Source organism: Vulpes lagopus, chromosome 5, assembly GCF_018345385.1.
Source record: "Vulpes lagopus strain Blue_001 chromosome 5, ASM1834538v1, whole genome shotgun sequence".
Taxonomy (NCBI): domain Eukaryota; kingdom Metazoa; phylum Chordata; class Mammalia; order Carnivora; family Canidae; genus Vulpes; species Vulpes lagopus.
The window spans coordinates 103,953,091-104,025,179 of record NC_054828.1 but is presented as its reverse complement, the minus strand read 5'-3'; the positions used below and the strand labels follow the sequence as shown (position 1 = coordinate 104,025,179).

The window sequence follows — 72,089 nt, the reverse complement described above, 5'->3', positions numbered from 1 at the left end:
AGTACTCCTGGGTTGGATCATTTCTTAAGTGATCCAAATTGACATTCGCACCACGAATTCTACATCTGGGAACCGTATACCTGCAGCTTGGCATTTTATCTGCGAGAGCTTCAGCTAACATTCTCTTCCAGGTGGTAGCAGAGGCTCAGTGGCCCAGGTGCAGATGCAGGGAGTGGGGCTTAGAGGAGGTTGGAGGTGTGGGGGTACACAGAAACCTTGCTCCCTTTCAGCCTGTGGCAGCCTCTCCTTCCTACTTCTGTTGCCTGGTCATCGGCTGGCCGCTTATCACTTGCTTCCCTTAGGCCTTTGCCCTGTCACATTGTCTGTTCCCTTTCCATAGAATCTTGGCTTCTTGGTGGTACCAGCCTTTCTGGCTTGTTTCCTCCCCCACCCTCCCCCCACCCCCGTTCCAACTCCACCTCCTGCCTTTCCCTTGCTATGCTGAAAGTATCTGGAGCAACCTTGTAATATGAATTAAGCAGAGGTTCTCTGGACAATCTGTATCTGAGGACATTGACTTGAGCTTCAGGAAGTTCCCCTGAGCTAATCTGCAGACAGGAGAAGGGGTCTGTTTGGAGGAGTGAGCAAGGCCAGGAGAACAGATGGTACCAGGCTGATAGGAGGAGGGGGAGCTGCCCTGGAGAAATGCAATGGGCCTGCCAGGAACCCACAGGAAACAGCAAAGTGCCCGATTGCCTTAAGGTGGGACAGAATGACAGAGTGGGGGGAACTGGCCCCGATTTACTTCAAAAGCAGTATAAGATTCAGAACCAAATGACACTGCTGTGCATATCAGCTCAATAGTCCCTCCCAATCCTGGGACCCGTTTCCAGCAACCACCTCTGAAGTTTCTAAATTGCTCAGAAAATAGTACTCACCTGAAACACATTCCATCTTTGCTTATCAGCAGACCTGTGCTGCCAGCAAAAGTAACACTATGTTCTCCTCTAAAAATGTGCAGGGTGATGGGCCATGGCACAGATGTTTGAGGTTTATGGCTGCTCCTGGTCAAGCCCGATTTCCTTTAAAATAACATCTTTTAGGCGCCTTCTGATACGCACTGGTTGCATTTGCTAGAGGCCTTTCTCCTTTAACATAGACTCAGGCCCCCTTCCTGTTGGTGAGGTGTTTCTAGGAAATCTTGGATTTTTGTAAAGTCCCGGCTTTTGGTGAGGGCTGAAACTAGGCCGACTGCTGTCATGGTGCAAGGAGGGGTGAAGCCCCCCTGAACTTGGTGTTGCTGTGTTTCCTCTGATGAACTCCTCACTCCTGGTAAAAAGGCAATGCCTGTGCTTTCTCCCATGGCTTGGATTCCTGGAGCCAAATCAGGTCTGCTGGGCTGAGCATTATCTCTTCTACTACCCTGAGTAAAAGAAAAACAAGGACAGGTGGTTGCATAAAGGCCCCGGTGAGTAAATCTAAAGCACCTGCGAAAACTTAGCATCAATATTTTCTTTAAAGGAAAAGAGTGTACACAAGCGCAGGTCATTTGAGTCCGTTGCCATGGCAGGGATGCCCCAGATAGCAATGGCTGGCTTCTGCAGCCACACTGTGTCCTTAGGGTCCCCAAGCTGGGCAGTGCCCTTTGCCAACTCCTTATTACCAAGACATCTCAGTATTTCAAACAAAATTGCTATGTTTCTGTTTGCACCTCAAGGAAAACAACGATGATATCACTAACATGTTTTTAAATGCTTGCTGTGCTGCTCGCACCAAACTAAATATTTTACATAGATGATTTTGTTCAATCCTTGCAACAGCCGTAAGGAATAACCCCTATTATTTTCATGCAGAGATAAGGAAACAGGCTTAGAGAGAATTAATTTGCCCACAGTCAGAGTTTGTAATTGATTCAACCTCTGGCTGTTGATTCAACCTCATGACACCAAAATCCATGTCATGCCATCTTCGTCAGTTGAGTAAAATTCAACTCCTAAATTTGTTTTCTTTTTACTTCCTGGTGTTTCAGTTATTTGTCAATGATTTATTCTCTCTCACAATGCTAGGGATAGTTCTGCTCTGGATGGCAGTGAGTGCTCAGTGGGGGCACCTCCATTCCACTCTATATGGTGTCTGCAGGTGGTGTCTCTGCCTCCAGGGCATGTCCGTGTGGTGTCTCTCCATCAGGACAGCCTAGGCTTCTCATAATTTGGCTGGTGGGATCCCAGGGAGCTTTCCAAGAAAACACACCTCATCCCCTAAGTGTTTATCAGACCTCTGCTCTACCATACTTGTTAAGGCCTCATTGGCCCAATCAAGTCACATGATCAAGCTAAGCTTTTTATGTAGGAGGAGACTCTACAAGGGGATGAATACCACTGGGTGTCCTTTCTTGAGGATGCCACAATGTGACATCCTACCACACCAGGAATAATAGTAATAGTAGCTCTGTGTTATTTACGAGCACTTATCATGTGCCAGTCAATGTGAAATCTTTCATCATCATGGTAGCACAACCCTATCAGCCTAGTACATTTGTTGTCAGGTGACAGGAAAGGAAACTGAGGCTCAGAGACTCTAAGTGACCTGACTGATGACAAGAGTCAATTTAAACACTGGCCATTCTATTTATAAGGTCCTAACACAAGAGAGAGGAGGGTGGTATATAGAAAATGAAAAAAGAAAAAAAGGGAAGGGAGTATATTGAATATAACAATAGGCCTTGGAATTTGGAAAGAAAAAAGAAAAGTGCTGGGTGCTCTCGTGTGTATGGGGCCTTCTTGTCCCCAGGCAGCCATTCTACCATTGGCAATCATTCTTTCTAATTCTGGCATTTGGGATGGAGAAGTCAGCTTGAGTGGGTATAATTAGGCTAACCAAAATGTGAAAGAATATAATGCAACTTTTCTTTTCATCAGCCTCTTGTTTTAATCCTTGGCAAAAAAGTCCGTCTTTCCTCTGGCTGTGTTTTCCAAAAGTTCTCCCCCGAACAATTTGGGAAGCAGAGGGCTGGAGAAAGAATGGGGAGTGGAGGGAGCTATACCCTGTAATAATGCAGATTTCAAAACATAGCTTAGATTTTTGGAAAATCCCTTCATGAGCATGAAAAGTGCAACGACTCATGTTCGGTTGCTTCTGCCAGCTGAAAACCACCATGACACTTGAGTGTGGTTGCAAATGTTCTCTCCTTCCCCACCAGCGCCCAGGGCTGTGTTCCAGGCGATGAACACAGTGTTTGGCCTGTCTCAGGGCTGAGGGTGTATGAAGCGTGGGCATTGTTGGGTGAGCCTGGTTGGAAGGGCCGTACTTAAAAGCAAGGGAATCATGTGGAAAGATTAATGGAAACTTATATTAAAATATGATACCTCCAAAAATAATTTCTTGCAAGCAGCAAGAATTAATACATTGTGAAACAAACAGAACTTTCACTATTAACCTCAGGGAAGAAAAAAAGAGAGAGAGTGGCTAGCTCAGTGGAAAATATCGCCTGTGATTTTTTTTTTTTTTGGCCTTTTCCATGCTAGATGGCACTAATTGATTGAAGGGCTTGGTTGTTTGGAGGGAGGTGGGGTGCCCTAAAGGGAAAGAATAAAATTAGACCGTGTGATTTTTGATCTATTGTTGGGGGGGGGGTGTGTCTTTATTTCATTTTCAACCCTAAGTCTCATTACTTAGCTATTGTTTTGATCTTAGAGGTAATTTTTAATTTTAGGTCGATTGCTTGTTTTTTCTGCCTGTTGGCACTTGGAGGAAAAGCTGACTAATGGTCTGCCAAATCCCTGGGATGGGTGTTGACAGATCTGAGTGACATTTGCATGGCATTTCCTTATGTCCTCTCCCCCCACCCTGTGCCCTAGTGGCAGTAGTTTACTGGTACAAAAATCCTAGAAAATAGCATCTCTTAACCAATTTCTTTCAAAGGGAAGCCCATAGAGAAAGGACTCATTTTATCTGAGCAAATAACAAATTCCTACAGAAGCTTGTAATCGCTATCAACTCTCCCCCTCCAGTCCCCAAAAATAGACCTTGTGGTGTGACATGAGGACAGCAAATGATTCATACGTGAGTTTGTAATTCATTTTAGAAATAAAGCTGAGCCCATAAAGTACAGTCCAGGAAAAATAGGAAGACTGAATAGCTTTAAGGACGCATCAGATACTTGGGCCAAAATTAAAATATTTGGTATAACTTAAAATAGATCTATATTTATTTTTTGAAACATAATGTGCAATTAAAGTTTCCTCTGTCTATTGAATAATTGCTTAAAAATAGTTTTGTGGTATTGATGGAGCGACTTCTAATTTATGTCAGGGCTGGATGCTCTGACCCCATCAGTGGTTCTATGAAGAAAGTTTTTCACATAATACTGTTGACAGATGTCAAAACAGAGGCTGGGAGGTTTTGTCACTTTCCTTAAGTTACATGGGTCGTAAGTGATAGAGCTAGGACTTGAACTTGGGTATTATGGCTGTAAAGCTTATTCTCTTCCCATTAAATTGCTCTGAGTTTTGCTCTACAAGGCTTTGTAGCAACAGTAAGCATGGGCCCGCTCACCTGCTATCTGGATGGTGGAAAGAGTTTTGGGGCCCAGAATTAAGAGCTAGATTAGACGGATGCCTGGATGGCTCAGTAGTTTAACGTCTGCCTTCAGCTCAAGGTATGATTCCTGGGTCCTGGGATTGATTCCCACATCCCACATCCGGCTCCTCACAGGGAGCCTGCTTCTCTCTCTGCCTATGTCTCTGCCTCTCTCTGTGTGTCTCTCATGAATAAAAAAATAAACAAACAAACAAAATCTTTTAAAAAATAAATAAAATCTTAAAAAAAAAAGAGCTAGATTGGAGTCTCACAGATAGGACTTAGCTGAGGGACTTGAAGCACATCACTAAACCTCTCCCAAACCTCAGTTTGATCATCTGTAAATTGAGGGGAGATCTTTATCTACAGGGCTGTTGTGAGAACAAGGATCATGAATGTAAAAATTCTTGGTAGATGGTAAAGTGTTGTATAAAAGTACACCATTGTTATTTATTTATTAAGCACAGACTATATCCGGTAAGGCCAGAGCTATGAGAAATTCAGAAGACTTTTTTTATGGTCCATCCTGACATCTGCTCTTTACTTACTTCTTTCCCATCTGTTCTAGAAGCTCCATGCCCTAGTCACATTGAACTTTTTAGTCTTTCATACATAACTTCCTCTCTCTGTGCTTTTATATATTTTAATCTTCCTGCCTACAATGCCCTTCCTCTAGGAGCTCTTACACATCCTGCAGAGGCCCTTTCTAACTCTTCTGGGTAGAGTTCATTTTTACTCTTCTGGGTTCCCATAAACTGTGTTCACATCTCTATTAGAATACTTCCTGCAGCATATTGTAAGTCATCTGGTGGTATATCTGCTTCTGTCCCTTCCTAAGCCATAAGCTCCTCAAGGGCAGGTGCTGCCATGTGGATTAGGTGTGCCTGGCACATAGGACACACCCAAAGGCTTGCTTGCTGAATGAATGGTTAGAGATGTAAGAATTACTGCCCTAACCCGCACAAACATCGCAGTCTCACGAGGGACAAATACACAAGAAACGTGAGTGAAGCATGTTGGACAATGGATTATATGATACAGTATGTACAACCCTTAGCAGTGCTTAAATTCTGATGAACAGGAGATTATTTAAACCTAAGGTAACTAGGGAAAGTTTCAACAGTGTGTGGAATTAGTTAATGATATGAAATGAGTGGAGAAACATTAAATCCACCAGAATTTCTGTAGGGAGGAATTGGTTTGGAAGCCAAGCTGTCATAGACACTAAGTACTGCTGGGTATCTAAGGGATCTGCTTGGAGGCAGGACTGTCCTGCAAGAGAAAGGGGATTTACCTGAAGTCCCAGGGAGATTAGGGATGAGGAAGGGATGACAAAGGGGAGGGGAGGATGGAGGTGAAATGAGGACCACAGCTGAAGACCACATGCCAACAGATCTCCATGAGATTGCCTAAATCCTAAAGAGCTCAAACAGAATAGATGCTTCTTTTATCATGGAAACAATGGATAGATTTGAACCAGATACCTTCCATCTGAATATTGGGACAGGGAGGCAAAGAGAAAAGCAAAGCATAGGCATTTCTAGAAGCATGACAAGGACTTCTGAGGGTCCAAGGAGATGGATTTGGGATTTGGGCCAGGTTCAACCAAATCTCTAAGAAATAAAGCCAGGGAGGTGCAGAGGGAGGGGAAAGTTAACATCCAGATCATCATATAAAATGAATTGTTTCTCCAAAGCAAAGAATGGGCCATAAAGTGTTGCAAGGAATCATGCATGTTAAAGCAAAATGATACTTCAATCTTCTTTATAGACATTGCTGTAGCCACTGGTCCTTAGACCCATAGTGCATAAGTGTCAGCCCTCCAACCATGCTGATGATAGAGGAAGAATTTTCACCTGTCTCTGGCTAAGTGAGGAAAAATGGCAATGGGAGTCAGTCACTTGTAACATAAATTCATTTAATTTCAAGATGTCTTTACATGGCAAAATTAAAATGTGTCAACTTTATGCCCATCTCCTACATTTCTTTTTTATTTTTTAAAGATTTTATCTATTTCTGTGAGAGAGAATGAGCATGAGTCAGGGAGAAGGACAGACAGAGAAGCAGACTCCTCACTTAGCAGGGAGCCTGATGCCAGGACCCTGGGATCATGACCTGAGCCAAAGGCAGATGCTTAACTAGTTGAGCCACCCAGGTGCCCCATCTCCTACATTTCTGGGAAAATTAACTGGTGTAGAAAATCCAAAAGTGTAGGTATCACTTCTCTTAATGTGACTGACTCTTAGTATAATTTTAATTAACTAGTGTGTCCTGAATAAAATGGTAGGAAGGAGACTGATTTTCATCTCCAAAATCCACTACTCCTGATCTTGATTGGTGCTGTTTAAGATGATGCTTTTTTTTGAGTCACAACATCCAGAAACTCTTCAAAGTAAAACGTGTGAGCAGAGGAATTGCCATGAGGTGAAGGCTGTCTGCATATTAACAGGGTTTAATTCTCCAAAAGTAAATCCTGCACCTAGTAAAAACAATACCTGGCATTGTATTATTACAAGGCAGTGTTTATGTAATGATTACATATTTTTACTTACATAATTATGAAACGCACAACTGTTATTATGCTGCACAGTAATTGACCACAAATGGCACACATTTCATGTATATGGTTATAATTCCTGTAACTTTCATAACAGGTCCACCTTCACGGGCATACAGGTTGTGCAGTCCCACAGGACCCCATTCTTAGGAGGGCCTGCACTTGATTTAATGATCTGAGGGCACTGTCTCAAAATTGCTAATAATTTCTGAACAAGAGGCCCCACATTTTCCCTTTACACTGACTGCAAATTATGGAACCCTCTGGCACTGGCCTCTGCCTTATTCTTGAGGCTAAGCTCAGATGGCTTTAAGTCTTATTGAGGCTATCCGTACTAGAGGGATGGGCACAACAATCTGGGTTATCTGATCTTTTGCAGAAAGATTGTCATTGCAGAAAGATATTATGCCCTAAATATCTCCCCATGGTCTAAAATCCCATATGATAGAGACTATTGAGGCTAACACAGACCAGTTCCCCTAGAATTGGGTTCTAGAAGGGTTCAGGGGTAGGATGGGTTCAGGGGTAGGATGGGGTTCAGGGGTAGGATGGGGAACCCCTCTTCTATGCCTGCTCTGGTGTAACCCTTGTGCTGGAGGTGGGCTCTGCTGGGAGAAAAACAGAGAGGGTAATTCACAGTAGTCTAGTGGCCAACAAAGGGCATTTGGCAGATCAAAAATAGTTGGTGGGGGTCAATTGTTGCTGTGAGATATGTACTGTAACCCATCTGGCTCCCTCCAACTCTTCTATAACACCTTTAGTAGAGGGGTCATTGCTCCTTATAGTTTTGTGTTAGTGGCTTTCTTTGGAGAACTCAGAAAAAGGTAAGTTCTGAATCCAAGTTGATTCAACATAAGAATAAAGATTGTTCATGTGGGCTCAGGTACCAGAAGACAGAGACAGTGGGCAACTAGCTTCTGGGTGGGTGGCCTTAGTGAGAATTTTAGTTCTGCCATAACCTTCCCCATGAGGTCAGGAGAACAAGTGTATATGGTCCTGAATTTGGGGGGAGGGGAACAGAGGGCATTCGTTGCACTTACAAGCAGAGTGAAGCCCAGGTGAATCTGTCAGCTTTGGGGATTGTCTTTGCCCAGGCTCTTTATAAGATTTTTGTGTTTAAAGGTAAAATGTTTTGTTTAATTCATATGGTAGATGTCAGACATCATCGGAAATAGTACTTTTGTCATTCATAATGTTATCACTTTATTTTTTCAAATTTCTTTCTTTTTTTCTCTCTCTCTCTGTCTTTATTCCTCTACACTACCCAAAAGTACGCTCACAGCTTGACCATTGCTATGAAGTTAACTTAAGACAGAAGGTACATTGCCAGCCACAGGCCAGAACACTGGGCAGGCATGAAGGAAAGAAATATTTTGGCAGCAATAGAGCTTGGGAAGCCAATATTTTTTACCATTACTTACAGTAAATATTTACAAATTCAGGCTCATGTGGGTGTTCAGGGTTTTAGTGAAAAGCGATCTCATGCACTGATATTTACTTTGAATGTGTTCTCCTCTTTTCAGTAACCATGACTAATTCTCCTTTTCACAGACAGTAGAGAGTAAGTTGGCTCTCATTCCAGCAAAACACACACATGCATCCCAAACAATTTATTATGCATATTCTGGTAGCCGGCACATAGAATGCAGGCGTAAGAAAACAAAGGCAACCCCTAAGATCCTAGTACCAATCAGTAAAGGAACTGAGGAAGCACTGTTGCTACAGGGCCTGAATCACTGTTCCACTGATTTTTACTTGGCTTTTGCTAGGAAAGAAAAGAATCTGTAAATTCTGAGTGTGATGCAGCCAAAGAACTAAGTCCAGTAAAGATCCTTACTGCATATTATTGTTGAAGCTGTGAGAGAGGTGAGGGTAATATGACAAGATCCTTGCCTTCAAGAAAATTATATTTGTAAAGAAAACACAGCAACAATGCAAAGTTAGGTGACTGTAAAAGACATGAATGACACCTGAAGATAACCACACAAGACAGGGGTGATTACTTTATAAATGGTATTCATGGAGTTGTTTCTGAGGGGAAGAGATTATTTGGGATTGGCAAGAAAGGAAAGCCTCTCCGAAGGAGGTAGATTTGAGGTGAGTATTGAAAAGGGACATTCCAGCATGAGGCCTGAGTAGAACAACAGAGGTGGCCAAAGATCCGGGCCTGGGAAAGAAGGACAAGTAAACCAATCTGGCTGAGAGAGTTTCAGCTGGTGAATAATCTGAGAGAGCACTGGAAAATAGCCTGTGTGTTGGGCTATTGAGGGCCTTGACCTTTGGGGTAGGAGACTCACGATGCACCATGAAAGCCTTGCTCTGAAATGGTAACCATCTCTGGAATCCACATTTCCCTCAGGTCTTCAGGGCCTTCTTTCCCTTTCTGCTTTTCCCTTGAAGCCAAGAGTCCATTCCCATGGGCTAGGCCTATCCCTCCTGACTCCACTGGTCCGAGTCTGATGCAAGTCTAGGCATGGCAGGTGAGTGTGCTAGGCCATGTGAGAGCTCCTTAAAACTCATTACTATTCCAACCAGGGAGGTCACTTTAGAAAATGGAGCGAATATTGTTGAAGCCCCAGAGGAAACATCCTCTGTGTGCACAGTAGACACGGAGAGGGCTTCTCCTCCTCATGACCCCTAGAACCCACTCACCTGGCCCCCGATCCAAGAGCCTGAGAAGTAGGTGTACAATTGGGAATTTACTCAAAGGACAGGTAATGCATAAAGATCCAGCACAGTCCCTGAAAAAGGCTTATGAATGCAGACCTGATAATGCATTGTTATAAGACAAGGAAAAGCATAGACTTTGTGGCGATGTCTTCAGACCTAAGTGATTCTGGCGAGTAATTATGAAGCAGGAGAATGACTGTATAAACTGCAGACTAAACATTTAAGCCCTGTGTGTGGGGCCAACTGACAAGCGGAGGTAATTAATAGGCAGTTACAATGTGGAAGATTCCAGAAAATAGTTTTGTCATTTGAAATTCATGGTCTCTGACAGAGGAATATTAGTAAGAAGAATGTTGTTGGATCAAGTAATCTTGAGAGGAGGGGCATTCTCCAATCACTTTTGGAAAGAATCCCTGGTGGTGTTTGGTTTCGTCTGTCCCTTTGTGAAAAACTGTTCTTCTCCTGGAGCATTCTGGTTGGCGAGCGTGCGGCTCAAGGAGATGTCACAAGCAACGGGTACAGCTGTACAAGCAAGCCGCTGGGAGGATTAGACACTTGTTAGTTTTTATGAAGTTAGGTGTCTGGTCTCTGTTTCTTTGCCTTCCAGAGGCACTTCCTGGCAGAGAGTTACAATGATGCCTCACAGCAAAGCGCAGGCCGGCAGCATCTGCTCTGGAGCTCGGCAGACTACAGCTGGCCCTGAGCGGGCCTGGCTTATTCTCTGGATCAGGAGCTGCTGTGGTGATGATGGGTGGGCCTCAGCCAAATGGGACCCTCCAACCTCTATTCCCCTCTTCTGCTTCAGATGCGCTGATTGTTAGAAGGTGCGACTGGGATTCCTGCCTGCATTTGTGTCACAGGGGAAGGGAAGGGAGCTTTTTGGAGAGCCAGGAACTCAGTCTCCAGAACTGAGTTTTACAAAACCATGAAGCTGACTACTTCTTTTTCTCCTGTATTCTTTTGGGACCCTTTCCTGCTGACCAGCCTAACCTCACTGCTCACGGATATTTTGTCCTAGTCTCTAGATATCCAATTTAATCTTCTTTTGCAATACCATCAAAGTTTTCTTTTACTGTTATGTACCCCACCTTCCAGAAGGACCCCCAGCCCCATCACTTCAGGGCTAATCCTAGAAGAAGCAAACAGATTGATTAATTCACACTAATGACTGATGCCTTGGAGGGTTGGAAAATTAAGGTGATTATTCACCATAGATCTTTTAAAGCCAAGTGGTTAAGAATATTTTGTAACTATCCTTTCACATGTATTATCCTGTTTATCCATGTAAAGCAGATATTTACTATCTCACTTTTACAGAAGGGGAAACTGAGGCTCAAAATAGTCAAGTAACCTAATTAAATATAGAGTCTAGGCAAAACTTGAACTGAGATTTCTGGCGCTAAGAGAACTGTTCATTCCCTCACACTCCCCTGGCTGAACAACAGATGAAAATATATTTTGATAGTTAATTCTTTTGAACTCTTAGGGTGACTAACAGGTTAATCTCTAAAAACCAGCTATCTAAGGGGGCACAATGAGTTGAATCATGTCTCCATCAGATTCATATGTTAAAGCCCCTAACCTCCAATCTGTTAGTACTTAGATATGGGAGCTTTGGGAGGTGGCCAGTTTTAGATGAGGTCATGAAGGTGGGGTGCTTAGGACAGGATTAGTGCCCTTTTAGGAAGAGCCATCAGGAAGCTTACTCTTTTTTTTTCTCTCTCAGTCTCATGATAGGCTCATGAGAACCCAGTGCTGCTGACACCCTGATCTCAGACTTCTAGCCCCCAGAACTATGATAAAATAAATTCCTGTTGTTCAAGTCACACATTCAATGGTATCTTGTTAAGGCAGCCCAAACTGACACTGGGATTGTCATGCCAACACGTAGCCATGTGCCCATATCTGCTGTTTGTTTAGCAAATGTCTACGTGATGAACCCAAGAAACCAGAGAAGAATGAGGAAGAAAACAAAAAAGCAAGAAACTAAAAAAGCCTGAGAACTTGGTTTCTTTTTTACTAAGTTTTCCTAAAATTGTGTTTTGCTACAAAGCCCTGAGTACAAACCACTTACTATAAAATAATCCATGGGATCCCTGGGTGGCGTAGCGGTTTGGCGCCTGCCTTTGGCCCAGGGCGCGATCCTGGAGACCCGGGATCGAATCCCACGTCGGGCTCCCGGTGCATGGAGCCTGCTTCTCCCTCTGCCTGTGTCTCTGCCTCTCTCTCTATCTCTCTGTGACTATCATAAATAAATAAAAATTTAAAAAAAAAAAAATTAAAAAAAATAATAATCCATAATTTCTCTCAGCCCAGTGATATCAGCTTGTAGGTTTCCTCTAGAAAAGCTTTCCCTGATTGGGCTTAATATTCCCAATTGTATTAATTATAAAAAATAATTGCAAAGACCAAGCCCAGTCATTTATTTTTTTTTATTTTTTTTTTAAATTTTTTTTTTTTTAATTTTTATTTACTGATGATAGTCACACACAGAGAGAGAGAGAGGCAGAGACACAGGCAGAGGGAGAAGCAGGCTCCATGCACCGGGAGCCCAATGTGGGATTCGATCCCGGGTCTCCAGGATCGCGCCCTGGGCCAAAGGCAGGCGCCAAACCGCTGCGCCACCCAGGGATCCCAAGCCCAGTCATTTAAAGTAATTATCCCTCTCTCTCTGTCCCACTGCTCATGCTCTCTCTCTCTCTCAAATTAAATAAATAAATAAATAAATAAATAAATAAATAAATAAATAAAGTAAGTCATTCTCTTCTTGACCTAGTTGATTCCATTTGGTCCTCTAGATGAAAGAAGTGCCCTCAAATAAGCTTTATTCTTTGGAAGTTACTTTCAATGATGCCAAAGCCACACATCTGGTGAATGGCAGATGGGAAAGTTTCCCTTGGTATGAGTCAAATGGGGATGATTCACATCACCCAAGGGTGATGTCATCACAGTTCAAGATCAGCTGAAACTTGCTTGGGCAAAGGGATATTCATTGTCTCTCTTAACCAAACCAGGAGAGGACAGGTTTGTGGCTTGACTTTGGGGGTGACTGGGTGAAGACTCCATCATAGGAAGCCTCTGTCCTTCGAACCCTGGCTCCTGCTATTTGCTACTCAGTGATTCCATTCTTTCTGACAAATGTCCTCCTGGCAGCTGGAAATAAGACCAGCAGAAGCAGTTCACTGCTTGGATCCAGAGCTCACCTCCAAACTCAGCTGGCATTGATGGTAGCTATTTTAAAACACATGACTAGAATAGAGGAAGGGATCATTTCCCAAAGTTAAGAAATGCTGTTTATAAAAAAAGTACAGGAAGGGGGCTGTGTAGATTCCAAATAGATGATCCTATAAATGGTGATAAAGCTGATTATGCATTACATGTGTCCCTCCTTCGGTCTCTTTCTCTCTCCCTTCCTTCCTTCCTTCCTTCCTTCCTTCCTTCCTTCCTTCCTTCCTTTCTTCCTTCCTTCCTTCTCTATTTCTCCCTCCACCTTCCTTCCTTCCTCCCTTCCTTTCTTCCTCTCTTCCTCTCTTCCTCCCTTACTAGCTCTTCCTTCCTTTTCTCATTGACCATTAACGATTGAACTGAATCTCCTGTCCAGCCCCAGTCCTCTCCCTGGAGGTCTGGTTGGGATTGAAAATTCCAATCCTCTAATTACCCAGTTGTTTCTCCTGACTACCAGACTCCATCCTTAGGTGTGGTCCCAATGTCATTTCATTAACATAACAAAAGACATATTTATTGCTCTTACTACTTAAGAAATTCCAAGGGGTTTAGGAGCTGGGAGCCAGGAACCACAGACAAAGATCAAATATATAAGAAATACATATTTCATTTTATTATTTGAGAATAATCGACATACAGTGTTACATTAGTTTCAGGTGTACGACATAGTGATTCAGCAAGTTTATACATTATACTGTGCTCATCATCTGTCACCATATAACATTACTACAGTATCATTGACTATATTCCCTATGCTGTATCTCTTATTCCTGTGACTTATTCATTCAATAACTGGAAGCCTATATCTCCCTCCCCTTCACCCATTTTGCTCAAAACCTACCCCCTCCCATCTGGCAATTATCAGTTTGTTCTCTGTATTTGTATGTCTGATTGTGCTTTCTGTTTGTTTATTCATTTGTTGTTGTTGTTTTAGATTCCACTTGTGAGTGAAATCATATGGTATTTGTCTTTCTCTAACTTATTTTACCTAGCATGATAGCCTCTAGGTCTATTCATCTTGTCTCAATGCATGATCTCATTCCTTTTGATGGCTGCATAATATTCCATTGTATGTATGTGCCATATCTTCCTTATCCATTTGTCTATCAATGGAAACTTAGTTTGCTTCCATATCCTGTCTACTGTAAATAATGCTGTTATGAACATAGGAGTACCTATATATTTTTGAATTCGGATTTTTGTCTTTGAGTAAATATCCAATAATGGAATTACTGGATCATATGGTATTTCTATTTTTAATTTCCTAAGAAACTTCCATACTATTTTCTACAGCGGCTATACCAATTTATATTCCCAATGGTGCACAGAAGTTCCTTTCTCTCCACATCCTCACCAACACTTGTAATGTCTTGTCTTTTTGAGTTTAGCCATTCTAATAGGCATAATGTGATGTTTCATTGTGGTTTGATATGCATTTCTCTGATGATTATTGGCTGAGCATCTTTTCATATGTCTGTTGGCCAACTGTAAGTAGGTCTTTGAAAAAATGTCTACTTGAATCCTCTGCCAATTTTTAAATAGGATTCTTTCTTTATTTTTTTTTGGTGTTCAATTATAGAAGTTCTTTATATATTTTGGGTATTAATTAATCCCTTATCAGATATATCATTTGCATACATCTCCCATTCAGTAAGTTGTCTTTTCATTTTGTTGATGCATTCCATGTGTTTGTAAATTGTAGGTTTCAAGGAAAAATTTGATTTGTAGTATCTAAAATTCCCAGTTTTATGTTACTGAAGAAAAATGGATGAAAAAAATTTATTTTAAATACATAATAAGTCCACACTTAAGAGATATCAGCTCATTTTTATAATTATTGCAGCATAGTTAGGATACAATGTTATATTGGTTTCAAGTGTGTGCAACATAGTGATTACTATAACTATATACATTAGTCAGTGCTCACATGATAAGTATACTCACCATCTGTCACCATACAATGTTATTACAATATTATTGACTATATTCCCTGTGCTGTACTTTTCATCTCTGTGACTTATTTATTTTGTAACTGGAAATTTGCACCTCTTTAATCTCTTTCACCTATATTACCCAACGCACCCCTCCCAATCCCTCCTTGGGCAACCACCAGTTTTTTCTCTGTATTTAAGAGTCTGGTTTTTTGTTTGTTTGTTTGTTTGTTTATTTGTTTTTTTGGATTCCATATATAAGTGAAATCATATGGTACCAGCTCATTTTGACTCACACATTTCAAAGACAATGTCAGTTTTCAGATGGCAAATAACTCTAGAAAGTTTTTAAAAATAATAGTAATGAAGAGGAATTAAAAAAAATTAATTATATACTCACCTATTATTTTCCCCCAAGTATATACAATAAAACTGTAAAATAATGAGACAAAAAAAAGTGGCAGGCATACTAAAACCTTACACTAACAAGTTTAGAATGTAGTCATTCTGTTGGTACAATAATAACAGTTAATATTTATTGAATGTTTTTTAAGTGTGGGCAACTTTTATAAAACTTTTATTGGCATTATCTGAATTAATACTCAGAGCAAGTAGTTGGCAAAGTAAGCCCTATGTGGGCCAAAGCCAGACTACCGTCTGTGTTTGTATAGTCTTATTGAGACCCAGTAATGTCCATTCACTAATGCATTGTCTACGACTACTTTCACACTAGAAAACAAATAATTTCAACAGAGACTGTATGAACTGCCTAAGGAATTATAATCTGTTCCTTTATAGAACAAGTCAGCTGATCCTTGGAAAACAATCCTGTGAAGGAAATACTATTATCCCCATTTTTTTTTTTTTTTTATGATAGTCACACACACACACAGAGAGAGAGAGAGGCAGAGACACAGGCAGAGGGAGAAGTAGGCTCCATGCACTGGGAGCCCAACGTGGGATTCGATCCGGGGTCTCCAGGATCGCGCCCTGGGCCAAAGGCAGGCGCCAAACTGCTGCGCCACCCAAGGATCCCCTATTATCCCCATTTGACTCCAAGGTCACATACTGGTATTGTCAGGGTGGTGAGTCAAACCCAAATCTGTCTGAATATTACGTTATAATCTTTTTAGATATTTCTACAGCAGAGAACACAGGCCCTAGAGCCAGACTATTTGGATTCAAATGAGACTCCACCACTTAGAAGCTGCAAATTGGTCATTTTGTTTAACTGCCCTGTGTTTTAGATTTCTCCACAACTCTTCAGGTTGTTAATAGATGTTGCCGGTCATCATTGACATCAGCACAGCCCTTGGACCCCAGCATGTGTGTTCCAGGCCCTGTACTTCAGGGCCTCCCATGCTTTGGAGTGCCTTTCTCAACATTTTCAAAGTTTTCCTCAGGTATCTGGGAAAAACTGGGATGGCTATATTATCTGGTCAGGATCCTAGGATCAATATCCTTATGGATTCTTGTCCCCATTTCTCCCTCTTGGGGGCTTCTTTGATCTTTACTCCCTATACACCATGTGGAATCAACCAGATGCCCCAAAGAGCTCCAGGACTCTTATCTATGAGATCATTCTGGGCCCTTGCCCTGACCCTAATTCCAGGAGGGTGGCCTGACAAGCAATTGCTACCAGCATAGCCCAGTCTGTCTTTGTTGAGACTTCATGAGATTGAACCACCATACAAGGGCAGACACACTGATTTTGATAACTTTCAAGTAGGAGACACCAGTCCAGGGCTCCAGAGTACCCATGGCATACTGCCAACTCTTGGGCTGCCACATGTTGCGTGTATGTGTCAGCTCTCACTCCTCCATGTTCCAATATATAGCAGCTTCTGGTCTGTAATAATAGTAAACATGGCAGCATACATCCTTAATTTTGCTCACCTCTCATCATAGGCACCAGAATGGTCAAATCCCCTCCCTGAGTGGTCCTCCAGAGGTGGCTATGTCATTCTCTTCTCACAGCTTTTAAGCCATTGCTCTGTAATGGCAGCAGACTCTTCTGATGGATGCCCTCTATAGGTGCCAATCAATGTGTTGACAATGAAATCTTGTTTTAGCCGTTTTGGTGAGAGACAGATATTCCTTGCACAAATGGGACCACTCTTCTTTGTCTACTCACAACTCCTTCTCCCCCCCTCCCCTCCCACTGGTGGTGGAAAGCAGAGGTGGTGTCCGCATTAAAAGAAATCACATTCTAGGAATTCAGTGATTACCCAAAGGAGTTCAGGAGAAGATGAGGTTAGAAAAATGTGCCGTTCTATGTCTATTGTATACAGTTTTAAATAGTGAATTTCACATGATGAGAAAGAAAATTAACATTTGATATTTCCCTTCATACTCCAGGTGAGACTGCCAGAGTATAGTCATTATTCTCAAAGCCAGTTGAGAGTCACTGGGAACTGAGATTCATGTGTGGCAAGATAGATGGGGCATCATGAGTGATGATAGATCAGCATTAAATAAAGGGTCCTAGGGAAATGCAAAGGCGAGAAGATCTATGTTGTTTCAATACAAACATATTCTGAAGAACCGTGGTGTGAGTGATAACGATGCTGTTACCCTTTCCTCCCAGTGGGAAAAGTGAAATTAGCACATCTAATGATAAAGAACAGAAATAGATGGTTCTGGCATCTGCACAGGAAACACTGGTACTTAGGCACTATAAATAATCCTCACACACGCTGACTGGACAAGAAACAAATATGAATAATAATCTGTTATTCTAAATCTCCATTGATAAACCTTATGTGTCACATAGGTCCACCATTTTGTATACATTTTAAAAATCAAATTGTTTGTATACACAGGAGCCCCACAAAAATATATTTATCCAGGGACCCATAGTCTAGGGACAGTCCTGCCTACGATCACCTTATTTTCTTTCCAATTAAGTCACTCTTGATTCCATTTGTAGTTTCTCTTACATCTTTTCAGGTTTGTGCTTTCCTGTATAATTTCTGCTCATTTAAGCTGCTCTTTCTTGTCTCCCTTGGAAAAATCAACTTAGGCTTTGTAGTATTGTGTACTCCTTGCTTTCTTTTCAAGCAGACAATTTGCCACCCTGTCCCTCTGTCTCTTTGATCATCTGCCTTTGCCTGTCAGCCGTTCTCTGTCTCTCTCTGTCACACACACTCGCACGCACGCTCTACCCGTACACACCACATCATGCAGGCATGCACACAACTAATGAACATAACGCTTTGATGTGTAGGCAGTGCCATGAACTTACAGTGGTTAGTACTCTGCATTGTGATGTGCAGGCAGCATATTTTTATGGGATTTGTTCTTGCTTTAGGAACTGTGAAACTCATGAAATAAAGGGCTTCTATTTGATACAGGAGAATCCAGGGTTACTTACCCTCATCCTCAGCTCTAGCATTGGGACAATGAGGTCATCCATAGCATGCTAAGAATGCCAAGATGTCAGGATGGCACAAATGGGAATTCTTTTAGATGCCCTGTTGTGTGCTTCAGTCTGTGGTTAGAAGTTGGCTCTGTAAATCTTTACTGGCCTGTGGATCAAGTGTCCTGTGACTTGTGACAGCTGCAGTGTTGGGGGAGATAAGGGATGCTATGTGTAATTCATGGCTGTGTCTACATTTTCACTATAGAAAGCTAGTGAACTAAAATCACATTTTGTGGCATTTAAAGATATTTGGATAGCCCAAGATCCAATTTTTGCTTCTTACCAGGAGACAATACAATCAATTTTACACATTGTTTCTCTTTGTTATTATGGATAATTTATATGTCTTTATTCCTAGCACTCTCTGGCTGTCCTAGAAACAGCCAATGCCACCAATTAGGACATAAAATCAGTTGCTGCTGACTCCCTGTCCTATTATGTGTTCATGCATCAGCAGGGAAGGGCACTTGAAATGCATTTGCTTCAGCACATTTAGATAATGTATGGTAAAGGTGACAGCTTTTTTTTTTTTCTTTTTTGCCAACTTGCACATTAGTGTCTCTTAAGTGGCAGATTAAAATTTTCATAAAGCACTAACGCTGATTAAAAATGTTTGTTTAGGCTTGTTCTGGACTGTAAGTGCCCACAGGCTCCAAATCACATTCTTGTCCTTCTTTAAACCAACAACATTTTAAAGCCTTGCTATAATGGTTCTGTCTTATTGTAGCAAACAATAATACATTTTTATAGGGCTATATCCCTTTATACGATAGATAACAAAAATGTGTAAATATGGAAAAACAATCCATTTTTCCACTTGCGGAAACGTTTGTAAGTATATATATTCTTTTAAAAGTCTTAGTTCTGCTAATCTATAGCTCATTTTAATACAATAGAGACATGCATCATACCTTGTTTTCTTTTTCTCAGAAACTCTTTTTCAGAATTTATGGCATGGCTCTCATCTAGTTAAGGTTCCTGATAAGTCTTAACTATCTGTGGAATAATAATAAAAAAAAATTCTTTGTCAAGCATTGATTTTAGTTGTTTACTTCTTATCCATTTATCCATTTATTCATTCTTTCATCTTTTCCTTCATTGAACAATAGCTCCTGCACCTGGCCAGGGGTCAAGTATGAGGATGGTATCATCTCTTCATAAAGATGGACTCAGCTAGAATATTGTGGAAGTCCTGCAGAGAGACGCCTGTCCAAAGTGCGATGGGCCAAGAAGGAGAGAGTGGCTGACCGGCAGGGTTTCTCACGAAGGCATCACAGAAAAGGTGCCAATGGGTTTGGAATAGAGGAGGAGCTCCTGCCAAGGCACAGAGGCTGAGAGGTTTGGTATTTGGGGAGGTCTGTGGTAGTTGATATGACAGAAGCCAGGAGTATAAGTGAGGTTGGTTCATCACATCTTCAAAGAGAAGATAGGTGGGTGCCTAAGACCTCAAATCCTGTGCTAGACCCTGTTATCAGTCCCCAGGAAAGGGATATGCTGTTACCTACCATCCAGGGCTTTAGCCCTCACACCAATCTGGCCCCCCATACCTGTGGGATGAGCCTTGTGGGACATGTAAGGACCCCCTGCCTCCTCTAATCTCAAGGCCAGTAGCCGGTGAGAGATGTCCCTGGCTTCTTTCTACTGGACTCGACCTGGTTCCTGATTGACTATCTAGGACAGGGAAGAAAGATGATGCTTCTCTACAATCATGAGACCCCAGACACGTTTATCCCACCAGCATCTAGGAAGGAAAGAAAAGTGATCTAAATTTTAAGAAAGTTGAACTTCAAATTATTTATTTATTTATTTATTTATTTATAAGAGAAAGAGTACATGAGCAGGGGGGAGGGGCAAAGGGAGGAGACGGAAGAAATTGCAAGCAGATTCTGCACTGAGTGCAGAGCCCACGAAGGAGCTCGATCTCATTACTCTAAGATCTGGACCTGAGCTAAAACCAAAAGTTGGAGGCTTAACTTACTGAACCACCCAGGTGCTGTAAGGAAGTTGAGCTTTAAAGAAAGAACTTCTGAATGAAGAACTACCCCTCACCCTCAGAAGCCAGGATGTTTGTCTTCTAAACTTAACCCTTAGCAGCATAGATCCAATTTTTACCTCCTTGAATATGGCTTAGGGTGTTGTGGAGGGGGGTAAGCATTAGACTTTGATTTGTGAAATTTGGGTTTTTATGTACAGGTTCGGCTACTCACACAGTGAGTTCACGGAGAGCCTTACATGCCTGCTTAGGAGTTTGGACTTTATATGGTAAGAGGGAGTCTCTGAAGGTTGTTAACTTGCAACTTTACGGGTTTAGATTTTCATTTGAAGAAGTCTAAAAGATTTTTTTAATATTAAAAAACACTTTGAAAATTCGCCACCAGCAAAATAACATGAAACCATTGACAAGGGTCAATATGAAAACAGGGAAATCGTTAGGAGCTGTTGCTATAACAGAAGCAAGGGAAGATGAGGAACCGAACAAAGTTAGTGGCTATAAGAATGGAGAAAAGGGGTTGGATGTGAGAATTATTAAAAGGGTGGAAGGAGAGGATTGTAGGAAGGAGTCAACTCCCATATTTTTGTCTTGAGCAGCTAGACGCCTGGTGGTATCATTCACTAGGGTGGGAGAAGGGGAGGAAAGCATATTGTTGGTGATGGTGAGCTCCGTGTGTTTGCAGGACAAACAAGTGGAGGTGTGCAGTGCTCAGGTGGGTATTCAGGTATGAAGCCCAACTGGACAGGAGATATAAACCTGGGAGTCATCAATAAGTAGCTGGTAGTTGAAGCTATTCCATAAACAGAGGGACAAAGAGAAGGACAGGATGACCCCAGGGGAACAGTTAGCGACAGTGTGACTGATCGATCTAGCACAGCCACTAACTCAGGAAAGGAATGGTGAGCCCTGGCCCTGCTGGGGCGACCTGCTCCTCCTAGGGAATCCCAAGGAGGCTGGACAAATTGAAAGCATAGCTCCTGGCTGGACTCACTAATGCTACTGCCAAACAAACTCAGATAAACTCACTGCAAGAGAAGCCAATAACTCAAGAGGTGAGGGTTTGGAAAGGAGAAAGGGAGAAATTTATTTCAGGTGTCAGCAGCCCTGGGAGGTGGCAGGAGTAAGTTTTAACCACAAATCTCTGCCTGCAAGATGGACACTTCTCTAGAGTTTTATAGGAGAGGTTCAGGGGGGTAATTGCAAAAGAATAGGCAGAGAGTGCTCTAGAGGGCAGTAGGTGTTCAACTCATGATCTTGAGCAGAGAAGCAGACATGTGGTGTGTGGGCTTCTAGGCATTGTGTTGCTTTCAGAACTTTACTGGTCTGGTGGTCAGAATGTTCTGGTCATTGCAAAACATTAATTGTCTCAAGAAAACTCAATGAGAAATAAGCACAGTGACTTTTAGGGCACAAGTGAAGCGGTCTTGTCTATTTCTGGTTTTGGCTGTTGAGCTCTATAGTGCTCACTGAAGACTCACTGAAGAAGGCTCACTGAAGACAGGGCAGGTCACCGAAGAGGGACCAGAAAGGACCCAGAGTGGAATGGAGGGAGTAGGGAAGAGAACAATCAGGGGTCCAGTTGAGTCAAAGGCTGCAGAAAAGGAAGGGAGGTGGGAACAGGAAACACCTGTGACTTTAGGAACAGAGTTCATTGGTGACTGGGTTGAAGCCGCTTGGGTGGAGTGTGGTGGTAGAAGCCACAGGAGAGGGCTTCAGTGACCATGAAGTGAGGAATGGAGACAAGAGTGCAAACTACCCTCTTGAGGCTGTGAGAATGCATCACAGGTTTGAGGTGGGGCTGACTGGTTTTCAGAGTGAGAATTTAGCATACTCTCCAACCCACTTTCTCCAGTGGTCAATAACATCGATGAGCTGTTTCGGCCATGGGCAGTCACAGGCAGACTCCGTTCTGCTTCTCCTGTCATCAGATGGAAGGCTTTTTGCTCTTTTGATCTTTTCTTCAACTCACTGTGCTCAACTCCTGGGCTCCCTTTCCTGATATGGCTCCCTGAACCCTGTTACAGGTGAAGGGTTTGTGTGTCCCTACTGCCCCTACCACCACATAGCAGTCAGGCCTCCCTTGATGTGGCATTCAGTTATCTATCTAGAGCTACCTTTCTCTTTCATCTGCTTGTGCCATACATGGGTCTCAGGTCTTAGAGTCCTATGAAGAACTCAGGGTGGTCGCATAGTCAGAGGGGCCAGTGGGATGACAAATTCTCTGGGGTGGGACTACCCATAGTGCCACTCTTGGGTGTTCACAGGTTACCAGGGTGTGAGGCATTGAACCCATGGCACCTGTGGTAGGTGGGGCCTGCTCAGCTGTATAGTCCTTTCATTTCCCCAGGATGTCCTTCAAATGCCTCCATCTCCTTTGTGTGCCATGATGTGGGGAGCACTGCGTCAAAGGGCTCCACTTCCAGCACACTGGCTGTCTCTTTGCCAGTGGAGGGTAGTTACCATTCCCTCACGTCACCCCTCGGTTTCAGTGAGCTCTCTGGCCTCTTCCTAGATTTGCTCTCTGCAGACTGGGAAGGTCTATTTAAGTTTGCCTGCATCTGGGTGGGGAGGAAGGAGGAACAAGGAACACGTCTTTGGCAAAGAGCTACTGAAGAGTATGTCCCTATCAACAACTGAGTGCCCCTCTGAGGTCTTCTCTGCTTTCCTTTTGTTGTTGTCTGGATGACAGGGATAATCTGGCCCCTGCCCACATCAAATACTGCCTAGGCTGGAAACAAGCCTCAAAACATGTTTTAAATCCTTCATTTCTCTCCATCTCTCCCAAATCTGCCCACCAAGCATACACTTGACTTACATTACATAGCAACAGTCAATTGTGAGTGACAGTGACCCTCCTGAAGGTAGCAGACTTGGCCCCCATGGGCCCAGGAATCACACCTGTGTCTGATTAGACACTGTGTTACCCATCTAAACATGTGGCACATGAAAGCAGCTTTCTCTCATGCACTTGTAGGGGGATGCTTCCTGGAAATGGTAATGCAGGACCAGACTTTGTTCCTACTGATCTGCCTGGAATGTTCTCTCCTCACCCTTGCTCACTGCCAGCCAGAGCACCACTAAATCAGTATAAAATCCTAGTCTTATGGTGGAGACTGAGGTCCAGGGAGGTGGGGTTATCTTGGCCTTATCCCCTTAAAGAAGCAGTCTTAAAGGGTGTGTTCTTTGTTAACTCTCTATTGGTCTGCTTGGACCACCATAATAAAATGCCATATACTGGGTGGCTTAAACAACAGGAAATAATGTTCTCACTGTTCTGGAGACTTAAAAGTCCAGATCAGGGTGCTGGTGGGGTTGTTTTCTCTGGAGGCCTCTCTCCTTGCCTTGCAGATGGTATCTTCTTGTTGTGTCTTCACATGGCCTTTGCCCTGTGTATGTGGGGGGAGAGAGGTGGTGGGGGAACAGATCTTTCTTTCATCCTCTTCTTGTAAATCTTCCAGCCCCAGCAGGCTAGTATCCATCCTTATGGCCTCATTTAACCTTAATTATCTAGCCAAGACCCTATTTTTCAAATAGTCACATGGGGGTTAAGACTTCAACATATGAATTTAAGGGGAAACACAACTCAGTCCATAGCATTCTCTGTCTTTAACATACTCCATTTTTCTGTCTTCTGTCCAGTGCTTGGGTATTACATTCATTTCCTACGCTGCTTTAACAAATTACTACCAACTTGGTGGCCTAAACAATGGAAATGTTTTCTCTCACAGTTCTAGAGGCTAGGAATGAAAGTATCCCTGGGCTGAAATCAAACAGTCAGCAGAATCACACTCCTTCTGGATGCTCTAAGGTCTAAGGGAGACTCTGTTCCATGCCTCTTCCAGCTTTTGCTGCCAACTAGCATTCCTTGACTTGTGGCCATACCACCCCAATCTCTGTCTCTGTAGTCACATTGTTTCTTCTTCTTCTGTATGTCAAATTTTCATCTCTTTCTTATAAGGACAATTCTGATTGCATATAGGGACCACCTGGATAATCCAGGCTAACTCCCCATCTCAAGACCCTTAACTTAATCATATCTGTAAAGATCCCTTTTCCAAATAAGGTAACATTTTCAGGGATTAGGGTTCCAGGGATTAGGACTGGATATCTTTGTGGGAATTATTCAGCCTACCTCAGATATAGTAACATTTGGTGTTTTCATAGGGGAGTGCATCTAGAGATGAGCCCTTGTTGGAAGGGCAAGAGACCCAATCATGTCTTTCTCGAGCATGTCCAGGAGAGGTCACACCCTACAAAGCATCCTCCAGACAGCTGGCTCTGTCGTCTCCCACGGCATTCTCATAGGATCGAAGGGAGGGCTGGGAACTGGGATCCGGGGGCTGGGGAGTCTCCCTGGAGAGGAAACACTCAGATGATCAGGTGTAGGAAGGAGGGTGTCTTCTCTGCAACCTCATTTCACAACTGCTTAGAAGGGTGGGCTATTTCACTTGTTGCACTTTGTTTACCTCTGGTTCAAGTAATCTCTGAGAGTGAGGTCTCCATCAGGAAGACCCTGCTTCCTCTCCTCTTACACAATAGAGTCTGCCCCCCCCCTCAGTTCTCCTTTCAGGACACAATTTCCCATCTCAATTACCTAAAACACCTGATCAGTTTTCAATGTGCTTATGAAGTCCAGAGAGCCAACTGTGTTGAAAATTAGCAATTTTAATAACAGTGAAGCCACCACTTTATTATTATTTTAAAGAAGGGGATTACTGCAGAGTGAATCTTCACAAACAGTGCTTTATTTGGTCACAGGACCAAATGGTCCGCTATGAAGGTGGGAGAACTTTATTGGTTGCTAATCTAATATCTCAGCTTGTGTTTGTCTGCTTTTCCTTCTGGCCATTTATGGTAAAAAAAAAAAAAGCTGAGACCAGAACACTATAAATGTTTTCCTTCTTGTTTCTAGTCCCATCCCAATTTCATTTTCATGCAATGAGAGTAGGGGTTAGAAGATAATTAGCAATTTTCTTATCCTGCTTTTAACAACGCCTCTGCTTACTTTACAAAGAGATGTTTGAACGTTACTGCTTACTCTGAAAAATTCAATATGTAATTTTAATGTTTCAGGCTTTTCAAAATTTCATGTGTTTCTGGAGCATTGCTAATGGTTTACCTCAGAATGCAGAAAAACTATTATGAAGGAGAGTTTACGAGAAAATCATAATCTCCTTAAGGAAGCCATGCTAAGATGCCAGTGTTTAGGGCAAGAGGGGAAAGGCAGAGGGAAGATCAGACAGTGATTCAGAAATATCAACTCTTGGCATCAAGACATTAATGTCTTCTAGCCTGTAGGGTGAATGGAACCATGTAACTCACTGAGAGCTTTACTTTAATCTCTTCCTGTACTATCTAATTTGTGTTGATTCAAAATTAGATTTAATTGCAGTGATTGCATTTACTCCTCTGGCACCCGGGAGACCAGCCAACTATAACCTTTATTATCTCTTCTAGTGAAGGCCACATTTGGTGAAAGGTAAGTATCTTGGAAAAGCTTATCTCCCCAACCCCCTTTTATTAGATTTCAGGCAAAATTCTGCATTAAGCGAACTCATTCTTCATGCTTTACCAGGTTTCTCTTAACTCTTTGTCTCCCTTGCCCCATTTGCTAGAGGCTTGTGTTCCTGGAGTAGATGTCTGATAAGCAAGTTCACATCCCATTGTTAAAGGGTTTAAGATGCTGATTCTCCAGGGAGTATTCTAAGGGGACCCCATGCCTAGCATAATGTCTTATCCAAAAGAACCCATCTCCAATGGTGGATTTTCTGGTGTGGGGTAGCTACATAAAGGAGAAATTGTTTTGATCAGGATTATCTTTCTGGAGCCACTCAAGTTCTTCCTACTTGACTTACAAACAACTCTGGTCATGGGTACAGAGACAACACATCCTTTGGGGATTTGAATTCACATTTCTTGTGACTCAAATTAAAGACAGAATTTTCCATGGAAACACTACCTCAAGGGTGTCTTTGTTCAAGACCCAAATGTAATGCAAAGATCTTCCCACTTCCCACTGGTGGTTATTTGTGGTGTAAATGTTGGGGACTTGATGCTGTGCTTAGATGACCCTTTTCTTGATGTGCCTTGTAGGATAAGGGCTAATCCAATGAGTGGATGCCATCTTTCCTGAGGGGGGAGTGGCCCAGAAGTCACCACTGGGAAGAGACACGTACTCAGGCAGGAAAGCGGAGTCTGGAAGTCCAGGACTCCTGCCCTTCCTGAGCCTCAGTTTGTGAATGTGGACTTCAAGGAATTTGTGAGAACGTCAAGGGCTATTTGCTTCTGCTCCATTGAGCTTGTTTTCCTCTCACCTGAGACTCTTCAATAGCATTTAGACTTTTCTTTCTATTTTCCAAGGACCTTTATCCCTTAATCTTGGGGATGTTCAATCAGAAATTGCAACCCAGCTGGGAAAAGATGGTTGGGGGGGGGGCTTGAAGAAGCAACCCGGAGGTTCTGCTGGTGGGAGAGCTGCCTAAATTGGTTCAGTCCAGGAAGTGTAATAAAAACTTGCTTCATCTGGTGCTGTTTCAGGAGATTCTTTGCACCTCTCACTTTTTCTATCATCATGAGTGACTTTTCCTGAATACTCATTGGCTTCACAATTGAAGTGTCCCCAGGCTGGCCTTTGGGTTATAATGTAGACACTGTTAACTGGACATGAACTTTCATCTTTCATAAGATGGTGGCTTATTGTAGATAAATTTTTAACCTTAGGAGCCAACTGTTCGGTAATCTCAGAGTCTTCTTACTGCACTGGGAGACCATTCTCAGGCATGGATGCAATTCTTTCAGGCCTGGACCAGCATTTTCTACTTCAATCCCTGTTCCTGGACTGTTTTGAGTAGAAAATTTCCTAGGATGTTAATGTATTCTTCCTCCTGAGTATTCTTCACCTCCTGAAAAACAAATCTCACTATTCGGGGCCTTCTCTTCCATGAAGCCATCCAGGTCTTTCCCTCCCCAGAACTCAGAGGTCTTTTTTTCCCAATGATCTTTTGGCAGTGAGTCACATATATGCCTTATTGACTTACTCCAGTAATTGTTTTATGGCAAGCATAATACTTTACTTATTTTGATGTATGGCAGGCATCTCTGTCTGTGCAAGGAGACTCTGGAATATTAACTGTATTCAGCAAAGTGGCTTCAATTTGGGCAGATGTTTTCATGTATCTATCACCAGTATTTATCTACTTTCTATAAAAGAAATTTGGCTGAACTTCAAAGTAATTGATCTCTCTTGGAAGCCAATGGAAGTGAATTCACTATCAGATTTTTTTTAAAAATACAAATGGGGAAAAAAAAATACAAATGGGGGACAATTAAATGCAGTACATTATAGTTGTCCCACTTTATCCACAGGGGATACATTTCAAGATCCCCAGCGGATGCCTAAAACCACAGATAGTACCAAACTCTATGTATACTGTTTTCCTGTACATCCATACTTTAGTTTATAAATTAAGCACAGTACAATTAACAACAACAATAATAAAAGAGAGCAATTATAACAATATACTGTAATAAAAGTTATGTGAATGTGGTCTCTCTCAAAATACCTTGTGCTATAGTTACTCTTCTTGGGAGGTTTGGTGGTAAAATGCCTACATAATGAGATGAAGTAAGGTGAGTAGGCATTGTGACACATAGCATTAGGCTACTATTGACCTTCTGGCAATTGGTCAGGAGGATCATCTGCTTCCAGTCCGGATGGCTGTGAGTAACTGAAACCACAGATAACGAGGACTATTGTACTGAAACAGACTTCCCTGTGTTATACATCTCTTCAGAGAACAAGCATGGTTCCCATTCTTCCACGTGACTTTCTTTGCAGCATTTTACCACAAAATGATGACTCCCTTACAACTCAAGTAAGAAATGTTTAGGCCTACTTCTTAATAATCACTTGCTCCAAGAATAAGAATTCCACATTCTCAGATGAAAGACTGGATGGATGAAATTGTGTGCTATCCCAACAAAGCATGCAGCTTTCCAGGTATCATCAGATGAAACAAATATGTCAATCAAGCAACCAATGAGGGAGATCATCTTCTTCCCTAGAAAATAATTCTATTGCTTAGCCATATGTAAGTTAATGTCTGAATATCATTTTGGGTATTGTGACATTTTCAAGTCCCATACAGCCAAATAAACCAGAAGGCTACCTATCTGAGTCAATGCTGGCGTATCATTTAGCATATGGAAACTTCTCTTATTTTGCTGGATCTGGCCCTAAAGTATGGGTGGAGACACAGGGCGATGGCCAATAACCTAATTATGTATATGGCTTATTGACTTGTCCAAAAGAAAATAAGTCAATCATTCATATTAGTCCGGTAAACAAATTCTGAAGTCTGAGGATCTTATTAGAACTGATAAATTAGGTACTAGGTTGGCAATGGTTTCCCAAAGAGAAACTCTTATTGGGGAGAAACCATCATGTCAACTTGTTTTATTGTTTGTATGTTTCACGGCAAAATGATTCAGTCTCACCAGGTTTCACATTAAGGAGTGGAGCCATCCCAGAATGTATACTTAGTTGTCTGCTTAAGAACACTTATCAAGTTAATGGATTCATGACTTCCTCCATTCCATGACTTCAAGTATTTCGTGGGTCAGGAGACTTGAAAAATTTAACTTTGAATAATATAAAAAAGACTGTGATTCTGGAGATCTGAGTTTCTGTTTTACCGGTTTAGTCTACTGTGTTTGTTGACAGTGAGCTAACTCACTGAAATGTGCTAAGTAATGACTTTATATCCATGAAGAGCTAAGTTACCCTGATGTTTTGATTTTTTTAACCAAATAATTTGAGGCAGAAATAATATATTGTGTCCTTTGTTAGGTCTCATTGCCCAAGGAAAAGATTACCTTCAAGAATCTTGCCTACAACATGAAGGGTCTCTACTTTGACTAACTGCAAGATCTCTTTTCTGGCTGTTGGATCACAGGTGGCTCCCCATTCTGAGTTTGCAAATAAAGTGCATCTTGATAAGTTAGGTTAAAAGTGGTAGAATGTTTGTAGATGAGAACATCAATTCAGCTCTCAGCAGGTGCAAGTTCAAAGTGCCTTTTTGCTGAAAGCCACCACCAGCTCTGCACCTGCTCCTTGGAGAAGGAACCAAGTATTAGGAGGGTTGCCATGGGAGAAATGACTTAACAAAATCATAAGCCGGATATGGCTGTTTCCTCTCTAGTAGGCGCATGTGTGTGCCCTCTCTGTTACACCCAACCCAGGAGACTGCATGTGAAAGTTGTCAGAGAAAGAATAAAGGCTAAATTTTGCACTTGCGAGAGTGCATCTGCGAGGATGCACTGTTACTTAGAGTCTATCAGACAAACCCAAGCAGAGGAAATGTGCACAAATTCTGCTTCACCTAATAATCTTTTCCTTGAGGTCATGCTGCAGGTGAAGAGTAAACAGAATAAATCTGACTGATAATGAAATAAGGAAAGTGTTGAAAGGGTCTGGCTGACAGAAAATGAGCACTGGAAAATCACAGGATAGAATTGCAGCTGGGAAGTCAAGGCAGGTACTCTGGCGCTCCAGGGAAACTGGTTTCCTCTTCTACTTGGTCCTGTGTTTCCCTCCAAGTTCAGAGGTTGTTCCAGATGATTGGATGATACAATTGTCCCAAATCAGGTGGGACAATCACTGACATGTTTGGGTGAGGAAGTAATTTCAGGGATACAGAATTCTAGGAGAAACGAAAGTTATTATGTGCAAGTGTTTGACTTTGAAGGGGGCAAGGGTTGTTGACAGCAGGACAGGAAGTGCTGTGTACATTTCCTGTTCTTGTTTCCTTAGCTGACATCCTTGGGCATCTCTCCTCCTTGGCGAGGTGGCGGGGGAGGGGGGAAGTGTTCTCTACTGCCCTCTTTTTAGTTTTCTTAATCTTGTTTAGGACACCTGCAGCAAGGAAACATCTGTCCAACAGGGATGGGTCTAGGGTTGCAAGAGTGCTATACAGTGTGTTAAAGTAAGGTTAAGAGATTCACAGAAATGAGTTTTGAGAGGCTGGCATCAGTGTTGACTTCAAACAAAAATCTGACCTCACATGTTTATTCTTCCTAACACTGAAGGGCTTCAGGAATCTCACACCTTTGGGAAATAATCAAAATTACAGAGTGGATGGCAATCACCTCTTATTATAAAGGCTCACGTACACTTTAGAAAAGCAATTTTTCTAGTCGTGGACTTAAGGAAAATATTACTATTCTCTTATCTTTTTATTACTATAAACAAGCAATTTCATTTCAACATTTACTCTTTATTGTGTTGCATGAAGTACCTATGTAATGCAAGTATGTACTGTACTAAAATACCTATATTTCCAAATAACATTATATGGTGTAGCCCACAGTCTCTGCAGAAGCATCATGAGTAGCCTGTGCCTTTACACTTTACAATCCATTGCTGGGTGCTGTGAAAAGTATGCTGACAGATGAAGAAAAAGAAATAAAGCTAAGTATGAATACACTTTTCCAAACATATACATACACAGCTTACAATGGAGCCCCAATGGTAACAAGTCATATGACAACATTGGATGTAATATCTATAAAATGTAGACTCTGCAATAAAAAGCCAAAGGCACATAAAAATATATTTTAACTTTAAAAATAACTTAGTTACAGTAATACTTTGCTTGTGTCTTACCAACATGTAGCTGACAGTCAAAATTTCGCGATATAGATATAATATATAGGGATATATAAGAGCTACAAGAAAATCCCCCAAACCCATAAGGTTGTTCAAATGTGAAAACAGAGAGCAGTTTTAACACGGAAGAATTTGCTACTGTGAGCCCAAATAATGTAATATAGAAAAGAGTCTAGAAAAAAAGGCCGAGGCGTTAAATAAATGGACTTCTTCTTGCTCAGAAAATGCTGGAGTACTGCCAAGTTCTTTAATGTGATTTGTGCAGCCCTTCATAGCTAGTGCCAAATCCTGGCCAAGCCAGAGTTCTCACATGTCTGGAAACAAACAACAACAAAAAAAGTGAGCTGAACATATGCAAAACCTGCCGAAAGTGGGTTCTGACCCACTCCCTTCCTTTCTGCCAGGATAGTTTGTTTTTGCAAACAGGGCGTTAACAGGTACAAAAAATACTTCATAGGAACATTATTTTAGAAAACCCATCACACACAACTGCAAACATAGCCGGGGAAGCTCTTGTCTTCGACTGCGGTTAGTTTTGTTTTTATTTTTTGTTTTTATTTTTTGATACCTTTTTACCCCACAGGCCAAGAGTTGGCGCTGTTACTTATTTTTATCCATGACATTCAGCACCTCATCCAAAAACGAGGGCCCCAGGTCGAGCTGCAGGGAGAGGAGGGAACCTGTGAGATCAGAGAGGGACTCCTCTGACTTGGTCTTCTTGACGAGCTCGCACGCGGCCGAATGCTCAAACATGTCCTCGGCCGACCAGTCGGGGTACTGTTCCGAGAGGCTGGAGGAGTGGCTGTCCCTGCCCTGGCTGGACTGTGACGCCGACCCGCTGGAACCCCACGAGACGTCGCCCTGGTGGCCCGTCCCATTCTCCAACAGGCTGCTTTTCTCCGGAGCCTTTTCCTCCACGACGGGCTCACAGCTAAGCCGGGGCAGCTTTGCTGGCCCAAAGGACTCCTGTTTGGAATTAAATGTCACTGGCGACAGCAGGGGCAACATGAGTGCTTGGGACCCCCCAATGGTAGGTAGGGAGATGGCGTTCTTGAGCACTGGGGAGGGCGTTTCCGTGAACATGGAGTCGGACGTGCTGTTGGCCCGGAAGAACTCGCTGTGCCCCGGAAACTGACCTGCGCGTGCTTTCTCCTGGTTTCCGGGCAACAGCTCGTAGTTCCCTTGCAGGAAGGAGATGTCACCAAAGACGTCGTGCTGGCCCTCTTTGCCGATGTGGATGGTGTGGCGGAAGTCTCCAAGCGGGGGGCTAATCATGTCAGGGGACAAAATGTCCCTCAGTTTAAATTTCTTGCCTTTTTTGTTATTGGCAGCTTTTAGGTAAATTGGGGTCTTGGCTGGCATTTTGGAATTTGAGGACGTCTACTGTGCCAAAGGGAGAAGGGCCACTTTCTTCACGAATGCTGCGTTTCCAGAATTCCTTTTTTGATAAAATCTGTCACATCATTTTTCTCAAGCAGCTTCCAGAAGTGGCTCTGAAATGACACTGGGGTTTAAGAGGCCTTCCTGATGTTATAGCCGAGTGGGGCGTCCTGGAGAGCCAGGTACATCATCCAACCCCTTCCACGTTGGGGAGAAATCTGGAAAGGAAACCAAAGTGGGTTATAGTTAGCTGGCCAGTCAGGGTTTACCGGGGCCGCCTTTTTCACGAGAGCGTGCAAATAATGGCATGACCAGTTCTATCTAGAGCCAAGCTTTATTATTATTTTTTCCCTCTATTGAGTAGGATAAAAACTTTCATTGTAGGGTCTTTTATGAAGGGTCCACTAATCTTAGTCTTACTTTAGGGGGAGAAAAGAAAAAAAAGGAAAGAAAGAGATTTAAAAACCTCCTATGACGTCAGCACTGTCTAAACATGGCCACGGACACAACTTTCTGCACGTGTCTGAGACTTTTGATTTTTCCTCTATTAGAAGAACTGCTGTCAGCACGTGACCAGATTGATTTCAGCTCCTTACATGCAAGTGGATTTGCTTTAACAGTGTGTTTTCGCTTTCGTTTGACGTTCACACCAGCAAAACTGATAATATTTTGTTGATGAGTTCCGTGTCTAAGTAAAATTAATGCAACAGAGTGAACAGTCCTATGGAAAGGGGCTGGAAATATTTACTAAGTGACAGGGGCTAGTATGTGCCAGAGGTCAACAAAATCTTAGTGAACTGCATTCTTACAAATGAGAAAAGAGGGATTCGGAAGTCAGAAAATCACCCTTTCTCAATCACCTATGGCCAGTAACTAGAAGGGCTGCAGCTGGAATCAAGTTGTGGCACAGAGAACTGGGCTGTAAAGGGTTTCAGGACTTGAGGCATTCTGAGATGGAAAGAAAGGAACAAAACGGTTTCTTTGCAAAGAAAACAAAACAAAACAAAACAGTGTGATCATCTGTAACAGGTTGGGCTTCACTTAGGAATGCCTTTGGAACTTTTACTGATAAAGCTTGTATCCTCTCCCCTGGGGGAGGCAGAAGCTCAAGGTAACCTCCATGATGTAGCTCCTGAAGTTAACGCCTTTGGAAGCACAACCTGGGACCCACTTCTAAGGTACAGAATATGGCAAAGGATGGGATACCCCCTCCCCTAGCCCTGACTCCTGCCATGGTCAAGTTACATTACAAAAGAAGCCATCTTAGCAGACTGGAGAAAGTCTCCTTTTACTGGCCTTGAAAAGGTAAGCTGCCATACTGAGGGAGGGCCAACAGAGATGATTCTGCCAACAACCTGAGGGACCCGGAAGTGAATTTTCCCCCCAGCTGAGCCTCTGATGAGACTGCAGCCCTGACAGCTGGCTCACAGCCCAATGAGATCCTGGTGCTAAGCCCTGCCTGGACTCCCACCCCACAGAAACTGGAGGACAGTAACTAGGTGGTTTTATAAGCCACGAAGTTTGTGGTAATGTGTTACCAGCATGGAAAACTCGCACGTGCTACTTATACAATCAGAAGTGCTAAGCTAGGCAGCGTGGGGGTCCAGGGTCTCATCTTACAGATGAGAAACTCTTCTCTTAATAATAGGCTTCTAGGGGATCCCTGGGTAGCTCAGCGGTTTGGCACCTGCCCTTGGCCCAGGGTGCAATCCTGGAGTCCCGGGATCGAGTCCCACGTCGGGCTCCCAGCATGGAGCCTGCTTCTCCCTCCTCCTGTCTCTCTCTCTCTCTCTCTCTCTCTCTATCACAAATAAATAAATAAATCTTTAAAAAAAAAAAAAAGCTTCTAACACTTCAGTCACATCAGCTGACATGGGGAAGTTAAAACCTTTCCCGCTGCGGGAATTCCTGAGATGGCCTGACTGAGACCTCTCCCATCGGGCGCTCTCCCACTGGCAGCCGAGCAAATAAATAAATAAATGCTCTGAGGGCTGAGTCGGGTGGCGGCTTGAAGAGAGTCAACCATGTTGGCTCTGTAGCAGCTGGAGGCTGTATGTATTTGTTCCATACTTCTCTCCTTCTGGCGAGAGTTTTAAATTCATCTCCCCATGGCAGGTGGGAAGAACTGTGCCCCGGCACCCACCAACCCGGTACCAACTAGCTCTGTTTGAGAAGTGGCTTGCACCCAGGCCCGACAAGGAAGAGAACAATGAGCCGGAGGAGAGCTAGAGCTTCGTGTGTGGGGAGGAGGCCCAGGCCGCCTGAGGGAGTTTGCACCCAGAGGGAGCTAACTTTGAAGCTGCCACCCAGGACCACACACTTGCCATCTCTCTTTCTCTTTCGTCCCAGCTAAGGCCCTGGCTCAAACAGGCTCCTTGAGGTGCTGCTGCTGTGGCCGCATAAAGGTGCCCTGAAGTTTTGCTTCCTATGGGAAGTTAGGATCCCATGGCGACATTGTGTTACTAACAGAGATGCTTGATAATGAAGAAGGGGAAATCCTGGTGTAAAGAGCCAGGCCAGTAGGTCCGGATGTTCTCTCAATTTTAACTCAAATTTGGGTCTGGTGGCAGTCACAAGTGTTACAAATCCAAAACCCAGGAGCCCAACATCAGAACTTCCTGTTAAGTGTATAACAGCCAGTTACACCCTTAACCAGCTACTCAGGGTGGCAGGTGCCACCTTCCTGCGCCTCTGGGCACAGCACAGTGGAGGACAGCCTGCAGGAGACATCAAGACTCGGAGCCCACAGAAGGAGGGACAGCTGCCCTCTGGACTGGTGTCCATAGCACACTCAGCCAGGAGGACAGCTGCCATGGAAAGATACAGTGTGCCCACAGCAGCTCAGGGGCAGGGGAGGGCTGCTCGTGCTCAGCTGGTGGAGCCAGGGTTAGAGGAGGCCAGAAACTGAGGCAGGGCACTTCAAACTATGCAGAAAAAGAAAAATGCCATGAAGATGCAGCCAGAGGCCGGTTCTCTGCCCTGCTGACTGGATCACTCACACACATCGCCCTTCACTTGAACACTGGGTGAGCTGGAGAGAAGGGAGAGGAAGCACTTGCACCCGGAAGGCTCAGGGGAGGAACACCCAGCCCCTCCTCCCTGCCTGCCTGGCCATGGCCACTGCAGGCCCTTCGCCAGAGGCTGGCTTGGCCTGGTCGCCTGGTCAAAGCTGGGTTTTAGGTCAGTGGCATGGACACAAAGGTGGAAAGGAAGTGACAAAAAGTAATGAAAAGGGCTGGTGAGTGAAAGCTCCATAAGCTGCAGGCAGTGAGTCTGGAGTGCAAGAAGAGAGAAGATACCGTAAAAGGCATTTTTCTTTCTCTAAATATTTACATAGTGTTTACTGCCTGACCGGGATGTAGGCTTCTAGGACTTTGCAAATAATAATTCGTATTGAATTTCTACTATGTGCCAGTGCTATGAGCTCCCAAATACTCTAGAAATTTGTTTTTTTTTTTAAAGGAATTTTGTACAAAAATGTCAGTTTTACAACTTTAGATGAATTGCTATTTGCGATGTAATGCTGGGGAGTGGAGCTCTGACCCCAGGCCTCTATCCTATCTATCCTCTTCCAGCTCAGGGGCAACTGTGCTTGATCTCACAAATAATCTAATAGGGAGGATTTCTTACATTGGCTGCTTCCTCCCCTCCTTTTTAGATATTTTGGGCTCCTGGGCTCATGAGCTGATGTACATCAGTGCCCCTTTCCCTTTCTGGCCTATTCTTTCCACATCTTCTCTCCCATCGTCAGTGCAGAGACCTAATGGGAAGTTTCTCCACTGGTAACAATGTGGCGGGTCCTGGGGAGGGGACATGCATGCTCCTGGGAATCACCACCACTGAATATTACTGAGAGCATCTCTGCCTTCTGGGCCCTGTTCCCACCTTGGATGCACAACAGCTCATGCATGAGAACCCAGGAGGCTGCTACTATTAAAATCTCCATTTTACAAATGAGTCACTGAGGTACACAAAATGAGCCCTGAGTCACTTTGCCAAGGCTACATGGCTATAAGACACTAAGCTAAGTGTCCGGTCTCCAGAGTCTAAGGTCTCAACACTTAATGAGCACACTGGCCAGAAGTTCGGTCAGCTCCCAAATTAAGAAGGGGGTACATTCCAAAGCCTGTTTGAGATACAAATGTGTGATAACACATGGGGCTGACAAGGGTGGGGTCAGGCTTTGCACATACCAATGGTGGGAGCCCCAACAGACCCCACCCAGGCAGAAGGTGGCTTGGTAAGATCTATCAAAGCTTGCAGGGCACCTGCGTGCCTTAACTGATTAAGTGTCTGCCTTTGACTCATGATCCTGGGATCCTGGGATCGAGTCCTGCCTGCACTGAGCTCCTTCTTCTCCTTCAGCAGGGAGCCTTCTTCTCCCTCTCCCTCTGACTGCGGCTCCCCCTGCTTGTGCTCTGTCAAATAAAATCTTTAATTAAAAAAACAAACAAACCCAAACTGCAAATCCTATGCCTTCAACACCGGAATTCCACTTTCAGATTTATCTAACTTACATAGATGGGAAAGAATACATGTACGAGATTGTCAATCTAGGAACTTAAAATAGTCTGGAGTTGGAAACAACCTAATTGTCCACTGACAGAGGACTGGTTACACCAAATTAAGGTGCATCCAGTACAAATGAATATTATACAGGTCTTCAAAAGGATGAAGCAGCTCTTTGTATGCTGATATAGAAAGAACTCAAGATATCTACCTTTAAAGGAAAACCAGAGAGCTGCTGAAGTACATAGATATACTTGTCTCGGCTTGTATGTCTGTAAAATCTCTCTGGAAGCATACACAGGAAACTAATAATGGTGTGACCCACAGGGAAGAGTGATGGAATATGACAGGCAAGGGCGGGAGATAAACTTCTCGCTATTATGATTTTGGGTTTTTGAACCATGTGAATGAATTAGCAATTAGCTATTTAAAAAAAAATGTGCTGCTTAGGGCTCAGGCTGCACCTTGGAGCTAATCTTATATATATAGGTCCCAAAATGCCTACTGAATCTGAGTTATTGGATCATAATGCAAACACTTCTGTGGAGGTTGTGTCCAAAAGCCAAAATCTAGGGTGGCAGCGTGTGGATGTGACCTCATGAAAGGCCTGACCTTATCTCACCGGAGCGTGGCCAAAGGACAGATCACCTCTTCCTGCAGGGACCAGGCATTCATGTAAGAGGCAGCACACTGGTGTTATCTTGCAGAATGAACAAGATCTCACAAGAGAAGGATTTTTCATCAGAAATGAGAAAAAGCAAGAGGCAAGAGACATAAGGATGCAGCAAGTGTCCATGTGGAAGGAAGCAAGGGCAAGAAGAGGTACTGGGGCGTACAGCTCCTGTTCAATGGTGGCTAGTGATGCATTGCTCTATGATGGGACGGTCCTACATGCCGAACACGAAATCCTGTTCCTGCTCACCATTTTCGGAAAAGGAGACCTGGGCTCTAGGAGGCTGCTGGCAGTTGACCCATGTGGCAGTAGACGGAGCAAGGATGAATCCCAGTGGGAAAGCCCGAGTTAGGGTGACACCTGAGAGGCTTTGCCTTCTGCCTCAAAGGAAGCGGGATTGCTTGTTGTAGGATGGGGTGGGAGAGAGGAAGGAAGGGCTAATCGGCCAGCTGTGAACTCCTCAACCAGAATCAGTGAGCTGGCCCTCTAGAGTGTCCCACAGGCCAAATGAAGAGAATTGCTAGCCTTTCCCTATCAGTCCCGACCCTCCCAACCACCATGAACACTTAGTACAGAACCACCCACAGGATGCTGCCCACCCACACCTGGGGATTCTCCTGGTATTGCCATCATTCCTCAACTCCCACTGTCTTCCTCAAATCCAAAGACAGAAAGTGAGAGAAAAGGCAGAAAGGCAAGAAGGAAAAAGAGAGGAAGATGGAAAGAAATCTTCCCATGTGTAGCCTTTTCACAAAAACCCTCCTCTCGACCCTGAAATCTGAATGTTCCATGATTGATAATCCCTTTCTCTGAGTTCTTGGATCACTCTTTACTCCTCTTCCCTCACCCCACCCCCCTTAGATGACACTTGAGATAATATTCATCTGGGAAATTAGAGCCCTTAGAAAACAAAGGTCCTAGTCCCTGGGCACTGGAAGAGGACAGATTTGCCAACAAAAGAGGTCAAACTTGTCACCTCTATCAAGGTGAGAGAGAATGTCTGGCAGATGTGGAGGCATGGAGTCCAGCTGCAAATGCACAGGCCCCCACTTAAATGGATTTATGAGAGATCCAAGGGTGCCAGGATACAAAAGGACTTGAGGCGAAGTTAAAGTCACGGTCTTGATAAGAATAGCAGAGTGTCAGCCCGTCCTTCCGGCACTAGGCTAGCCCATTCCATTTTCTGGTAACTGAATGAAAAGTGATAGTGATAACAGAAATCATCACAGCAGTGATAATTCAATGAAAAAAAAAAAAAACCCCAAACCTGAAGCGGCCCTTTGATTCATTTCCTTACCATCCTTTTGGTAAACAGAATGATGACCAAAAAACCAAAGCAGGGCAGGGGCCAGGAGATGGGGAAAAACAGGGTTCGTTAAGAAGTGACACATGAAAAAATCAGTTCCTGAATCACTTAAGAGTTGACTGGACTGGCAACTCATCTGAAAAGAACAAAGAGATTTAGATTTTTAAAATTCCATTTATTTTAAGAAAGGAATGTTTGGTTTGTCTACTAATTGTTTTTAGAGTAATTCTTAGTGGAGAGAGAGGGTAAAAAAGTTCTTGCATCCTGCAAAAAAGGTTGCCGTGCTAATTTGAAACACACATGTACAAAAACAGGGACAGGTAGGGGGGTGGGGAAGGAAGCCTATCCCAAGGGACCTTTGGGCTTTTTCCTTTCTTCTACTTTCGGGAAGTGATTATGTGTGCAGACTTCCCCTTTCTTGCTTAGCTGTCACATCCTTTAAGGACATTCTAGCTTCTGATCACTTTTCGCTTTGCCTCCCTTCTTCCTAGCATTCAGACACAGCACTGCCACACCACCTGGGCCCCAAGCAAAAATATGAAATGGGTCCACCTTCAAGTCTGAACCATCAGCCCCAGGGACGGATGATGATTCAGTTAAGAACCTCCCTGCTCCCAACCATCTTTGGGGTATTTCTCTCTGCTGCCAACAAGTAGATAACTCTACTGTAATAAGCCCTGGAAAACTGTATTTGACCTTGGACTCCACACAATATTTATCCATTGATTTTTTTAAAAGATTTCTTATTTTAGAGAAAGTTGGGGGGAGGGGCAGAAGGAGAGGGAGAGAAGGTCCCAAGCAGACTCCGCACTGAGTGAGAAGCCCAACACGGGGTTGGGTCTCAGGACCCTGAGATCTCGACCTGAGATGAAACCAAGAGTCAGACACTCAACTGAATGAGCCACCCAGGAGCCCCTGAACTCCACACTTTAGAAGGAAGAAAGGTTACTTGAAACATGTTTCTGTATGTTCTGAGGAGTCCAACATGGAGACAAAGAACTTGATCATGACATGTGAGAAGCTGAAGGAGGGGAGCAGCTGAAAGAAAACTCAGATGGAGGGAAAACAAATCTTTAGGAATCTGAAGGATTCATTTAACTTGTTCTCTGAGGCCCTAGGATTACTGGGCAGAAGCTATAAGGATGTAAATTTTGGCTTCTCCAAAGGAGAAGCGGCTCCACAGTGGCTGTGGGATATGTGACCAAGTCTGAGGACGTAGCAGGGAGCACCCCTGATCCTAAGCTGCCTCTGGGGGCATGGCAGTCGGTATTTTGTCCCTGCTCATTCTCAGTCTCTGAACCAGGAAAACTATCACCGCTCATTTCTTCATGGACTCCTGTCACATTCACCTGTGAAAACGCTTACACACTTTACCTAGAAGACTTTCCATTTGAAGATGGCCATGTTATTAGTAATTGAGGGACAACGAGCCAACCTTCTGGATCAGAAACAGTAAAGTTACCACAGTGTAGGCACTCATGCCAGTCCTTTTGCAAACCTCTGTAGGAGAGCTTCTCTGAATCAAAGAATTTGAAATTCATGGAAAAAAATAAAATCATAGCGTTAAGAAGTTTCACATTGAACTTCAATCAATATCTATGATGGAAAAAAATGTTACCAGAGAACACCCAACAAACAGCATCCTGAGGGGATGCTTTTCATATTTTTAGTCTATTTACTCCACCCAGGAGAAGATAAGAAGATGCCATTTCTATTTTTAGATTCTTATCCTCTCCCCTATCATCCAAACTGAGGAGGACATAGCTAGATGCTACAAGACTGTGAAACTCTATGAGCTCCACCCCCAGCTGCTCAACTTTCATGAAAATGAACTTATAGCCAGACTGAACAGGCTCTATTTTGTGGACCCACTCAAAAAGTCTAATGCATCTCACCTTCGCTTATTTATAAATGGACTTCTCATTTATGATTCAGCAACAGCTTGTATTTATTTTGCTTTTACGACCTGCTTTGTAGAAACCCACAAAATACCATATGGGAGACTCACTACTAATTTGTGTACACACCTCACATTTATAGGATCTAATTGAACTGGTTGAAAGATTTTTCAGAAGCAAAATTGGAAGACGGCACATCAACCTCACAAGTCTGCACTTTTGAAGATAGGCCATGAAACACCCTTTCTCCCTATTAAACTTGGTTATTGGGGAGGACTCGATATGGGAATGGATTCCTGGCAGTTGGAGCAAGGCAGGAGGACAGGTTCTCTCAAGATGCCTAGCTCACTTATCACTAGTTTTACATGGAGCACAGTGTCAGGCTTAATCCGATGGACCAAGGTAGACACTGTAGTTTGGTGGATGTGAATCAAATGACCCCATTACCATGAACTGCCTGCATGGTTCCATAACTAATGCATCCCACCTGATCTGCGAAGCTCAACGGACATTATCAATACTGAAAGAGAACTTGACCCCAGAGTTTCGGCCTCTTGATTACTCTATTTCCCTAACAGCGTGAAAGGACAGATATAGGATTTTCCATGTCATTCTTTCAGCCTGCTCGGACCCTTGATAATCATTCATTTTCACCGGATGGGCTGAAACACGGCTTCTCCACATCATACCAGCACTGGTGTATTTGGAAGCTGGCAGTGGCCATTCCCTTCTCCACCCACTTCCAAGGCAGGCTCTCCTGTGTTATTTGTACATAAATAGCTGTACACAAATATTTGTTCAATAAATGAATGAACATTCCCCTCCCCCCACCACACCAGATTGAGTGCTCTTTTATGGACACAAATTGGTTCTTCTCTTTTTGCCTCCCACTACACAGAGCACACAGTAAACATTAAGTCAAGAAGTTTTAAAATCCATAACCCCTGCTACCCTTCCCTCATGAATGATGAGGTAGTCTGCTCCCAGGTGCCAACAACCAGTCCAAGCCTATAGGGGCTCCTCTAGGAAGCAGCAAGTTTGAAATGCCTGTTTCTCAAAGGAATTTGCACTTGTGATATGAGTGGCTAACCTCTGAGTGTTTGCCATGGACCAGGTAGGTATCAGAACACATCTTTTAGGAAGCAATCTTAGACTACGCCCATATCTCAGGTCCATCAGCTAAAGCCGTGGAGGAGCTAGAATTTTTGCCACCATTGGGCTCCAAAGTCTGTGCTCTTCATTGCTGCTGGTTGGCTAATGTGACGATTTGCACGCAAGTGAGTTTATTTTATTTTATTTTTAAATTTTTATTTATTTATGATAGTCACAGAGAGAGAGAGACAGAGGCAGAGAAGCAGGCAGAGAGAGAAGCAGGCTCCATGCACCAGGAGCCTGACGTGGGATTCGATCCCAGGGTCTCCAGGATCGCGCCCTGGGCCAAAGGCAGGCGCCAAACCGCTGTGCCACCCAGGGATCCCTGCAAGTGAGTTTAGAATGGGATGGCCACTGCAGGTTACCTGCCTTGAGGTCTGACAGGATGAAGAAGAAATGATACACTGTGATCTCAACACTAACAAGAGGCAGGGATAATAACTTCTTCACCTTGTCGGGAGCCAAGAATGAATAAAATGGTCCTAGACAGCAGCCAATAGAATTTTGTCTAAAAGAATCTCAAAAGGAATTTGACTTGATGTAAAAAAAAAACCCAAAAGATTAAAATTTTGCAGTAATAAAAGCCCCCTGAGGCTCAGGGAAAAAAACAAACATCCTGTTCTAGAAAATAGTGTTCAGTGCTGTTAATTCTTTTCCCAGAGGAAGCACGTGCACCGGGCCGCACAAAACCACCATGTGGCTTGCACTGGGGACAATGGCTCCCTTCCCTCACTGGGGACACTTCACTTCCCCCGTAGCTTTCTGAAACTAAGAACCCTGTGTTCCTTACATGGAATGTCCTCCCACCTTCTTACCATCAACCCCTACTCATAACATCCCCCAAGGTCCGCTTTTAGTCACTTCCTTCCCAGAGAAATTCTCTAACTCCCCTCACACAATCCAGGCTCAGTACTGCACTGGCCAAGGTTTTCTTAGGACTCCTATGTTATTATTTTTCTGTTTTCTGGTTTTGTGATTTTATGTCTGTTATCTCCAAGTAGGTGCTAAGCTCAATAAGAATAATATAGACAAAGGTGCTATGAGTAAAAGCTACTGTTGATAAAAATCTCCTCTTTACGACGGATCCCCTACAGAGCCTCCTCCTGGCCTATGAATACCAGAAGGCCTCATATTTTATTGAATAAAAGCCCTTTTAGTACTCCCTCCATCCATCCGCTAGACCCCAGGTCTGCAAATTATAGTCAACGTGCCAAATCCAGACCTTGGCCTGTTTGTGTAAATAAAGTTTTATTAGAACACATGCATGCCAATTCATTTATACATTGTCTATAGTTCAGTAGTTCTCAACTGAGGGTGCTATAACATCCCCCACCCAGGTGTAATTTGGCAATGTACAGAGATATTTTTGATTCTCATGACTAGAGGGTGCTGGTGCTATTGGCATATAATGAGTGGGGCTAGCGGTGATGCTAAACATTCTACAATGCACAGGACAGCCCTCCAAACAATTATATGGCTCTAATTCTCAGTAGTGCTGGGGTTGGGAAACCCTAGCAGAGATGCTTTCAAATGACAAGGTCAGAGTTGAGTAGTTATGACAGACTATGTGACCTTCTAGGTCTAAAATATGAACTTACCCCTCAGCGAAAGTCTGAGCCCCTGCCTTAGACATGGCATTTCCACAGGGTTGGGTGGTTGTTGTTGATCCCCCCAACCCTCAGCAATTCCCCCTGTAATCACAACCGTGCACGTGGCTTCAACTTTCCCCTCTAACAATAACTTCCACATCAGTGTCTTTAGCCTACATAACTTAACTCTCAAGTTAACTACTCAAGGTAGCTCTGTAGACCAGGGCCAGCCGATGACAAGATTTTAAAGAAATCAAAAGTGAGCTATTGGAAACCTTTGACAATGCTGTTAACAATCGACACGGCCAGTGGATTTTTCTCCTTGGATAGGCTCCCGACAAGTTTGGGAGCCGTGTAGCATTTGGCTCACAAGGGAGCTGGTTGTGTGCCCAAGGGCTTACTGTGCACACTAGTATCAGTAGACAGTGGACTGGAAATTAGAAAATACATACTAAAAAAAATCCTGCTCCTTCACAAATAGCATCAGGCTTTTCTCCCCCAGTTTTTTTAGACTTCACCTGGCTCCCCCCAGGCACTTCCTATTCAACCCAGCCCACAGGCTGTACCATCTTTCCTCCTGCCTGCCCTGGTATAGGCCTCCTGTACTGTCCTCTCAATAAAGGGCAGGAAGTCACCTAACTCCAAAACCCGGTTGTCACCCCTACCTCTTCCCCTGCCGTGTTCTTCACATCAAGGCCCACTGATATCTCCCATCGCCAATCCCACTGTCTCAGCCTTTTCTAGCCCTCGAGATCACTCTCCAGCATAAGGGCATTTGCCTCCCCATCTGTTTCCCTGCCTCCAACCTTATCTCCTAGAGTTAACCAGCTACTGTGCCCAAGTGACCTAATCACTCTCAGTCTTCAACCCAGGCCCACCCAACAGCCTGGATATAAAATGACTCCTGTGAGGCTGGGTTTTGCAGTCTCGGTCCTGCCCACCCCTGCAGCTCATATTTTCCACTAGCTCCCCATGGCCTCTCTTATACCTTGCTTATACCTCAAACCCACCAAATGTCACATTATACTGTAATCACTACTGAGTCTCCTACGAGGCTGCCTTCTTTGGGAGAGAGACAACTAGATTTCATTCCGAGTTGGCACTGAACAAATGTTTGTTAAATGAACAAATAGGAGAGTTTGAAAGAGACTGCCTTGACTTCCTTCCCTGCCCAGCCTGCTGAAACTGCATGATGGAGTCTTTCTATGAGTCCTACGGGAAAATAAATAAATAAAATCATTAAACAATGGAGTGGTAGCCTCTTGTGCAAAGGCTTTCTTTCCTTGTTTCCATCTGTAAGACATTTTAACCTTTCTCTATCCATGTAGGCTAAGAATCTCACAGCCTATCACTGCAAGCCCCAGTAATTCTGCAGGCTTTTAGAGATCTTTGGGATTAAGGCAAAGAATATTTGTTATCATGCTGTTTGAGAGGGAAAGGGCTTCTATCCTTGACTGCAATGTGCAAATAGCGTCTCAGAGAAACGGGCAAGACTCAAGAATAAATTGACAATATGTTTCCCTGAATGCAGACTCGCTAGTTATATGGAGGCCCTGGAGAAACTATGAGCTCGCTCTCCTGACCGTTCTTTTCAAAAGGAAATAGGTTAAGGGGGAAAATTTGGATCATTTGGCCCAAGAGGTACAAAGAAACCTGACAAAACTATGATGGACATTCTACAGGAAAGGATTGCTTTAAGTATTAGCTGGGACTAGCACAGAGAGCACATAAGAAAAATACGTATTGAATGAATGAATATCCTGGCAAACAAAACAGCAGACAGGGCTCTCACTGTGGTTCTAGCCTGAGGGGAGAAGACAGCTGGCTTAAAACTTGCAGCCAAGCTTGCATGATCTTTCTAGAACACCAGACACACATGGGTGCCAGCTATCTGCTCTGGAAATTGAGACAATTACTCCAAGCCTGCTTCTCTTACAGGTGCCTACCAGAGCTGAGTGCTGCACAACACAAACCATCATCTTCATACCAATGAAAAGCCAGAGCATCCCCTGAAATTCAATGAAGGAGGCGAAGCATGCTATTGACAACCAACTTTCATTTTCTCCTTAAATGCTATCTGTAGCAGTCAGCAATAAAATGGTTTGTGTGTCCACCCTGTGAACCATCTCCACCACTGGAAGGGGTCCCCACCACCAGCCTGCTCCGAGGGTAATTTCTTCCTCTGATGTGGGGCTGGCCTCTCCTATAAGTGTACAAGCAAGCGTCCTTTCCTCTCCAGGGGCAACTCTCTCTGTCTTGAGAACGAGTGGGGACTTCCTGGAGTTGGGAAAATGTATCAAGCGTTACTGATCAGATAAAGAAAACTGCTCAGGGCCTCTAGCTATTTTCTTTAAATGTCTGGTAAGCTGTCAGGTGAGAGGGAATCTGTAGGGTCCCAAGGAAAGAACAAGGCATGTGATGCAAGTTCATAGCGAGGCCAGGTGGGGCTGTGTCTGAGGAAGAAGTCTAAAACAACTCGAGTTAATCAGCTTGAAGAAAGGGAGAGGCTTTCCCCGCTGAGTCTGAGATCTGGAGTCAGGATTCCAGGGGTGGGGGGGTGGGGAGGCGGGGAGGATGCATTCCTGCCCCGGGGAAGTTAGGGTAGCTGGCCCGGAGGCCACACTCCTAACTTAAAGGAGCCGTCCCTGGCCAGGGTGTGCCAGCTAGGCTGACATACAGGCTGAAACAATCATAGACTTGTGTGTGAGATTTATCTGTCCTCAGTATTACAGATAATGTTCTTTATGACAGGGGTTCTTCAAGGCGTAGGGCCAACTTCTACCCCTCCCTTCCTCCTCTTTCAAAAAAAAAAAAATCTAAACTCTGTTAATATACCAGGTTTATATTTTCTTTCTTTGCTTTGGGTAGAAAAAAGAAGTTTGAGGGAGACTGGGCCAAGAAGGAGGACTCGTGTTTTCTGTCATTCAACTCTCGGGGCCTGAGTTTTATCTTGTCAGAACGAGAGGGTGGCCTGAAACAAGGACCCCTTCCATCTATGAGATGTTGTTAGGGTCTGTGATTCTATGTCTGCAGAAACATCTGGTGTCCAGGGAATTTTAAGGAAAAAAAATAGTTTTTAAGAAAGTTCACTAAGACTGCCCTTAGAGTCAAAATACTGGTTACCAGCTTACAAAATGTTCATCATCTATTCCCATCCTTCTCGGTACCAAATTAAGGGTGCAAAGCAATGCCAGTAATTTTCTCTGGGAGCCTCAGCGTACTTATCCACACAGTGGGGACAGTAGTAATGTCTTCTCAGGAGGAGAAAACACACGTACCGCTTGACAAAGTGAGCCTTTAGGCTGTGAGCTGGCAAATCAGCAACTATTACTAATTATTCCAAGAAACTAGAGCAAGACAGGCTGCAGGTTCACTGTTGGGATGTTTCTCCAATCTTATTTCCTTGGGATCTGGTCATGTATGTAACCTGATTGTTTAAGTAGTGTGAAAGCCCCCCAGATGTGTTGGTTCCAAGCATAATTCCTCATTCTGAGAAAAAAACTGGACTTGGAAAGAAGTCCCAGACCGTCTCCCTCCCCACGCTGCCCCAGGGACTTGCCTGGCAGCATCCACCTGGCTGGCAAGGGAAGCCCCACCTGCCCCCTCAGGGCAGCCCACAGCCAGAGGTTTCCCCACCAGGAAGACAGAACAAAATCCACCTGTGAACAGAAACTTCATACTAAACTTACAGGAAGCCAAAAAAATCAACATTACTATGGAAGACACTGCACTCTGAAGCCATCTGAGGGCAAGAAAACACTTTGCAGTTTAGTGCTATGACACGCACACACTGGCACAGGTGGCTCGAGCTGACAGACGCAGTGAGAAGTGGGCTTCGGAGAGAGAGGCTGCCTTTGTCCAGCCCCTGGTTGGGATCAGAGGCTCCCACACAAGGACCTTACTCGCCTCAGTCCTGGGCTGACACAGAGCACGAGCAGCCACCGTGGCACACGGGCGCGAGAGAGCTCTGGCACAGGTGGAGCTCCCCCACCGAGAAGACTCACAGGAAGATCTGGTGCCAGCCTGCTTCTCAGAGCACCTTGCATCATCCTCACCACCAGACCAAAGGACCCGAGGTGCCTCTCTGGGGATGTGAACAGTCTGTAGCCTGGGAAAGGGTAACTTGACTAGAGCAGGATTTGAATGTGCTGCTAAGTGAAAATGACTTCTGGCCTGACAACACGAAGAGAAGAGCGTGCCATAGGCAGAATCATGTCACAGGCTAGGACGAGACTGTCTGCTTTTCCGTTAGGTCTGCTGGAAGAAGATGAAAGCTGATATAAAAAATAAAATAAAATAAAATAAAATAAAGAATAGAAAAGAAAAGAAAAGAAAAGAAAAGAAAAGAAAAGAAAAGAAAAGAAAAGAAAGCTGATATAAACTAAGCTCAGTCCCTACTTTCAAGGAGCTGGCAATAAATGATCTTTTACATGCAGTTAAGTATTAGAATTCAAAATATAAGACACTGTGGAAATGCCTCTGCTACAAGGGGAAAAGGAGTAAGAGACTGACAGCAGTCCAGAGCTAGAGAAGAGTCTGGAAAAAGTCCATCTGCTTCCTCTGCACCCACATCCCTCCCCTTCCCCTGCTTCACAGATGAAGGGGCACAGCCTACCCAGAGAAGGGTCGGGGTGTGCCTTGTGACATAGCCGCTCAGTCAAGGGCTTAGAGCCTTGTCTCCTGCTGTGTTAAAATCAATGTTATGTGTCTGAACAGACCCTTGGCAAAAAAAAAAAAAAAAAAAAAAAAGTTAAGAAAGTAAATTAATTAAAAAGGAAAGAAATCAAATATGTTCTGAAATGGCAAAGCCACATTAAGCCAAAAAAGCCTTGTTTTAAAAATGTGTGTAGCCAAAATGATTATAATGAATTTGAACAGAACAGGTCTTTTTCAACTAAACACACAGTGATTTATCATTGGTGTGATATGTCCACAAATATGACCTTCGAGCTGTCACCAGAACATGACAGATTCCCGAACGTGTAAGCTGTCTAAATAGAGACTTGACTTTGAAGTTCTCTGCCTTGCACACTGGCTCAGGTTGCTTTGCTGCAGATCTGCACTGGTCTGCTTTTTAACCCAGGGTTTTATACTATTAGTAGTTAAGAGTGCTATGCTGATAGATGTCACTGATCTGGGCTCCCTGGATGCTACAGCTAGAGGTGATCTAGCACCAAACGCCTCACTGAAGAGATGAGAGAAAGACCCTAAAGTCCATTACACCTGGATCAGTGCTAAAACCAGAACCTATTGTCTCACATCCAGGACCTTTGTGATGGTTTCCTTCAGTTTTGCATTAATTTAATCAAATACCAAAATGACAGGGGTGCTTACATCTTCTAGTGTGTTTTTGTGGCTGGCTCTAACCCTATGGTTCTCTAATCTCTTCATCCTTGGGTTTCTTCTGCTCTGGAGGGCAGGCTGCAGTGTGTGGCTTCTGTCTCTGGCTCAATTACTCCCAGAGTGTGTTTCCTGCCAGACTAACCCCACCAGCTGCTCTGTGGGCTAATGATTTGAGAGACTCTGGACATCGTCTCCCTGTGGAGATTCACTGAACACAGTGACATATTAAATGGTCTGAAAAGTCCTGCAGAAAGGGACCTTAATCAAACTAGTTTCCCATAGAATCCTTTTCTGATGCTATTCCTACCTCAGGGTATGAGTTAGGTGATGCTATACTAGCTCACTGCAGATGTATTACCACTGCAACAGGGTTTAACAAAGAACCAAAAGCTAAAAGGTGAATAATGACTTTTTCATATGCAAACAAAACCCAAATACTGAAAGCAAGTTCTTCTGATCTCAAATTTGAGACTCAAGGATTCTACTATTGATCCATGACTTGGGTGAACAATAAGGATTCATCAAATACTAATTTGGAACTCACTAGCTTTCAAATTCATCAGTTTGCTTGGCTATTCAGAAACAGAACTATTAAACTATCAAGACTCATATTATAAAACTGTGGTTTCATTTTAAAAATGGCTTTTCCACCAGAGGTACTGTCGAACTCAGCCCATCATCATGAGACACTGGTGAACTTGGCATTGAAGAAATGTATCAAGGCCAAGGAAGGCATTCTTTTCTTTTCTTTCTTTTTTTTTTTAAAGAAAAGAAACATACCAGACTATTGCTGTAAAACTATTTGGCTATTTATATTATTTATTCTGGTTTGTGGGGTACTGTTTTGTTTTGTAACCTTTAAACAGGGCAGGAGAAGGGCAGATTCCAAATGGAGGCGGACAGCTCAAAGGCTACTGCTCTTGGTTTTGAGTTAACCTGAGTTATTCTGGGCCACACTTTCCAGAACCCCTACTTCGATCTGAGCAGCCTCCCCCAGCTAATCACAATCCCACAAGTCCAAGACAGCAGAGGCCAGGCCAGCCCCCACGGGTTATCCAGGGCACCTCTGGTAGGTTTCCCAGGACTCCTTGCTCTATCTGTCATACCAGAAGCTTATCTGGCAGGACCCTGGGCATGTGCAGTGGAACTGTAATGAGGCCTGACTTCCACCACGGACAGAACCTTCCTGCCCAGCTTATTGGCGGCTCCTGCCACTTGCTTAGCACCTCCTGAAGCAGTGTCATTATGAAACATGAATTAAAGTCCACTAGTGCCAGGGGATGACAGGACCAGGCCCTGTGGGTGTGGTCACTGGCCTGAAGGAGGTGAGCATCCAGCCTGGTTACGGGACACCTGCAAGCCCTGGTTCTTCAAAACTTGAATGCAAGGATGTGGTCCACACTGCACTCCACTTCATCCCTGGCCCCGGAAATTCTCTGCTCCTGGATGTTGCAGGGCTCTTTTTTTCCTCTTCATTTCTTAGTCCTACATTTTCGTGTAGCAAATCTCTTCATTTATGGTATAAATGAAACGCTCAGGTTAATTCTAGCAGCTTGAAGCTGGATCCACTGCAGGAGAAGACTGTTGCTATACCTGTGAGATTAAACTATTTTCAAAAATGAAACCATTCACATGGTATTCCCCTGGGCTGGCAATTACTGCCATCTTCCTTTGAATAGAGAGTACTACGAAATGAGTTCTCTTCCAGGAGCCAAAAACCCTCAGAAGAGTCAGATTTAAGAGCCTCCTTGCCCCTTCTCCCTAGTGGTGGGGGTGTGGTATTTAGTACAAGGTCAATTAGACCTGAATTCAAACCTAATTCTGCTACTTACTCAGCTGTGTGGCCGTGGCCAAGTCACTAAACATTTCTGAGGCTGCGTTCTCATCCTGAACATAACAATACTATCTACCTCAAAGAGTAGTTATGGATATTAAGCAAGAGAGCCAGTATTAAGCACCTAGGAAAAAAATGAAAGCATCAACCTTTTTTGTGCTTATTCTGGACCGGGTACTTGTCAGTGCATTACATTTTTTTTTTTTATTCATTTCACTCTCATTGTAATATTATTACCTCTATTTTATAATTGTTAAACTGAGGTATGCAATAAGTAATTTGCTCCAAGTTGCACAGGTATTAAGTGCCAGAGACAGGCTATAAGCTCAGGGCAGCCTGACTCAGTGAGGCTTCTTAACCTCAGGGTTTTCTCCTCATCTCCCTACCCTAAAGAGGTGCTGACATTCATGCAGGATTAGCCACTCCTGCATGCCAATTAAATTGCATATGCATATTTAGGTAGGTTCCTTTTAGTGTAATTTTGGTCTAGTACAAAACAGGTCTGCCCTCAGCTTCCACATCTATAAAAAGAGGATATTAACAGTTTTCCTTCACAGCATGATTGCTAGAAATAGATGAGTTAAATCGAGGTAAAGGGCTGAACAGAGTGCTTGGCATTTACAACAGGCTCCATGTAGGAAGTGCCTTTATCATCCAAAGTCCTGAACAATGCGATGTAATAGCAGAATTCACTTGGTAAAGGAGATTTTGTACCTGGCTATCCTTGTTCTCTGGCAAATGTATGGCATTTAAAAATAGACCGAAGTTCTTATTTAATCAATAAGTAATCAGGTCCACAGGATTCTGGTTAGAAAGAAATTAGGCCAGGCTGAAATGAAATTAGACCAAAAATAAGAATTTTAATAATTAAAAGGAAAACATCAGGGCAGTCTTTCTGGAGGGTGCCTTCAGATTATGAATTGTACTGTACCCATTGGACAAATGCTATGGCTACTGGGCACGGAGCTTGTGAAAAATTTATGGCCTGGTAAAAATCTTTGGGTGATATAGGTTAAAACAACTTTATCCCCACTGCCATTGAATACCATGAATTCTAGAAGCAAAAAAGGGCAGCTTTTGTGAACATGTTGGACATAAAACAATACACCACATTAAAGGAAAAGCTGGACAGCAGATAGACAAACTAGCTCATGTGAGCACTCCAGCAATGATTTTTAGGGCTTTGTATTTACGTCTCTTGCACATTTAGCTTTGCAATGAAAAGCAAAAGAAAGAAAGAAAGAGCAACACTCCTTACTTTAGCTGTCTTTACATGTTACATTCAGATAGAAAACAGAATTTCACTGCTCAGATTTGGAGGGAAGGGGGAGCTCATCTTATTTCACGTCTGTAGCTGCTGCCACAGCCACAGCACCATGTTCCAATCATGGAATTCATAATGTAAATCTCTTGCAGATGATACCACTGGAAAACAGAAACTGCCATGGATCCAGAAACACATCCAAATTTCTGTAAAGTTCTTATCTGAGAGCCCAGAGGCTGGTACTCCGTGTTTTTCGTTCAGTGAGTGAGGCCCATTGGGAAATCTACATTCTTTGGGAGACTTAAGAAGAACTTTCAACCATTCTTTGACTATACAAATACATGCTATCCCTTCTTCCACATGTGACAATGCTGAACATTTCACAACTGCCCCAACTTATCTCTTGAACGTTTAAATCTATACTGAAAAGGGTTTGTGTCACACATGTACAGTCTAGCTATTCCTTAACTGTCAATCAGAGCCCATACAAATTACAGGTGGTGTCAAAGAGAAGACCTCTAGAACCGTCCAGAAAAAAAGGAGAAGTTGCATTTCTTGGTTGTTAGACACAAGAATTTCCTAAGTTAGAACATTATAGGAAATCTTTTAAATCACCTTAGGGATACCCCTGGGGCATCATCACAGCTTCACGTGGAGCCTTTTGTCTCCCTGTGATGTGAGGGGGGGAAGTCTCCAAGATTGGCTTTGCTATTCAAATACAGACATCTGCTGCACTCCTAATTTCTCCTTCTCTTTAAAAGGCAGCACCCCCAAGAAACTCTTGAATATTGTGAGGCCTAAAAGTTGGGGGTGGGGAGGAAATCTTTGTCTCCCTAACACATTCATCAATTCCCTCCTCCTTCCCAGCACCTCCCTCCCCAGAAACCCCTACCACCCTCAGGACACATAAGCAGCGACTCCCCCAAATACACAAGGGCTGGAAAGATTCATGTTGCAATACCCTCCTGACATTCCTCTTCCCGCCCTCATTTTAATTCACTCACTTTTCTTTCTTTTTTTTTTAAACAAAATGTAATTACTTGACTGTCAGCCTGGGCTGCACTCTGGGGCTTTTACTCTTTTCAACACAGCTGCGCTTCGGGCTTTGATGCTGCTGTCCACGCAGCTTGTCCCAGCCACAGCCTGGCTCTCGGTAATTCAACATTCAAGTGCATATTTATTTTTAAACTGACCTCTCCTAGACTGTACAGTATAAAGGAGGTCCTGCCAAAAAATATGCTACTTTCTATTTATAAGATGAAACACATGCCTCCCAAAGTCGAGAGGAGGATGGAGTACAATAATTCATAACAAAAAAATGACTGGCCAGATCCATTCGTCCTCACATGTCTGATACTTGTCTGTGTCAAGACAGTTTCAAGGAGGAAAAAAAAAATCTTGAAAACGGTTCAGCTGTTCAGAAACCACACACACACACACACACACACACACACACATTAAACAGCCAGACCTGCGGTTGGATGGAGCTCCAGCCACAGGGCCCCCGTGCCAAGGCGGGCGAGGGCACCCGGCGGGCACTGCCACGGCAGATCGGCACGGGGCACCCGTGTGCGGCCCTGGTGCCCACCCACGACGGGAGGGGAGCGGCAGCCATGTGCGGTTTGTTCTCCGATGGAAAAACGCAATCCGCGCCCAGAATGGCTGTCAATAGCTCGGCGGGTGCAGCGGAGCCGTGCAGCCCCACCCTGGAAAGTGGTGCCACGGATGGTGGAGCCCCGCGCCTCGGCCGTGCCACCCAGCCCCTCCCGGTTTGCTTCAGGTCCCCTGGGGTCCCTGAGACACCAGCCGGGAAGGCGACGCTCGCGGAGTCCCCGCCGCCCGCGCGGTTCCAAGCCGAGCGCCCCGCGCACGCCGGAAGCGGCCACCACGGCGGATCCGAGCCGCTCTCGGGCAAAGAGGAAGGCGGCCCGGGCAGGCAGCAACTCACCGGCCACCCCGACGATCCCAGCCGCGGCCCCAGAGCGGGGCCGCCCGCGCCGACGCCTCCCGAGGGCACGCGCAGTCCCGGCCCGCGGACCCGGCCGCACCTCGCAGCACGGGGCACGGGGAGTGGGCGTGAGGGCGCCCGAGGCGGCGGGCGTCCAGGCTCTGCCCCCGCTGCAGCCCCGCCGCCCGCCTCCGAGCCCACGCCGGGGCCGCCGCCGCCGCCGCCGCCGCCGCCGCCAGGGAAGGTGCGAGCCCGACTGTGCGCGCGGCGACCCGCCGCGGAGCTGAACCTGCGAAGGGCGGGGCGCTCGGGGCGGGGCCGGCGGCGCGGGGGGCGGGCCGGGGCGGGCCGGGCCGGGCCGGGCTGGAGGGCGCGCGCGGCCGCGGTACCTGCGCGGGGGCCGGGCGGGGCGCGCGGGGGCCGGGCGGGGCGCGGGGTCGGCCGCCGCACGCCCGCGCGCCCCCGGAGTACAATGGGCGCCCCTTGTTACCGCGCTGGCGCCGCCCGCAGGGGGCCGCTAGGTCCCGAGCGGCGGCGCCCAGCTCCCTTGGCACAAAGGGAGGTCGCGGGACGCTTGCTTCAAAGGGCGACCCCGGGGTGCTGGCTCCCGGTGCCCGAGGACAAAGGGACGCCGCCCGCGCCCGGACACCTGCACTACACCTCGCGCCCCCCTCGCGGTCCGCACGAGCCAGTCGGGCGCGGCGGGCGGGGGACCCTGCAGGAGGCGCGGCCACCCCACCGCGCGGACCCTGCCAGCCCCGGGGCCCCCGCCGCCCGGGCCCCCGGCTCCAGGGGCAGGTCGTGTTTTGTCGGTTTCTCGCTCGCTCCCTTTGGAGCTGCTGCCAAAACCCGGAGAGTGGATTGGGCGTCCTGGCGACGCCCGGGGCTGCCCGCTGGGCGAGGGCCTGCGAACCGCCGACGCTGCAGGTTTTTCCAGTCCGGGGGGAGGGGCTTCCTCTCCCGCGGGTCCCTAAAGTCACCGGCCTGAAGCGGGGGCCGGCGGGTGGCGGCGTCCCCGACGCGCGGCGCAAGGGGCGCAGCTGCCGGCCCGGGAGCCTAGAATTGGGCCCCGGGAGGCACCTGCGCCCGCCGGTCATCCCGGCGCCCGCCGCGGCACGCCCCGCCCCTCCGCCCGCAGGCTCGCCCTGGACCCGGTTAATTAATTTTCTTAATCCGTCTCCGTCTCTTCCTTCTCGAGTCCTCCGCCTGGGTTAATGAGTAGGCGACAGGAAAGGGCGGTGTTTTCCGGCTGCGAGGTCCCAGCCCGCACGGTCGGCCTGGGGAGGCGGCTGGAGCCCCCCGGGGTGGAGGGGGGTTGGAGGGGAGTCGGGCGCTCCGGGCCTGGCCCGGGCCCTGGGACTCTCGGGTTGGACGGAAATCCTGGCACAAAGCAGATACCCTGCAGAGGCCCTTGACTTTCCCGAGCGCGGTCAGCTTCAGGTCCTCGCCGCGACGCGCACCCCCACCCCCACCCCCACCCCCACCCCCCGCCCCGCGCACCCCCACCCCCTCGGGTCTGCAGCCTTAGAGGATGCACCGTGAGCCGGCGTTGGAAGCCCTGGGCTGACGTTAAGGTGAAGGGAAAAGGGAAAAGGAAAGGCAAACTGCTCTGGAAAGCAGAAGGCTTGGGTGGAGTGGTAAAGCCCTCAAAGAAAATAATAGTTGGCAGGTCAAATGGCCGTGAGGCTGGAAGTCAAATACAAAACTCAGCTGAAGAGATGTTAGAAATCTGACCAGCAAAACAGTCGTGGAAGATAAGAGACCCAGCGTTGTTTCTTTTCTTCAAATGACAACTACTCCAAAGTTTCCTTTGGCAGATACCTGGATTTTACTCCAGATTCCTCGGAGTTTTACTTGGTTCATATTTCAAAATATATGTTCCATTTGGCACTAATGTATATATTTTATGTATGGATTTATTGAAAAATATTAAATGTTACTGGCCTACTTAGATAAAGGGATTTTTATAAATATTTATGCATAGCTTTCATTGCATGTGGTATTTTTATAAGTACAAATAATATGTGTATATATTTATTAAGTACCACATGAAAAATTCCTTTTGCACACACAAAGGCATTCTTTACACATATGTCTTACGTGTAAAATTTCTTTTTCATTCGCTCTATAGTTGGCTGCTGGTAAAAACACTTTATTTCCACATGACTAAGTAAATAGCTTCTTTTACAGCTTGTGCAAATATAGAACGGCAGGTTGTTTGGGATAGCTATTTCATTCCCAAACCCCATTTTCACTTTTCTACATCATTCCTCACCTAGAAACTTTCCCTCTCTGCTCTTCGTAAGACGTCATTTTTTTTTTCTAAGACGTCATTTCTGAGCTCTAAACAATTTATCCAGAACCTGCCCCTTCTAGGGCTGGTGGTGCTGATTTGATTTATCTTGGTCTCTTTGATGCTTCTCATTATTTATTTGTACCAGCCGTCTTCCTGATACTGAACATCCTCAGGGTGAGTCCCCTTAGATATACAGTGAATTATTCTTCCAAATGAGTGCATTTCATATACTAACTCTGAAGGCTTTTAGGTTTGGTGGATTTTTATTTCATTTATGGGGAGAGAAGAAGTTTGAGGAAGATTTTAGAGGTTCTAGAATTCTGCTCTGCATTACGGAAAAGTTTAGCCTTGAAAACTTGAGGGAATATCCTTAGAAGCCTAAGAGACTAAGAAAGTGGACATACAGAAGATGTTCTAATCAGGCTAAATTAATGCACTCATATCTGTAGCACAAGCATCTGGCAGGCCCGATGGTGGGTATTTTTCTTAGTCCCAACCGTAGGAGAAGAGCCAAGAACTGTCAGCAGTACCCTTGCTGTCCAGAAACCTGCAGTCTACTTGAGGGGCAGAGCAACATGCCATTGTATGCAGGCAAGTGCTGGCTAGAATTATTCTAGCATTTTGCCACCAAGTGTGGCGGTGGGACCCTGGGAAGACCAGCACCAAGCCTCAGTCCAGGGCTACTGAACTGTAGTCTTCATTGTAATGAAACGTAGAGGGTTCGTGTGCACATTTGATGTTTGAGAAGCACTGGGCAAGAGTAGTCGTTCTCAATCTTTTAAAACCAGAGATCCATTTAAAAATCTCATGGGACTTAGGAATACCCTTGTCCGAGAAACACATGCACTTCCCTACACACCAGTTCTTCAGCATTCAACTTCCTAGTTCCTCTGAAAATCAGTCTATGGGTGGTGAGGAAGCCCTCTGTAAAAGCCTCCAGTCACAGACCCAGAAGAGCCTGTCACCTTCAGCATCCTTACAGGAAGCAGAGCTTAAATTACGCTTTGGAATATAGGAGAAATTAAATAGGGAGAGGAATCACGAAGGGCATTTCAGGCAGGAGAAACATAGAGAGAAATGGGCCCAAGCCATAAAAGACTAAACATGCATTTTTTTTCTATGCAATAAGGTGAAATTTAATGAGACTGTTCGGTAGCCATCTCTCCTTGCAATTTATTTTCATTGTTTGAACCTCCAGAAAATGAAACTGGCCTCAGTGGCCCTTTCACTTCGGGAACACCAGGAACGCTATGACATATGGTTTCCTGTAAGACCTCATTTCCGATTACTAGCCATCCCTCTCACTCACTGCACATGGCCTTCAGGCTTTTACAGGAACTCCAGCAGTGCCTGGGGCACTCCATCTGCTTGGACACTTCTTCCCCAGATAACCAAATGATCCATTAAGGTCTTTATTCAAATGAGATTTCAGGGGAGAGATTTTTTCACTAAAACAGCAGCTCTACCACATTCTCATCCTGGGCTTAAAGCAAGAAGAATTTCATTACCTGACATTACATTATATTTATTTACAGAGTCATTTATGGCCTGTGTCCTCTGATGTGTGGACTTTGTTCTTGCATCTCTCATACCTAAAACGGGACCTGGCACATAGTAGGTACTCAACAAATATTTACTGAATAAATGAGTACAACCAGTAATGAATGTAAAAGCCATGTTCACAAACTCCATAGCTCCAGAAATAACAATATATTAAACATTCCTGAAATATGCCACACATATGTTGAGACCAAATTTTTGACCACTTTTTTTTAGTATAGCTGAACAAGAAATACTAAACACATGGAACATTTTAAGATCTAAAATTCAAACACTGAAAAGTAAGGCTTACAAAAAATGTCTTTATAGTCCATGTATAATGCATAACTATTTCTCTTCTAGCAAAGCTGAAACACACTCTTGTGTACTCAGCTGGGGCTTTCCTCCAAAATGCCACATTCAGACTGAATTTGTGTGTGTATGTTCTCGATTATCCCCCTAAGTTTGAGTTAAGGCAAAACGTAAGAGAAGTTGGAAGGTTAGAACATTCTGAATAAGAATGTCCCTGTGGCTGAAGGATTCCCCTCCTTGTTCCCCAATTAGAATTTCACCAGTCCTGGAAATAAAGCTAACCAAGGCTAATGAATTTGGTTGAACAATTGGTGAAAGTTAAGGGATTTGCAAGCCAGTGATTTCCTTGTAAATAAAGAACCTCAGGTCACATCATTTGGCCTAATCAAATGCAGCAGGAAATGGTATATGGGGAGACTACATCAGCATGCAGACCGCAGGCCTAGTATGTAGCTCTGGGCAGGTTAGACAGTCACTCACAGACACTGCCAAATCCTAGGACTGTCTTGGCATTTGAATTAGTTTTTAAACTCAGACAGCACCAATTTTATTTGTGGATAAGGCCTTCAAATATAGATGCATATTTGATTGTTGCCTGGAAACCTGTGGCCAATAAACAGCCTTAACCTTACATTAATATCGCCTTCCTCGCTTTACAAAACCCTTTATGTTCATCTGGTTTCTTCCTCTTCTTCGGTTGTTTTGTTCACGTTGGGTAGGGAAAGGCCCTTATGGTTAACTCACATTTAGCCTGGTCCCAGAAGGGACTAGAAGCAATTTAAAAGGCTCATGTATATAATGAGTCATTCCTGTTGTACTCTTTGGGATGTTCTCTTTCTCCAGATAGCTGTATGCCTCCCTCCTTAGCTTTTATCAGGCCTCTGCTCAGATGGCAGCTTCCTGGACATTCCATATCAAATGTCACCTGTGGGCCTTTTTATCTCTTTCCTGCCTTTATTCTTCATGGCACTTATCATTTAACATATTGTGTATTTATTTGTGGTTGTCTCCTTCGCCCCATGCCCAACATACCATATATTTATTTGTTGATTACCTCCTCCACCCTGCACCACTCTACCTACTATCAGCTCCATGAAGGCAGAAAGTTTGCCTAATTTACTCACTGCTTCATCCCAACAATCTGATTAGTGCTTGGCACATGGTAGAGACTTACTCAATATTTGTTGAACAAATGAATGATTGACTCCTCAGTGCTTAGTACAGATACGTGGCACCCAAAGAATATTGGATAAAACAGTATTTTCATGAATGAATTAGAGGTAGATCTGTGATTCATTCAAGGTCATGCAAATCGTGATACTTTGATTTATAAAGATTTCAATCCCAACTAATTCTTTCTCTGCAGCTTCCTCATTTGCATACCTGCTAGCAAGTCCCAACTCTGTATTGTCAAAGTTTCTTTGTTCATCCAATTTTTACTTGCCCAAATGAACATTACAGAGCTATTTCAGTAATTATAAGATGAGCAGGAAATGCAGTTGATCATTTAAGTTAATGTTTTGGGTTAGCGAGAAACAAGATGAAAACACACAGGGGAAGAGAGAGGTCCACAGTGACATCCCCCCATTTCTCCTGCTCCCCCAAGTGATTCATACATGGGCATGGAACCACATGTACCCATGCACCCCTCCCCAACCCATGAATCAAACTTACACCTACCTGACAGGTGCAAAATGTCTTCACTGTCTCTCCTTGTCTCACGTTACTCAGTGTTACAAGTCCCTGTGCACAACAGATAGACTATCTTCTGAGGGGCTTACCACAGGTTACTGAATTTGGAGTCTCACAACAAAAACCAGGAAATGTGCAGTGGGGGAAACACCTGGGATTGTCCTTACATTTACTTCACAGAGAATGTTCCACAGGGCTGTTTGAAAACCAAATCTGACAATAGTCTCCTACTCTCAGGTCCTCAAAGTCACTTGGGCTCAGGGCCAGGGTCTTTTGCTGCAGCCCACCCTGCTGAGGAGTATATCAGACTCTCGAGGACACCTCTCCCTCCTCCGGGGATGTTCTCCTTAGCCTATGTCATCAACTCTCTAGAAACAATGGTTGCGGTATTTTCCTCAAGAAAGATAAGAGATAGGCAGGCGCTGGCCTTGAGAGTGCTTTAAGTAGCCTGAATTCTGACTGAACAGGTTGGAGCAGGAGGGGAGGGGGGCCATTTCACACATTCAACACATTTATTAGGTACCACTCTGTGCCAAGGAATCAGGCCAATAATGCTGGCACTCCTCTCAGGCTGACCTATATTTCTCTCTTCTTTCCAAACCTGCTTGACTAATGTGGAAACTGTATTCCAGAGTCCTTCATCATAATCCTCCAGGGACATCTAGGGGGCCCTGACTGTGGTCAGGTCATTTGTCTGAGCAGAAGGCCATATTAGGCAAATTAGGCACCCACCTCAGAGTTAACACTTGGTGATACCATGCTTTGCACCTTAACCCAGAAACACTGAGATTTACATAAACAAGAGCCCAAAGGTAGGTATCCCATTCATGGCACAATATTAATATCTGTGTTCCTGCCGTGGCCTAAGACTTCTTTTTTGGGTTTGTAAGGTCCTATCTTCAAGTTGCTTCTGTGTGTCTGTCTATAAAGCAAAGATAAGTTTTTAGCACATTCATTCCATAAATCTGCTTGCTAGTAAATATGATCTGACATTCTTATTGTCATTCAACTTGTATTTGTTGAACACCAGAGTGTAAGGCACAGGGACATGTACTGTAAAGGATGCAAACAAGAATATGCTTCCTTCATGTAAGCTGTTTAAAATTTATAGGGATGATAAAATAAGTGCACAAGTAACTATAATACAGATAAGATATGATAAATTTCATCAACTCCCTGATATTTTCCAAATGCCAAAGGAGGACACATACTCTGATATGTTATCTGAAATAGGACAACATGTATCTCAAGTGAGACCATCTGGGTTATCTGGGATGGATGACCAAGTAAAATTGATTTCACTGTACATATGTGGTTTCAAAGTTTCTCCCTTTTTAAAAGGACCCTGATGTTTCTGACAGGTGAAAATGCAGCTGTTCTGGAACCCTTCTTCTCTGGGCCTTCCACCCTCTCATCAAGGAACTTCTTGAAATTCCTTCCCAACTCTCCTGGGCTCCAAGAAACACATTAGATACCATGGAAAGATGATCAGTAAGTAGAGAGATTGCTTCTGGTCGGAGTGATTAGGATATCCTGGTGGAGGAGGCATTTGAAATAGGCGTTAGGATAGGGTGATCATTGGACTTTCCATTATGTAGGGCTCGGGCATGAGGTTTGACTACAGCTGTATGGGTGCAGAGATCTTTACCACCCAGTAAATGACCTCTGCAGAGGATGTCAGTGAGGATCCAACACTTGATTTGTGAGTTTCGTGGTGGTGAAGTATCTGAGGTTCACCTCTGGCCTCCTCTGGCCTTCTGTTCTTCATTCTTTGTCATCCTTCTTTCTAACCCACTATAAGAGACTTTCTGTTGTCCCTTTGTAAGCTTAGAGCCCCAGCTCTTCTGGATATTTATTCTTTGCCAGCAGGAACACTGGCAGTAGATTCTAGCATTTTTTCCTTTAGCAATGGACTCCAGCAGCACATACCCAGGTCACTGTAATGATGGGTGAACACTGACATCCTTAGAGAGTGCAACACTTTCTTCCAAGGAGGGCAGGTTTGGGAGGGAGAATTTTCTCAGAAGCCATAGAACCAATGAACTAGAATCCTAATCCTTTAGCGCGGCATTTTGGCTAACCAAAGTTTTAAACCACCTTGGAGTATAGTTAACATTTCTTGGGAGGTGAGCTGCTTCCTGTGAGATTCATGCTGTCCTGAAATACCTAAAAATTAGGATTAACATGGAGGAATGACCAAGTCAGAGACATCATTCTCTTCCTTCATTGCTTTATTATTCCTTGTCAGGTGAATGACCTGGTTAGTTGTAAAAGAAAACAGAGTTTATGGAAGACCCAAAGATGGAGCTCACGTTCAGATTTACAAATGTGTGAGGGATGCGCTGGAAATTCAATTCAATTAAGACATGTATTTGTTGAGTTATTTCCTTTATTTTCTAGTCTTTGTGGGACAGCAAAATTGAGCAGAAAGTACAGAGTTTCCATATACTCTCTGCCTCCACACACACAACAGCCTCCCCCACTACGAACATCCTGGATCAGAATGCTACGTTTGTTACAATCAAAGAACCTATATTGACAGTTATTATCACCCAAAGCTTATAGTTTATATTAGGGTTCATCCCTGATGTTGTACATCCTATGAGTGTGGACAAATGCATTGCCTTGCTTCTGTTTTAACCCTGGTGTGAGCACACAATTCTTTCAATACACTGAGTCTGCAACACTGAAAGACATGTTTTTTTTTTTAAAGATTTTATGTATTTATTCATGAGAAGACACACAGAGAGAGGCAGAGACACAGGCAGAGGAAGAAGCTGGCTCCCTGCGAGGAATCTGATATGGAACTTGATCCCAGAACCCAGGGATCACGACCTGAGCCAAAGGCAGATGCTAAGACACTGAGCTACCCAGGTGCCCCTAAAAGACCTATTTTAACAGAAAAGCCACCTAAGAAGATTTTGAAACATTTCCTGTCACCAGGTGACCAGGAAAAGCTTTCCTTCTCCCATTTGTCTCAACCTCAAAGCAAACAGTTCTCCAAAAGGGTGCTGCAGAAGTGTCTGGTTGATTAAAAGAACATCAGAATTTCATGAGACTTTAGACAATCACTAGTCCTGCCCTCCCATTTTATAGCAGAGGAAATGGAAGACAAGAAAAAGTTAGTGATTTTCTCAAGATCATCCAGTTAGTGGCAGAGATTGCTAGTCTAGAAAGGTTTTTGTTTGTTTGTTTACTTGTTTCTAAATAATTTTGCTTCTTTTTTGAAAAAGATGCTCATCCCTGCACAGATTAGAATGGGAAAATGCCCTGAATTATGTCTCTGGGAGGGAGGGCCATGGCATCAAGGTGAAAAGTATGTGTTCTGAAGTCAGACAACTAGGTCCCCTGCTGTCCATTAGCTAGCTAGCTGTGGGACCTTGGGGCCAAGGCTTGCAATTTCCAAGTCTTTGTTCTTTATCTGTAAGAATGGTGGGTGGGTGGGGAGGTCATCCTAGAGCACATCTTGAGAGTAGGTATGAAGATTAATTGAAATAGTTCTTACTAATGTGATTGGCACATTCTCAAATCTCAAAAATGTGTTCAGATCTATTCTACCTATCAGGTAGGAGGATTGTCTCTGTGTCCCTGGGACCTGGCACAATTCCTATAACAGAATCTGAGTGCAACAAGTGTGTGTTGAATGAATGAAGCATCAGCAGTGGCCTAGGAGAAACAATAGCACAAAAAGCTGGGAAAAGAAAAAGAAACATAGGAGTAAATATATGGATTAGGGATATCTGTAACTGTTTAGATTCTTAGATACAGATACAGATACAGATATCTGTAAATGTTTAGATTCTTAGGCAAGTTTAGATTCTTAGGAAAGATTTGAAAAATGTTAAATGGCAGTAAAAGAACCAGAAGAATTCCCCATCTCCAGGGTCACAAGCACCCACACAACAGGTGTACTTGACATGCCTTGCAAAGCATGAAGTTTGAAACAGGTGTGCAGGGATCATCACTGCCAAAAGCAACCTCATCTTACTAGGATCTGAAGAGGGAAAGGCTGCCCTAAACATCCAGAGAGGCTTATACTGCTCAGCCCTCAGGAACCAGGGAGGTCAAGGGGGAGGGGGTGAGAGTCTCAGGCAGTGGGGGTGAAAATAGACCTAACAATAAAGACTCTGCAAGATGGGGTGTATTAAGCATGCCTTTTTATTCTTGTCAACACTTTTCAGCACACAGAGTGAACCTTAATTATGCAAATTTAAAAATCATTTAGGAGGTTATAGGATCCCAGGATGGAATGCAAAATATGACAAAAGAATGTAACTGTGTTATAAATGCATGGACCATCAGGAAAGAGAGGGTGGGGGAAGTGCTGACCTAAGTAACTTTGGAAATAAATGGAGTTAGAAAAAAAAAGGCAAAAGGAATTGTACATAAACACTCTGGTTTATAAAATTATGTTCTACTGAAGTTAAGGGCTAATAATGATGTAAACATAGTACACTAGAATTGAGCAATTAGGTAATGGATAGTTGATGGTGAGAGCCAGGTTTCTCATTGGAAGGGAGAGGATGCAGATGGGCAAGGGAAGAAGGCTAGAATGATCCATGTGGTACTAGGTTGCAGTTGGAGACATCAGTCTGACCCATATTTAGATTAATATAGATATAGAGAGTTACCTATAGAAATATTTACAGGTATATACGTGTATACGTGGGTCGCACACACGCATATTCTTCAGTCAGCCAGGAGGGCCTAAAAGCAATAACACATCCAGCACATCCAGATCATGATCTCCAACACCATTCTCCAATAAAAGAACCAGAGCTCCTTGGAGCCATGCCTGATTCTAGGATGGGAGCAGGAAATATACAAGATAAGCCTGGAGCACCTAGTAGTTCCAAAAGTAAAGATGTACACGGTAGAACACAGGGACCCAGGAGTCAACCAAAGGAACTCTCAATGGCCAAAGCTGGAACAATCTAAGCAACAACAACATCAAAAAAGGTAATACTGGGGTTTAACTCAAAGGGTAAAATAAACATCCATGAATCCATACTGATGTAGATAAATGATTGAATAAATAAATGGGGTACAATAGATAGATGGTCCCTGCAGAATTCCAAATAATTTATATAAATTTTTTTCTGTCAATGAGGTAGAGCATTAACTCTCCACTCCTTAATTGTGGGCTGCACAGAGTGATTTCTTTTAAAGAATACAATATACAAGGGTCGGGGGAAAGTAACTACGATGGAGAAACCTGACAAACACTACCTTAGCCAGGAGGTCAAGGTCAACATCAAGAGTCACAGAATCATGTTGACAGTATGCAGCGTTGATATGATGTGATGAGAACGGTACTTCACCTCTGTGGTCTTCCTCCCCAAAAACTCATAGTCAGAGTCAAATTATGAGAAAAACATAAGACAATTCCTAATTGAGGGATATTTTACAAAATATCTGACCAGTATTTCTTGAAAATGTCAGGGTCAAAAACAAGGAATGATTTAGAAACTGTAAAAAGAGCCTAGGAAACATGACAACTAAATGCAATGTGTTGTGCTGGATGGAATCCTAGAACAGAAAAAAAAAATACTAGGTAAAAAGTAAAGAAATCTGAGTATTTTATTCAGACTTGAGTTAAAAATATTATGTATAGATATTGGTTCATGGACTGTCACAAATGTCCCATATTTATGGAAGACATTAACAGGGAAATGGTATATGGAAACTCTGTATGATCCTTGCAATTTCTCTGTAAGTCTAGAACTATTTTAAAATTAAAAGGTTTATTTTTTAAAAAGTTCTAGGAGGAGGATCTGGGCATAATCATTTTGCTTAAAGTTGGTTTCCGTCTTTCACTTATTATTCTTTAATTTAGAGCTTAGAAATTTAACTTTTGAAATAATAAAATGAATAAATTTTAATTCATTATACCGATCTGAAAATCTTTCAGAAAATTGGAAGTAAACAAACCAGTATAAGTAGGAGTTTATATGTGTAAAAAAGTATAAAACTCTGTATTTTTTCTGGACTGTTGATAAGTTCATCATTGCACTATTGATGTGCATTATTGAAATGAATATATAAAAGTGAATTTTACATTCAGCTATACTGCATATTGGTATTGCCTTAGGTATACAAAATACTGCTGACTTTGGAACACGGCTCAGAAATGGATGTCTTGAGAGAATCCTGGTGAACATGAATACTTAGGTATCAATAAATAGGTGAGTGGATATCTTGAAACTTTGACAAGAAACTCCTGTTCACTGTTGAACACTGGCAAATGTATCTCTGCCAATTTTTGGAATCTCCTAGAAATTGTATAGACTCTACTGCCCATCATGTCTAAGATGGGCAGCTCAGACATTCTGAAGTCTTTGAAGGTCTCTGGTGGCCCTAACTGTCTGAAAGAAGGGCAGAATGGCAGAGAAATTAACCTCTCTGCACAGCAAGTAGCTGAAGGATTTCTCTTGTTAATACTAACCCTAGCACCACCTCTTTCCTAGCCATTCCCAAACACAAATTCTGTGTTTTCTGTTAATTCAACATACATTTAGAGAACAGTATGTGTGAGGACAGTGCCAGAAAGTGTGAATAGCACAAAGTTGCATTAAACATGAATCTCTCTGGTCTTCCCTCAAGGAACAGAAAATCCAATAGAGGAGATAACATTTGCATAAATAGTGAAACAAGAGGGGTGCCGAGGTGGCTCAGTTGGTTAAGCGTCTGCCTTCGGCTCACATCATAATTTCCAGGTCCTGGGATTTAGCCCTGCATCAGGCTTCCTGCTCAGCAGGGTGTCTACTCTCTCTCTCTCTCCCCCTCTCCCCCTCCCCACCCCTCATTCTCTCTTTCTCTCTCCAATAAATAAAAATCTTTAAAAAAATGAAACAAAATAGACAGTGAGCAATGCAAAATATTATTACTGAATAGATAGAATTATTCCATTTTTTTCCCTCCTGCCTAGTAAAACCTGTGGATTCCTATAAGACTATTTACTTCTCAGCTATACTTCTGGTTTAAGCCCTCATCGCATCTCACTTGGAGCTTTCATCTGAGCCCTCTCTCCAGATTCAATTAGTCTCCAGGTCAAATAGATTGGACCACCTCATGCAGCTTCTCATAGTCAGAAGGATAAAATACAAAGTACTTAGATGGCTAAAAAACACTTCTGTCATGCACTGGTCCTTGCCTTCTTCTCCAACCTCCTCTTCGAAACTATTCCCAGGTTCCAAACATACTGACTTACTTGTATTCAGAACTGCTGTCTTCCTTCACCTCTCTGGGCTGTTGCTTCTTTCTGGAATGCCCTTCCCTCTGCCTTCCATCTGAAGAGCACCTCCATAGTCTTGGAGGCTCACTTCCTCTGTCAAATGCTCTCGAGTCCTATCGTCTGGACTATTGTCCCTCCTCTGTGTTACTATAGATCCTTGCCCATGGCTCTGTCTCATTTCTAATCTCCTGCAATATTCCTCCCTACCCATATACTCTTACTCATTCTTCTAAACTCTTCTTTGGTAGCCCTTCTCCCAGAACTAATCTCCCCTTGCTCCAGTGACTCATTCAGGTTTTATCCCTCTATTATGGTACTGAGTTGCATCTGATATGCATTTCAGCAGACGTTCCCTTATCAATGGGGTATACATCCCAAGACCCCTAGTGGATGCCTGAAACCATGCATAGTATTAAGCCCTATCTATACTATATTTTTTCCTGTACATACATACCTATGATAAAGTTTAATTTACAGATTAGACATAGTAGGAGATTAGCAACAATAACTAATAATAAATAGAACAACTACAACAATATACTATAATAAAAGTTGTGCAAATATGGTCTCTCTCAAAATATGTCACTCTACTGTACCCACCCTTCTTCTTGTGATGATGTGAGATGATAACATGCCCACATGGTGAAATGAAGTGAGGTGAATGGCGTAGGTATTGTGATGTAGCATTAGGCTACTGTTGACCTTCTGACCATATGTCAGAAGGAGGATCATCTGCTCCCAAAGTGCGGTCAACCAAGAGTATTTAAATTCAGAAAGTGGACCCTCAACTAAGAGGGACTACTGTAGTCACTGGCATGTTTGGTCTGGCTTCTCCACCTGATTGCTAACCATTTCAGAATAGGCTGTTCTTCTTCATCTTTTAGTTTAGCACAATGCCTGGCACAACACCTATTTATTAAGTTAATCACCCTTTCTGTGGTTACTGGGGCCTCTAGGCAACCAAGCATCTCAAGGCTGATGCAGAGGCTACCCTAGTTGGCCACATTTCTGGATATTCTGAGACGTAGGCTATGCCAGTTTTTATACAACTTAACGAGCCCCCAACAACCTGGAAATGGAAATTACAGCCTGTTTATGTGTCTTCTCTAGATACCTGTTCTGCAACCATGACCAAACAGGAATAAATCCAAACCAGAGTCTGAAACGTAAAAAGGCTACTTGTCAACTCCAGCATTGTTTTCTGCTGGAGTTAGCAGAGCAGCCTCGGCTGCACATTCCTGGGACATGAATAATATCAGTTGTGATTACACTTCAGTATCTCATCCATCACCAGCCTCTGAATGCTGAATATAACCTAATTAGGAAATGTGAACGTCCCTTTGCTGGGGATGAGTGCTGGGGAAACACAGGTCCACATACCTCTCCCCAAGATGGGGCTCCTCAAGGCTTACACATAGGTTTTGATCCTGCAGGGCTCAAGGGCCGACCTCACCCATACATCCACATTCCTCACATAATCGCCAGTAAGCTAAGATCGTGACACCTTGGATTTCACCCTCTATTACACTCCTCCTTAAATGCATTGCAGAGGGCATATATCAGGACTGATAAATCAGTCACCTTCAAGTGGATAGTAAGATGTTAACTAAGTAATTAACTCTCTCTGCCTAACAAATTTTTTTGTTTATTACTTTTGCCTGGGCTCCAATAGGAGCTCTGAATTTGTTGACCACTGACTTCTCATCTTTTTTTTTTTAAAGATTTTATTTATTCATGAGAGATACACAGAGAGAGGCAGAGACATAGGCAAAGGGAGAAGCAGACTCCCAGCAGGGTGCCTGATTCCGGACTCGATCCCAGGATCCCTGGATCATGACCAACTGCTAAGCCACCCAGGTGCCCCCCAACTTCTTGTCTTTAATTGGATTCTTTGAAGTGGGTCTGTCTTCCTCTACACAGCTTTTAAAATGCATGCAGAGGACTGCCTTCTCTCTTCCAAAGTTCCAAGAGCAGAGGACTGAGGATGTCTGCAGGCTTAATTGTGAAGGATGAGACACCATCCTTAAAATTCCTTTGCATATGAGAAAAAGCACAGGCTCTTCTTTGCACAAAAAGCGGCAGCATCTGAATTCCCACTTGGTATGCGTAGACTTTAACTTGTATTCAGTATTCAATCCTCTGTCCACACACTCATCTGCTACTCATTGAGCATCTGCTGTGGTGCCAGTCTGCCTCACCCCCATGGTGCCCTGGCACTCAGCATTTACAAGGTAACTGACAGGAGCAAAGAAAAGGCCTGTGGCCACAAGGCAGCGAGACGGATTCACCTGCTCTGAGAGTGAATGCCCAGCCAAACACACAGAACCTCAGCTGACTCAACTATGGGATAAGTCAGCCTTCATTCTACTGGAAAATGTTTTTTCCTCTGCCAACTCAATGCACATTCCTATAGCCAATACCTAGCCCTGGTAATGTGTGAGCTTCAATGTCATGCACCAAGGTTCTTTTGTTGCTGGGCATGGGGTCTCAGAGATGACCTCTAGAATTCTTTATTTGCCTTGAATCATGGTTAAGCCACTCTAGAATGTCATGATAGTTTGCTACCTCTTTCCAAGTGTCCCCTGGCCCCCCCTCATTTCATATAACTGGACTTCTCTTAGATTCCTGTTCTTGGATCCCTGGGTGGCGCAGCGGTTTGGCGCCTGCCTTTGGCCCGGGGCGCGATCCTGGAGACCCGGGATCGAATCCCACATCAGGCTCCCGGTGCATGGAGCCTGCTTCTCCCTCCGCCTGTGTCTCTGCCTCTCTCTCTCTCTCTCTCTGTGACTATCATAAATAAATAAAAAATTAAAAAAAAAAAAAAAGATTCCTGTTCTGGGTTTCTAGTCTACCTTCCTATAAGGTTGAATACTAGGTTCTCTTCCCAAAGGATTTAACCTGGCTTTGGTAAAGACCTCCAGGAAATACTGAGATGGTGATTACCACACACTCAATTTTGCTCACCGGGCTTTGACCACAAGGCAGGACAGCCTGTTCCTTTCGCCTTCTGACCAGACGGTTGCCTGAATCATGTCTGGGCATTGCTTAATTCCCTTGGTTGCCTTGTCCTACTGACTTGTTTGAATTTCTGTAGTCACCATAGTCCCCACTTGTCTTAGCAACTCCACTCTTGCTCACAACTTGTCCTGTTGCCATGCCTTCTGAAGAATCATGAAATTCGATAGGCAATATATTGTTATTGTTACTGCTTTTGCTTTAATGTTAGGGAAACCGGGGCTCACATGGATTAAGTGACTTAGCCAACTAGATGTCTAATACAAGTAAAGCCAGACCTTAACCTAGTCCTCTGTCTCTAAATAGTTTGCTCTTTGCCCAAATCCGTGCTATTTGCTCTTAAAATCTTGAGTTATTTTGAAAATTAGATGTGATAAAAAGGTACAGATATATAGAAATAAATATTTTATTGTTCCTTTCATCAGCAAATGGGCTTCCTCCAGTTTTAGCAATGCATTTTTGGGAGGGGGGGGTCTTTAAAAACAGAAAAGATGCTGCTTCCTGGATCAGATATCCAGTGCAAGTAGAAGGGAAATCACCATAATGTTTATAGGTGCCAGGTGTGTGCCAGTCACATTCCAAAAATTCATTTCTGGTTATTTAGAATGGAGGCCTCATTTTCCCAAACTGATAACATTATAAATGGTGGTTAGATTCTTGGGTTATCCCACAAAGGCTGTTTCATTAGTAATGCAGCTGGGGTACATTTCTAGTTCATAAGGTAGCTGAAGTAATGCATATATTATGCCATTGCCACACTATCGACAAAGCCCTGTTTAATCAAGTCATGTTTATTTTGAGCCCTGTAGAACTGTCTACTGACAGCAGTACTGATTCTGTCACCATTGGCTCTGCAGTGGTTGGGAAATTTCCTGAATTTTAATAGCTGAGAGAGCTGGTGTGTCAGGTGAGAAGTGAGAAGGTATTCTAGAGAGGTCAGGTGGCTTGAAAACAATGTGCAGCTATGGGAGAGAGAAAGGGCAGGAAAAGAGGAATTCTAGGAACAAAAAAAGATGTGAGCAGAGTAGTTGGAAGAAATCAGAGTTATGTGAGGATGGGAAGTAAAATCTGACACAGAAATGGGAACTAATAAAAGGACTCAGAATGTGGATTTAGGAAGTGAAGGATTTATTTATTTAAAAAGATTTTATTTGTTTACTTGACAGAGAGAGAGAGAGAGAGCACAAGCAGGGGGAGCAGCATTGAGGCAGAGAGAGAGAAGCAAGCTCCCTGCTGAACAGGAAACCTACCAGCAGGACCCTGGGATCGTGACCTGAGCCAAAGGCAGACACTTAACCTACTGAACCACCCAGGCACCCCAGGAGGTGAGGGATTTAAAATGTAAGAAACAGAAGATGTTTGGGCAGAAGATGGTTCTAAATGGCTTTGGATAGCATCAGCTCAGATTTAGAGAAATCTTTTAAAGAGAAGCTATACTGACAAAACTCACTTAACTTGGCTCTAACTAGGCATCACTAGTGGGTTACTAGATTAGCCATGGATTGTCACTGTGGGGGGACAGGGTACAACCCAGGAAGGACATGAGGTCTGAGAACTGATGGGAAAGAGCCTTGCAGTGAAGCTAAATGTTACTCTACACCAGTAAATAGAAAAAAGAAAAAAGCAATCCTGTAGAGAGGAAGCAGATGGTTTTGGTGGAATATGCATCTCTATGTTCATTTTTACCCTATTTCCAATACTAGCATGGGAGGAAATCTTGACTAGAATAGGATTTGGTACAAAGTAAAGAAAAACTATGGAGTAGCTATTAAGTTGATGACTTGCTTATTCTCAAAGATGCTATAATGGGCTCCTTGGTTGGTTGGTTGGTTGGTTGGTTGGTTGGTTGGTTGGTTTGCAAAGGGAAAAGCCTAGAAAAGGTCTGGAGGCAGGAGAATAGAAACAGGGGATTGATAACTCTTTACCAATAATGTAAAAATGCACTTCCTTTGTGACCTAGGGCAAGTGGTTCAGATCCTGTTGCCTTTATAGAAATGTTTTTCTCCTTTAAAATGGGTTTTGACAACATTTATTCTGTCAGTGTGCATGTTGTTTGACTGGAGGTGGAAAGTGTTGCTCCACATTGAATAACTCAACCTTTGGGGGCAGAGACTGATGTGACTA

The 72,089-nt window shown here is 43.9% G+C and overlaps 1 protein-coding gene across 2 annotated transcripts; it reads right to left on the bottom strand.

Annotated features, from left to right (window-relative positions):
• Positions 1-30,568: 30,568 nt before the first annotated feature.
• CDC42EP3 (CDC42 effector protein 3) lies at positions 30,569-55,297 on the bottom strand. Of its 2 annotated transcripts, none has more exons than XM_041756046.1 (2): positions 53,878-54,161; positions 30,569-32,579 (listed from the first exon to the last, which is right to left on the bottom strand). In XM_041756046.1, exon 2 carries the CDS (start codon positions 32,341-32,343, stop codon positions 31,582-31,584), a length of 762 nt encoding a protein of 253 aa, XP_041611980.1. In that variant the 5' UTR covers positions 32,344-32,579; positions 53,878-54,161; the 3' UTR covers positions 30,569-31,581. The 2 variants fall into 2 exon arrangements, with proteins under 2 accessions (XP_041611980.1, XP_041611979.1); XM_041756045.1 differs by having other exon boundaries at positions 32,452-32,579; positions 53,878-55,297.
• Between the last annotated feature and the right edge of the window lie 16,792 nt (positions 55,298-72,089).

Bases quoted from the DNA above. Each gene is read 5' to 3' on its own strand.
- CDC42EP3 (XM_041756045.1), bottom strand. From the start codon at position 54,974: ATGACCGGCGGGCGCAGGTGCCTCCCGGGGCCCAATTCTAGGCTCCCG. The intron at 32,580-53,877 runs GTGAGTTGCTGC...TTTCCTTTCCAG, and splicing joins TGGGATCGTCGGGGTGGCCG to ATTTCTCCCCAACGTGGAAG.